Below are 71,431 nucleotides of genomic sequence, written 5' to 3' on the forward strand. Positions count from 1 at the left end.
TTCCACTTAAAATGGTAAAGAAATTGGAACGTGGCAACAATACGAAAGGTATGGAAAATGTAATTCATTGTCATTATCTTCTAGCACAAACGATGAAGAGCAGACCTCTCTTTTTCAAATCTCTATCCAAAATTCTAATACTCAAGTATCAATCACTAAATAAAAACAAAAAGATATCATGTAAACAAAAAACCAACATAAAAGGGGGGAGGAGGAATTATATTTAGACACAAAAAGAGCGCAAAAGATAAATTACACAATATTCATTCAGTGTGCAAAATTATTACCTAGCAACATATTAAAGTTGATTTACCACCATATGAATGATAAATCAACTTTCCCCCTTCAAAGCATCACATACATTTTGATTGTCAATGTCAACATTACAAAGAATAGGAGAATCCTAAACTGATAGTAGAATAAAGAAAGAGTAAAGAAAATGAATACAGTCAGCAATATCACAAAACCAAATACCAATAAATTTCCTGTGTTATTTGTTTTTGAACAAACCTGTGTTATTTGTTGTATGAAACATGTACATATTGTAAAGAATCTCACACTAAAAGGCATGAGATCTATTATAACAATTGCAGCTTTGTTAAACTTGTTTCATGCCATAAGACATACCTCTGCATTTGATTTACACCTCTAATTTTCAATGAACATGAGTCTTTCATAATTAATTTCTTTTATCTCTTACGTTTTAACTTTGACACATAACAAATTTGCTTCCTCTAAACATATACCTTGCATACTACTATATTATTTAATACTTAAATTTGATGCACTTGCTTATCCTTACCTTCAACAGATAACATTTCATTGCTCTCCCAACTTTATCAATGTATGAGATTATGGACGGTGAATTATCAACTCAATGTTTCGGTGTCTACATATCCTCCCTAAAACCACACCAAATAACAAACAAAAAATTACTAACAGTTTAAATTGCTTACAAAAACAGCCATCTTGATTATCATTAAAAAAAAAAAAACATCAATAAAAACAAACATTAATGTAGCGTGTCCTTGTGTCTCTAAGAACACAACATAATTTCTCAAACCTTTAACATAAAAATGGAAATCAAAGTTTTAAGATGAAACCTAAAAAAAATATGGAGCTAAAACATAAAGAAAAAGAAGAATCCCCATCATCCACACATCGTTCTGTGAGATCCAATTATCTTTTTGTCGACCTTTTCTCAAATTAACAACTATTTTTAGTAAACTTCATCAAGATGATTGCACAAAAAAAAAAAAAAAGCAAAAAATAGATCAATTGCCATAGATTGTAACTTCCAATACTGCCACTAATATCCGCCTCAAATGCCAGCCTAATGTGTCTGTATAATGAATGCAGATAAACTTTTAATAGATCGTAGTGTGCCTCTTCCAATGCATCAACTGAAATTTGAAGGGAAAGAGGGATCAGAGACATAACAATAAAATAAAATAAAAACATCCTTAAAACATAACTCTCTAAGAACAAATCGATGAAGATGATGGGTTTAGGGAAAATCATGGATGAAAAGTGGGAGAAGAAAAAATTATCAGGAAAGATAATGGAGATAGAAAATATGAGAGAGGTCAAAAAATGGGGAGAAAAAAAAAATCAGAGAGAATTAGATGAGAGAGTGGAAGAGATGGGAGACGGAACTGAATTGCCTCAAGTAAATGCAGGTCATGAATTTGCTTTGGAAATAGCGGAAAGGAATTTGAATTTCAAAATGCAAAGATAATGGAAAGCCTAACGAATTCTAATTACAAAATCCCTCAATAAATGCACACAAAGTGGAGGGGCTATAACAGAAGTGGATTAAATGAGAATAGACTTTATTAAATGCCATCATTCACATTCCTCATGTACATGCATCGGCAAACAAAAATAGTTGTAGGAGGGAAATTTAAAATTTGAACTTAACTTGATGAGTAGGAAAAACACTAAGCAGAATTAAATGTTTGTTTGATGGAGGGAAAATATTAGGTTAAAATTAGGGTAACATATAGCTTGATCAGACAAGCTTTAGTAAGAAAGATTAAATAATGATAATATAAATAAATCAATTATTTGAGTTGGTTGATACAATTACTTAATATGGGTTTATTTGACAATCATTCTTTGGCCGAGATCATTTTTATTTGACAATCGAAGAGTGCAGATGAGATGGCGGTTGAGATCGAAGAACGTCGCCTCAACCGTCCCTGTTACAGTTTCGCGTTGCCATTGTCATCGGCAAATCTCGATTTGAATTTAAAGAGAGACGCGAGAGTGAGAGAGTGATGTCGAATTGAGAGAGACGGCGAGTTACGAAGATGAATAGTAAGGTTGATGATTCAAGCGTGTTACCAGAATCACAGTAGTAAAAATTGATAGTAAGGTTGGAGAAGATGAATGGGTTCAGGAAATCAATCAAGTATGATTAGGTACATGTGTTGTTTAAAATGAAGCTTTTAATCATAGCTGTCTGTTTTGATCCAAAGATTGTTATTTATTCCTACCATTCTCATGTAAACATATCATTCTCACTTGATATGTTTTATATATTGTTTTTTCTAGATTACCTTTGAAGAATGGTGGGTAATTTACCCACCAACCAATGAAAATGAGCAATTTGTTGGTGGGGTCAAGATAGTTCATGGATACCACTTAAAAATGTGCTTATGTGGCTAATGTCTATTGGTTGGGGTAAATTACCCACCATTCTTCCATGGATACCCTAGTTGTCACCCTGGTTGGAGAAAATGATGTGGTGTGTTGCGAATTGAAAAAGTGGGTGTTGAAGGTTGTTGAAACTTTTCAACCATTGTAAATGGTCTAATATTTCATTTTGATTTCTCAAAAAAAAAAATTATATTGTTCAACTTTTGGATAACAAATTTATATTATTTGTATCACAATATAACAAAATATAATGTTTGAGTGATGTGATTTGTTTGTCATTGATTAAGAATTAAGAATAGCATTAATGTGCTTTGGATAAATAATTTAATTAAGTGCTCATAGCTTAAGTATAAACTATGGAAAATGATATATTGGGCGAAAAAATTCACACGAAATCATCCCAAGCCCATGCATTCCGGCTTTGAAGTGTTTTAATTGGCTAACCATTTACCCCACCCAGTGTTTATTCTGGCCAGCAAAAATTTTAAGTGGTTGAACTTATTTCGCTATGCAATCGTGAGACAATTGCTCGCGATGCATAGCACTCCTCATAAACTATTTATAACAAAAGATAAAATAAATATAAATTGTTTTCTTATAAGCTATTTATAAATGAGTTATCTTGGAGAGTTTGTAGAAATAAGTTGAAAACAGTTGATGGGCATGTAGTAAGTTGTTTCTACAAGTTCTTTGAAATAGTCTCACAAGTTTTTATGCAAGCAGGTGAGGTCAAATAAGTTAATCCGAATAGACCCTAATAAATACACCCGTTTTTGGTTTGTTTGAATTGGTTGGTCTTGCAAAGAAGTTACTTGTAGTTCAAGTTCTAGTAAGATTGGTGTGATAGCTGGTGTGAATGTCCAGGTAGTGAGTGCATTGGTCTTGGCCGGAGTTTGTTGTGTACTGTGCAATAGAAGGAAGAGGATGGCAAGACAAAGGCGGTCGAAGACATGGATTCCTTTATCTGTCAGCGTTGCAACATCACATAAGATGGGAAGTAAATACTCCAACGGCACAACAATAAGCATTGTTTCGAACTTGTAGTATCTTGTTACTTTTGCGGAAGTTCAAGAAGGTACAAACAATTTTGATGAGAGTTGGGTTATAGTTGGGGTAGGTGGTTTTGGGAAAGTATACAAGCGAGACTTAAGGGATGGCAGGAAAGTGGCAGTGAAAAGGGGGAATCCGCGATTGCTGCAGGGGATTGCGGAATTTAGAGCTGAAATTGAAATGTTGTCTCAGTTCCGTCATCGTCATTTGGTGTCTTTGATTGGTTACTCACTGTGATGAACAACATAGTATAAGCTATATCAGCGGCTGCAAGAGTAACGTAAGGTAACAAACTCTGTAACTAACCAACAACAGATTATCATGATATAATGCATTGTCAGATCAACAAATATCAGTAAATGAATCTATTGACGTTATGGTCATGACATAAGAAATTAAAACATGATGAATAGAGGGATAGTTGAGTCTTCCTCCGTATTTATCCTTCAACACTACAAAGCCTTTTCATGGTGCAAAAAATGTCATTTCTATTTCACTAGAATTCACTCCTGTGTATATAACCAGATGCAAATTTGTAATGAAGTAACCAAATTTAGTAAAACAAATAAAAAGGGTTGTGCATTGAGTTACATGATAATGAGAGAACGTGATATTTACGAAGCATCAATAGCCATGGTGAAAGAAGAGAGGGTGTTGTGAACCCATAATCTTTTTAATCCAAAAAAAATAAGATAATGAGAGACTCATAAATATTTATAACTATAATTTTTTTGTTTTCACTTTCACCCTCAGAAATTCATAATGAAGGAATTATAAGACTAATGTGTATTAGGTTGGGGGTAAATAAAGTTTAATCATAGATTATTCCTTCACTAGAGACAAATTCAGATATTCATCCTGATACTTCTCTTTTCCACGACTGTATCTCAAAGAAAGTTGTCCCTCGACTAATTTGTGCTCAGTCGAGATGTAAGTAAGGTTTGAATGTTGTTTCATCAGGGATAAAACATGAATATTCGTCCCTTTTAGAGTCACTAAAGTGCGATCCATAGTCACATTTTTTAAAAAAACAATTCTTTTAGAGTCACATGTCCCCCTCGACTAATGTTTTTTATGTATCCAAAGTCACATGTCTTTGGCGCTTTAAAGTCGCTAAAGCGCGGTCCAATCTTGCCTACTTAATCAAATAGTATAAATGATTTTTTCTATTACCATTATTGTTATATTAGATTTTGTAGTTTGTGTCAAACCATAAATTTGCTAACTTTTTATATCCTACATCAATATTTGAAAAGATATTACTACAAAATAGAATTGAAATAGAAAAAAAAAAAAATCAATAAAAGTCAAAAAAAATTAAAGGTCAAGTTTAAGTCTCAAAATAAAATTTAATTTCATTGGACGTTTAACTTAGTCAAAATTTAAAACGAACATTGCAAAAAGAGAGGTAGAAATTTCAAGATAACAAACAACACCTGAATTGTAACAACAATAATAGATTGAGAAAAACCCTATATCTCAGCAAACGAAAACACATTACAAAATAATGACTCCCACAACAAATAGGAGAAAATTCAATTGTAAAATAAAGGTATCAATGGTAAAATAAAGGTATCAATCAAATATCAAAACATTTCAAATGGATCCCAAAATGATGAGAATTTACTCTGTAACTAAGAACTTCCTCTTCTAATGTATACATCTTTCAATTCAAACTATGCTGTACTGCAGCATCCACTCTTCTTAACATCTGAAACATCATCTTTACCAATATTGATAGTCTCTCCCTTAGGCACTGATGCAGAGCCATTCTCTTTCTCAAGAGTCTTCTTACTCACTACATTGTATATCTGAGTGAGCACTTCGACGAAAGCATTGTCCACATTCAATGACTCTAGTGCAGAAGTTTCCATGAAATATATGTTTTCTTTCTCGGCAAATGTGGTAGCTTCTTCCGTTGACACAGCTTGCAAGTGTTTAAGATCTGCTTTGTTTCCTACAAGCATGATTACAACATAGGCATCTGTGTGATCTCGAAGCTCCTTCAACCACCTTTCAACATTTTCAAATGTCACATGCCTTGTTGAGTCGTACACCAGCAATGCGCCAACAGCTCCACGGTAGTATGCACTTGTGATTGCACGATATCTGTGATACATAAAAAAGAATGAGAGACTACAAGATTCAGGAATGAGTTATATAATTTATCTAAGTTTGATTAGCATGCAAGTACCACATTGTAGATGGAAAAATTCTCTAAACAGAACTCTCGTTTTAGAGGAAAAAGCGAGATTACGAGATTTAGGAATGAGTTATATATTTATCTAGTTTTGATTAGTATTATCACATTGTAGATGAACAAATTCTCTAAATTGAACTCTCATTTTGATTAGTGTTATCACATTGTAAATGAACAAATTCTCTAAATTGAACTCTCATTTTAGATTTTAGAGGAAAAAGTAAGTGCATATTTGGTATCATGGTGAGAGTTCATCAGAATTACTCAATGTGATACCAAACATGCAATAAGACATCTTGATAGTTGATTTCATCTGTTGAGATTATTTTAACTTTAGAGGAGTTAGATCCAAAAACAATATTAACAAGTTTAAAACTTAAAGTCTAGACTTTTAGAAGAGAATCTAGGGGTAATTGGAACAATCATATTGAACAGAAACTGATATATTGAAATTGAACAAATTGCAAACTTTGAAAAAACTAAATGGATATTGGAAGACATAAACAATGGTTAGGCTCTACCATCCATAGTTTTTGTGATCGTAATGGAGTCCGCATTAGTGATATTTAACCCCAATTCTCTACGATATTAAGAATCACAATCACAATGCAATTGCAACCACAGTCACAATTTAAAATCTTATTTAACAAAAAAAAAATATCCAAGATTAAAAACATAACAGCAGATTGAACCCCAGCATCAAAATTCCTTCTCTACCCAGCAACAAATGGTAAGACACAATCCTCTACTTATGATCACTATCCTAAACACCAAAATCAAAAGCAAAAACTGCACAGCCACAAAAAAGTAACACACTTTTGCATTCTCACTCCATTCAATTCAATTCATCAATCAACAACAAAACAAACAAAATTCTTAAACCGTAATCCATTATCTAATCTACCCAACAGCAAATTCACAGACACAAAATCCTCTGTCTATGATCACTGTCCTAAACATTAAGATCAAAACCAAAAACCAAATAAAAAAACACACTTTTTCATTTTCACTTCAATCAATTAATCATCAATAACAAAACAAACAAAACCCATTAACAAAAATCAACAACTAAAACCGAGATCATAGACTAAGCATAAAGAATGAAATTGAAGAGAAAAGGAGTGACCTTTCTTGACCAGCAGTATCCCAAATCTGAGCCTTAACAAGCTTATCAAGAATCCTAACACTGCGAGTAGCAAATTCAACACCGATGGTGGATTTGGATTCCAAGTTGAATTCATTTCTAGTGAATCTAGATAAAAGATTGGACTTTCCAACACCAGAATCACCGATCAAAACCAACTTGAACAAGTAATCGTATTCTTCATCTACAGCACCCATTGATAATGATGATGAAAACAAAATGGTATTGCTGAAATATGAAGATAGATCGAAAAATGAATGAAAAGGGTTTGAAGGAAGTAGAGAGAGAGAGAGAGAGAGAGAGAGAGAGAGAGAGACGTGTACTGCCAAAGAAGGAAACGTAGGAGACTGTTACAGAAAAAGGTGGCCGAATGAATAGAATTCACGCTCCTCAATCAAATCAAATCAATCTTTGTTTTTTTTTTTCTTTTCAATTTTATAATAACGGCTATTTTCGCAATGTTAGGAAGGCGTTTACGACTTTGATTTTGTTTTTTTTTTTGAAGGGGACTTTGATTTTGTTTTAAAAACTAGGTTTTTGGTTTAATAATCGACTAATTCCAATGTGTCCAAATGTAGAAGAAAGATTCGTGTGGACTAATCCATCAACATTGGTATCAATGGTTAATGAAACCGGTTTTCCCCGCATCTGCATCAATATCCAGTTAAATCGATTTTTCTCCGGTAAATACGGGGGCGAGTTCAAATGTCATACTTATACGCTATATCAAATTTGAATCTAGATAAAAATGTTAACTTAGCAATATCAACATTGTGGTTGATATAGATCTGTTAGAAAGTCACCGCCACCTCCATATGTTAAAAAAAATGAGACAATTGTCATTTTAGTCTTTTTTTTTTTAATCAACAAATATTATTAAAAGTTAGGTTGTGCAAAAAGCACAAACCAACAAGGAGGAAAAAGAGTACAAAGGCCGCCAACAACGAAAGACCAAACACCTAAAACAAACTCAATAAAATACCCCCTAAAAGCTGGATCAAAAGCGGAAACGCTCAACAAAACCAAACAAAATAAACCACCTAAGACCAAGAGGCTACCCAACCTGCTGCCAAGGCAAGACTGTACGCACAGCCGCAGTGCTCAGACAGCAGGCCGCACAATAGCAGCGGCCACAAGACCCAACAGAATCTCCTCAAAATCAGAAAACAGCAGCAAGAGCACATGAACAGACACACACAGCAGAAAGGCAAGAATGCCACACAACTGCATGTATAACGAAACGAATAGCCACAATAATCTTTCAATATATCGAAATTTTAAAATAGTCGTTGATTATGTATTGTGTTAGTCATAGTCATTTACGTTAATATGTTTCGTTAAAATTATTATATTAGTCATTCAATATACTTACTTATTGTCATATAAGTTCCTATTTACTGTCATATCAGTCCCTATAAACATCGAAGGACTATTTTAATGTTGAAGACTATTTTGGTTGAAAATGCACAATCAAATATTATTTTAGAATTTTGATTCTATTTTAGAATTTTGTTACATTGAAGAAGAACTATTATGGCTACTATCAAAATGACTATTATCTCAAAAATAAACCATTTAAAACAGTTGCAAAGAAAAAGAAAAAATAATACATTTTGAACCAAGTTAGTCACGATCCAAGTTGTTGTGTTTGAAAAATAAAAATTGCAATCTGAATTTGTCACAATCACTCCATTGAATGTTCAACTTGTGTTGGCGATATCTTGTTAAGATAAATAAAAAATAAAAAAACAAGGGAAGAGATTCAACCGCGCCAGGTAGGGGTCGAACCTACGACTTTCTGCTTAGGAAACAGACGCTCTATCCACTGATAATTCATCTATACTTGTTTAATTTCTTTGGAGGCAAGCAAGATAAACAAATATAACTTTGAGGTTAAGTTTTCTTAAAGAACAATGAGATTGGAGTATGATTTTTGTTCTGCATCTTGATGTAATTGTTGCTGTTTATGTGGGTTAAAAGTCATTAAAATAATTTAGCTGCTTAACCTTTCAGCCTTTGTTAAAAGCAAATGACAAAAATTAAAGCTTTTTACAGCATGTGAAAAGGATCTGAATCATGATGATTAACCAAAGAATAATGCTAGGAATATTAACCGTTACTAATACTATATTTATATTTCAATTCATAGGAAAGGATGTACATATATCTTTGTTTTAAAAAAATTAAGAGTGTAAATTCAATTTGATCTTTTACATTTTTTCACGGTCCAATTTAGTTCCTGATAAAATTAAAATTAGTTCAGGACAAATTAGTTGTTGACTTATTATAATAGAGTGACTAAATTAGACCGTGAGAAAATTGTGAAGGACCAAATTGAGTCTTCACTCAATCCTTAAAATTAAAATATATGAAATAGACATGTTTATTTTATCCCACTCGCCATTATTATAAAGACGTCAACCAATATTAGATTGGCTGAATGAACCAGACTTGAATTCCTTAAATAAGGTTTTGACTACAAGGTTTGTTAACGAAAAAAATATGGTTGGAAGGAGAGACTTCGTGGAAGGTGGCCAACCAAATTCTCCAGACCATTCATAAAAACAAAGATCTTGTGCAACATTAATTCTATTATTTCTTATCACAAAATTTATCCTTGAATATCCAGTTACATATAACATAGGAACATCATTTGGACCCATCAACAAAAAATTACTAGAAAACTGAAAGAAAGTAGTAGAGTTTGGAATACATTTGTTCAAAAGGCTGAACCATGAAATCAAATGTCAAAGGATGTGAATCAAACATCAAACATGAATACTGATTAAAGGAAAATACATGATCTGTTCTTCTTTCTTTTTTTCTTTTGCTTAGGAGGCTGCAAAACAACCTTGATTGCAGCATCAAACACAGCCTTCACATTCTGAAATATTGCAATAAACACATAAAATTAGTACAAGATTAATAGTGTGCTTGTGTTAGATCTTTTTTTCTAATTCTAATTAATTTAAAATAACCATAAGTTTATAACTATATATGAATTAAAAGAATAACCTGTTGAGTCTTTGAGCTGCATTCTAAGTACACAGCTGCACCAATTGCCCTCTTCAGCTCTTCACCCTGCCCATAAATTTTACATTATTTATGTGTACTCGAAAAAACCTATTAAAAAACTTGACAGCGTATTAACGCAATCAAGCAATAGAGAGATCTCGGTCGTTGGATGAAAATCAGACAACTTGTATGCCAACTTAAATACTATTTGTGCTAGCCATCATTAGCGGCCGAGATCTGCAACTGCGTGACTGCATAGAATCCAATTCCTAGAACTTTTTATGACTTACCTGGGCAGTAGTAATAGCTGTAGCTCCTGGATGATCAATCAAATACTGCCTATCTTCCCTCAAATCTGCAAGTCAATAATATAAAAGTTCCAACTAATTATTAAATGACTACTAAGGCTAAACTTTTACCGTAAGTAACATAAAATTTCCAAATAAGTTATATATGTTTAGCTCCTACCAAGTTTGGTTCCCACAAGCACAATTGGTACAGTTGGAGCATAATGTCTGAGTTCAGGAATCCACTGCATAAAATTAGCTAGTGTTAGATTCAATTGAATAAAACTATACCATATAAAAATTCACAAGTGAATAAATGTGTCACAATAACCTTTTTAGATATATTCTCATAGCTGGCTCTGCTGAGTAGTGAAAAGGCCAACAAAAACACATCTGCTCCTCTATAGCTCAATGGCCTAAGCCTGTTATAATCCTCTTGTCCTGAATTTTTATGAAGCCACAAAAATTTAATAAATATTGTAAATTGTAAGACGTAGATTCGTTACCGCCTAAAGAAAATGGTTACCAGCAGTGTCCCATAATCCAAGATTAACTGTGCTGCCATCAACCACAACATTTGCACTGAAATTATCAAAAACAGTAGGCACATAATCCTACACAAAAATAAGAGAAGAACAAGTGAGTTTTTTTTTATCAACCAAACACAAACTAAATTTACATGTTAAAACAAAAAATAACATCATGTGTTGTTATCATACCGTAGGGAATGTATTGCTTGTGTAAGAGATAAGCATACAAGTCTTTCCAACAGCACCATCTCCAACAGTAACACATTTGATGAATCTAGCTGTACTCATTTTCTGTTTCACACCCTCTTTTTTCTTCTTTCAAAGCAAAGTTTTCTCTACCGTTTTATTGTTTCCATCACTGCATGCTTCTATTATATTTCCTTCACTTGAAAATATTTGAACTAAAAGTGGAAAAATGAAAAGAAGAAAGTGTAGTGTTAAGAAAGAAAAGGCAAGAGGGGTGTAAATTTGAATTTTGAATTGAAAAGGAGGGGAAGTGAAGCATTTAATAAGGCAAGTCCTATGGCACCAACTTTAGTGTGACTCCTTTTAACTTGAACATTATTGCATTTAGCTTTCTGTTTCTTTAAGTGGAAGGACAGAGTTATTAGATAAGCAAAAAAGGACTTGTTTGGTGTTGTAGTGGTGTTAGTTGGTTAAGTATTGTACAAGGGAGATAGTGAATAATTATTAGTACTTAGAATATCAACATTGTTTGATTAATGGCTACACAACAAAATGAGAATTAGTTACTCATGGAGAAAAAATACAAGTTGATTGTAAATATTGAAGGTTTAGAGTTTGGATAGTACCAACTTGGTACAAGTGTCATACAGCTAACCAAACACTAAATATTGGAGCAATTGAGAAGTGGGTGGATGGATTAGAAATTACTATGTTCAAGGAAAAATATTGATTTCCATGTCACTATATCGCTGCCCAAATGATAAATTTTTGTTCAAGTCCTCAGTGGATCTAATTTATTGACAGATTATTAGAGTTACTATGACCCATCAATGTGTTTTTTATTTTTTCATAGAAAATTTTTAGGTGAGTTGCATTTAAAAATCTTTGAGTGTCAATAAAAGTCTCTAAACTTATAAAATTGATAGAGATAAGTACATGATATTTACTAACAAACTCTTCACATTGTCAACAAGATTCAAACTAAAGTCTTTGTAAAATTTGAATTGAATCTTCACTAATTGGACTAATTTACCAATGTGTTTTCATTTCTTCGGTAAAGCAGACTTTTTTGGCATATAATAATAATAATTTACTTTGAATTATCATTATAGGTATGATGCTTTAATTAACAATATAGGATGTGTTCGTCTCTTCAAACCGAATGTTTTCATACTCAAGAGTCATAAATCAAACAATTGAACCAAAACTCTCCCTTCCGGCAAAAATCAAATCTCTCATCTCAAGTCTCTTACCACTTGAGTCAATTCATTATTTATCATTAATATTAATAATAATACTTTATATGCATTAATAATCAATAATATATGACATAGTACATTATTATTGAGTACCAACTATAATTTCACCAATTTGCAAGCAACTAGGATTATTTTTCACTTCCCTAAAAAAAAAAGGGATTATTTTTCACAAGTTTTTATTTTAAAGAAGAAAAAATACTTGAATTCTTGATTACGGTTCCCATGGAAAAAACAAACCAATCCAATCACCATCAACTAAAAGCTATGTCTATATAATACATGAGAGCAATAATAAATTTCATTAATACACCCAAATACAATTAGTATATTACTTCTCCCACCGTTTTTTTAGTTTTGTTAATTTAGTTGCCTTAAGCTAGGCAACAGCACCAATAAGCATAGCTTTATAATCATGATTTAGTATGAAAAAGTCTAGTTCAACCCTGTTTTGCAAGCTAACTATGATTCTTTTGAATGTATCTCATGATATACAGAGTACAAGCTAAGCTCATATCTTCTTAACTTCTTTGATAAAAGAGAAAATCATGTCCCAACTGAAAATGAAGTTATCTGTAAAGCAATATTGAATTATTTCCTTTTCGGTGCACAACAATATGAAGTTATTTTCCTCACCAAAAAAAAAAATGTGTCTTGACCAAAAAAAAAACAATGTGGAGTTATTGTTAGTCATGAATTTGATTTTTATTCTAATAAAATATAGGATTAAATATGTTTTTGGTCCCTATAAATATGTTAACTTTTTGTTTTAGTCCCTCTAAAAAATTTCTTCAACTTTTAGTTCCTCAAAAAAATTTCATCTTCACTTTTTGTCCCTCTTTTAAAGTAAACTCATATGTAAAATTCATATTTTTGAATAAAATTTTGCAAAAAAAATGCATAATATTATAAGAACCTCTCCAAAAAGAATTAGAATTTTTTAACAAAACATGAATTTAATATGAATTTTTATATGTTTGATGGTTAAAATTTCATATTTAATTTATGTTTTGTTAAAAAAAATAATTTTTTTTACAATATTTTATACATTAATACACAATTTCTTTAAAAAAATACAAAAATTAACTTAAAAATAGGGACCAAAAGTAGTGATTGAAATTTTTATAGGCATGAAAAGTTCGAGGAAAATTTTACAGGAGCTAAAACGAAAAATTGATATATTTATAGGAACAAAAACATATTTAACACTAAAATATAATACACAAAAAATTAAGTTATAACTTTTTTGGTGTTACTCAAGGAAAAGAGGTTGTTCTAATCCGGAGTTTGGTATACAAGTAGTTAAAGTTTGATCAAGAATTGTCCTATTCATAAATTGAACTTGAATTATCTCAAACAATTTGTCTTTTAGTGAAAATTATTAACCATTTACATTCAATCATTTTATTTTTTTTCTTTATGGACAAAGATAGGCCTTTTGCTTTTCTCTTTATCAAAAACAAAAAAGATAGACATTTTCTTACGCAAAACTCAAACTCTCATTTCATGTTTGAATATGGAGATTACAAAAAGCCATATGAAAATATTTGTGAGTTAATGAAAGTGCAGAAAATAAGTACAAGTAAAAAGATTGGGTTGATCTGGTGGTATTGTCTTGAAATTTTAAAATGTACTTCTCTTCAAGATCTTGGATTCAATTTTCACAGTTTCAATTTGATTGGGCTAATTTAGCTTCTTAAAAAAAAAATTACAAGTATAAAGATTGATTATTATTTCTTTAAAAGAAAAGATTGATTTTTTTATTAACAAAAGACTTAGCTAAATACTAAATATTTTTATTAACAAAAAACTTGGTAAAATAGCCAAAAAAAACTGGACAATTTTATGTTTGTTAATTGTTTTGAATGGTAAAAAATAGATTTTTTTAGTAGAAACCATCCGCTATTTAACGCGAACAAAATCGCCTTGAAAGTATCACAAATCATTTCCCACCATTTAAGTGAAGTGATTTTGATTAAAAGTGAGTTTAAAGTAAAAAAATTACAATTCATTTGAGTTGGTTTAGTTGGGTTTGCCTGGATCTTCGAATGTGCATCTTTTCAAGATCTTATATTTAATTATTTAAAAGTGAGTTGAATTATAAATTTATGTGTAAAATTCAATCATAGTATAATCAAAAGCTAAAGAGGAGAAACTATGTCCTCTGAGTTTGTCTTCTCCGCTCAAGGTGAACCAAGCTTCGAAAAACCACCCGACCCCCCCAAAGCCAAACTTTCTTTTCGAGATAAACTGTTAGGAACCCAAAATGCCATACCATCACGTGAAAAAGAGAACTTGATCGAAAAAAATCTTGTCCGCATTGAATTGGAAAACGGAAACCGTCTACTACCAAAGGTCTTCTTGGAACCGAAGACATTCCAGGAACTCTGCACCCCATGGAAGGATGCGTTGGTGGTCAAATTGCTAGGGAAGAGCCTCGGTTACAATACCATGAAGGAGCGGCTACAAAGAACTTGGAAGCTTCAAAGTGGTTTTGAAATCATGGATAATGACAATGGCTTTTATATGGTCAAATTCGATCAAGAAGCAGATAAGGAGAAAGTCATCACCGGAGGACCTTGGATGATTTTCGACCATTGTTTGGTTGTCACCCACTGGTCACCAGAATTTGCATCACCAGAAGCCAAAGTTGAACGGACAGTTGTTTGGGTACGTTTTCCTGGGCTAAATTTAGTCTATTATGATGAAAGCTTCTTACTAGCAATGGCCTCTGCTATTGGCCGCCCGATAAAGGTAGACACTAATACACTAAAAGTTGAAAGAGGAAAATTCGCCCGTGTATGTGTAGAAGTGGATCTTACAGTGCCAGTAGTGGGAAAAATTTGGATTAACGAACATTGGTATAAGATTCAGTATGAAGGATTACACTTAATCTGTACTAATTGTGGTTGCTACGGTCATCTGGGAAGAAGCTGCAGCGTCAAGCCAACCAAAACTGCCACATCCAACCCTCACCACCACCCAACCGCCGCCACTCAACAAGAAAACAGCCACCATTCTCAGCGTGAGCCAGCCACCATTTCCATCAATTCAATGTCGCAAAACAGTAACGGAAATGAAATAAATGCCATTAACGAGGTTGAACCAATTCTTAATGGAGGCGTTATTACTATTAATGAAGGGACACAAGAGCTACATGGGGATTGGCTCCTAGTTTCTAGGAGGAAAAAACCAGCCAACATCCAACAGTCAACCCATTCTAAAAACGCTAGCCAAAACAAAGCCAACAGATTCTCTGTCCTGACTAACACGGCCCACCAATCGAAACCGAACAGCTACCCCTCAAGGACTAGCATCCAAGTGATTCCACAAAATACAAAAAACTCAACTGACCTAAAACGGCGCAGGCATAACAATGATAATGATGACATAATCATTCAAAACCTAAGTATCACTCCTAAAGCCATTCTTAAAAGCCTTCACAAAAGCCTTCATAAACCTGTCCTTGATAAGGTCATACCTGACGTCACTAACCTCACACAAGTAAACCATAAGAAAACAACTATGGACCCACCCCACTTGAGCCAGCCAGACTCGGCTACCCCCCCACATAACAACAATCCCATAACTCCTACCCCTCAAATTAATACTCCTAGGCAGCATGCAAATTGCAGTGGCACTAATGAACTTGATGTGCAAGATTTGGAAGACGAAGCCATGGCTAGCCAAGACAATCTTCAATCTATGCAAGCTCACGAAACATCAGAAGGAAAACATAAGGCCTCCAGTGACACCAAGGAGGACATGATTACCTAATATCTCTTGAACCAATGTCCTATCTTCCTTCATTATTTTTATGGAAGCTCTACTAGATGTTTCAATCCTCTCTTGGAATATCAGAGGGGCACAAAACAATAATGCTCGAAGACAGCTTAAAGATTTATTGAGAAAGTTCAATCCCACTTTCCTAGCTATTTATGAAACCCATACACTTTATGCTAACCTTGCATCCTTTTGGAACAATAATAACTACAGACCTGTCCACATTGTTGATGCAAATGGCCACTCCGGCGGAATATGGCTGATGACACACACCGCTACTAACTTTACCTCTACCGTCCTTGATTATAACCAATATTCTATCACTTTCAACATAAGTCGAGGCATCGCAACCACCACTTGCACTTGCGTTTATGCTAGTCCTAACGCTTCCATGCGCACTAATTTCTGGAACTACCTTTCATCCATCAGCAACACCATCACCAATCCTTGGATGCTCATTGGTGACTTCAATGAAACTCTTCTTCCGAGTGATCAAAGAGGGGGCATCTTCCACCATAATAGAGCAGCAATGTTCTCGAATCTTATGGATAATTGCAACCTGCTTGACATCACCACAACTGGAGCCCGCTATACTTGGCATCAAAATTTCAATGGGCTTAGAATTCTTTCCAAAAAACTTGATCGCGGTATGGCAAATGTAGATTGGCGCATGCACTTCCCTGAAGCTTTTGTCGAAGTTCTTTGTAGGCTTCACTCTGATCACAATCCACTTCTCCTCCGTTTTGGTGGCCTCCCACTGGTTAGAGGACCCAGACCGTTTCGCTTTGAAGCCGCTTGGATTGATCACAAAGACTATGAGAGCCTGGTAAGAGACTCTTGGAACTCTGCCAACCATGATACCATTTCAGCTTTAAATATTGTCAAAGACAATTCTATCATTTTTAACCATGAAATCTTTGGCAATATTTTTAAAAGAAAAAGACATGTGGAGAACAGGCTGAAAGGGGTTCAAAACTATCTTGAAAGAGTGGATTCTCTTAGACACACTCTTTTAGAAAAAGAACTTCAACAAGAATACAATCACATTCTTTATCAAGAAGAGATGCTTTGGTATCAAAAATCCAGAGATATGTGGGTTAAATTTGGTGATAAAAACACTTCCTTCTACCATACCCAAACCATTATCCGCAGAAAGAAAAACAAAATCCACACCCTCCAACTCCCAAATGGATTTTGGTCCACAGATTGTGACACCCTCCAAGATGAAGCACATAAATATTTCAAAGATTTTTTTACTAAAAGCCAACCTCATCATAACCGCACCTTTAACATTGGCACACATCCAACTGTCGATGAACTAGGCGCTTCTTCCCTCACCAAGCCCGTCACCAAGATTGAGGTTCTAGCCGCCCTCAATACAATGAAACCCTACAAAGCCCCTGGACCAGATGGCTTCCAATGCATATTTTTTAAGCAATATTGGCACATTATTGGAGATGACATTTTTCATATGGTCCAATCTGCTTTCCAAACTGGTACCTTTGATCCAAACATCTCTGATACCCTCATTTCCCTCATTCCCAAGACCGACCCCCCCAGCACTTTTAAAGACTTTAGACCCATTAGCCTCTGCAATATTGCTTACAAACTCATCACTAAAGTCTTGGTTCACCGCCTCAGACCAATTCTTAATGTTATCATTGGCCCCTATCAAAGTAGTTTTCTACCTGGTAGGGGCACCACTGACAATTCGATTGTTTTGCAGGAAATAGTACACTTCATGAGGAAAACCAAAAAGAAGAAAGGGTATGTGGCTTTCAAACTAGATCTTGAAAAAGCCTTTGATAATGTTAATTGGAAGTTTCTCCATAACTGTCTGCATGATTTCGGTTTCCCTGACATTACCATCAAACTCATCATGCATTGTGTCTCATCCTCCACCTTCTCTGTTTTGTGGAATGGCAATAAGCTTCCTAATTTTAAGCCTACTCATGGTCTTCGTCAAGGCGATCCGCTCTCTCCCTACCTGTTCATCCTATGTATGGAAAAACTCTCCATTGCCATAAATGATGCAGTCAACCAAAGGAGATGGGAGCCAATCCGTATTAACAACACCGGGCCGTTTTTATCTCATCTTTTATTTGCGGATGATGTGCTTCTATTCACCAAGGCAAAAAGCTCCCAATTTAAAGTGGTATCAGAATTGTTTGAAGAATTCAGCATCGCGTCTGGTTTAAAAATCAATTTAACAAAGTCTCGTGCTTTTTTCTCTAAGGGAGTCCCCCAAGCCAAGATCCACAAGCTCACTACTATCTCCGGAATCCGTAGCACCACATCTCTTGATAAATACCTAGGTTTTCCTATACCCAAGGGGCGTCCAATGAGAAGTGATTTCGCTTTCATCATTGAAAAAATGCAGAATAGGTTAGCTTCTTGGAAAGGTAAGCTCCTCAACAAAGCAGGCAGATTGACCCTCGCTTCATCTATACTTTCTTCCATCCCAACTTATTATATGCAGATTAATTGGCTTCCACAAAACATTTGCGACAACATCGATCAAGTCACTCGTAATTTTATTTGGAAAGGCAACAATAACAAGGGCGTACACCTCGTTAATTGGAAAAAAATTGCCGCTCCAAAACAATTTGGGGGTCTAGGAATTCGAACAGCAAGGGAAGCAAATACCAGTCTTCTTGGTAAACTTGTTTGGAATTTGGTTCAAAAAAATGATAAACTTTGGGTGAATCTTCTTTCCAATATTTATTCTAGTGGTCCGGATTTCCTTTTCAATGCATCAGCTAAACATAACAGCTCTCCCAACTGGTTTTCCATAATCCGTGCTAAAAATGTACTCAAAAATGGATATGTCTGGAGAGCAGGATCAGGCAGCACCTCTTTTTGGTACAGTAATTGGAGCGCGCTTGGCACTCTTGGTTCTCATGTTCCGTATGTTGATATACATGATATTCAACTCACTGTTCAAGATGTTATCACCAATAATGGTAACCACACACAATCCATCTACACCATTCTCCCACCTAACCTAGCAGAAGTTATAAACAACATCCGTTTAAACTTCAACCACTCAATTGAAGACGCTTTCATTTGGCCCCAAAACAAAAATGGAACCTATTCAACTAGCAGTGGTTATAGTTGGTTAATCTCACGCCAATCTGCGGAAGTTCAGAACAGTAAATCTTGGAGCTGGATTTGGAGATTGAAAGTGCCGGAAAAATTCAAATTCTTGGTTTGGTTAGCATGTCACGAAGCTGTACCCACCTTACAATTGTTATATCACAGAAACATGGTTACTTCACCTTTGTGCACCAGATGCGGTGAAAATGATGAAACTTTGTTTCATTGCTTGCGGGACTGTCGCTTTTCTAAGGTTGTCTGGGAAAAAATCGGATTCTTCAACCATAATTTCTTCTCAACCAATGCGGTGCACATATGGTTACACGACGGTGCGTCTTCTTCTTGTTCAACCCTCTTTCTATCCGCCCTATGGTGGATTTGGAGACAACGCAATCTCATGTGTCTAGGTAATGAAACTCTACCATTACCCCAACTCTGCAGCAACATTGACAATCTGAAGGTATCCATTAATACTGCCTACAACAGCACACCTTCTGCACCTACGCTGGACAGGTTCATTCGATGGAATAACAACAACTTCCAATGCATAATCCTAAATGTAGATGGCAGCTGCAGTGGCGACCCTATCAGAACAGGTTACGGCGGTGTTATCCGGAACAACACTGGCGGCTTCATTTCGGCTTTCTCGGGTCATATTAATCACTCTCAGGACATTCTTTACGCAGAGCTTTCAGCACTCTTCACGGCATCACCTTAGCTATTGGCCTAAATTATGATGAAGTGGCTTGCTATTCGGATTCCCTTCTCACTGTCAATCTGGTCAAGGAAGAGTTAAATCAGTTCCATGTTTACGCTGTCCTTATTCAGAATATCAAAGATCTCCTCTATCCGAGAAACTACTCCCTTCACCACTCTTTACGCGAAGGAAATCAGTGCGCCGATTGCTTGGCCAAGCTTGGAGCTTCGAATAATGAGGCTTTTACAATTCACAACAGCCCTCCAGAGACCCTTCTCCCTTTTCTACAAGCGGATGAAGTAGGGACGCTTTTCCTAAGGCGCTAGTTCTGTTTTTTTCTGTCAGTTTTTCTATTTCTTTTTGTTTTTGTTTAGCATTGTAACCAAAAAAAAAAAAGCTAAAGATTCTTTGTACCAAAAAAAAAAAAAAAAGCTAGAAATTCTATTTTTTTTTCTTCTTTTGGGTGAAAAGAAATTGTAGTTTTAACTAGAATCAAGCATATTTAAAATAAATAAAAAAACTAGAATTTAGCAAAATTAATTGAGCAAATAATCACTTTTGTCCCTGACTCTGCACCTCGCTGCCACATAGATCCTTGACTCAGGATTAAATACAAATACGTCTTTGACTCTGCACTTTCATTATCATTTTAGTTTCTAACGTTAAAAATATTTGTTAAGTGATGATGTGGTGCATATGAGGTGTCACAGGGACCAAAGTGAAAGTAGAAAATGGTCAGTTTGGTCCTTGAACCAAAAATCAATATTCCCAAATTGAATATCAAATTCCAAAATCCCTAAATCTCAAATCCCTAAATGTCATCTAATTCTCTCTTTTGTTTAAAATTAATCTTCCATTAAACACAACTTATTGTTAGGTCAGTGACTGTGCATACCTACTATTGGTTAGGTCCCTGACAATGAATTAACAAATCCATTATCATCTATTACTCTTGATTGTTGTTATATTCACATGATAATTCATATCTCTTCCATGTAGGTCTGAGCATACAGTAATCAAGAGCTCAAGATATATTCAAATGATAATTCATTTCTGTTGAATTTCTTTTAACATAATTTCTAACTTAAAATTTGTTATACTTAGTAGGTACCAGTGCTACATCTAACATAAGTTGTTTATGTTTCCAAGTTTATTATCTAATTTTTCACTTTAATTTTTTCTTTCATGAGAAGCTAAAGCAATCAAAGCATAAGTTCTTTCATGTAACTACATGAATATGATATTTGATACTATTGAATCAACACTATTTTGTACAAATCTGAATGTCATTGTCTATGCACAATGTCTTAAACTATGGTAATAATAATCACAACAGGCAACTTCAAGCCTGGGTATTTTAGTAAGTGAACTTATGCATTAGTTATTCAAATCTCTCCACCAAAAATTGGATATTGTTATTGAAAGACACATCAAAAATCAAACTATAACTTTAAAATACTTACAGGGATTATAATTAAACATACCGTTCATAATTCATTTCTCTATATATATAATCCTCATGCCATTATATACTAGAGGGAGAAAGAGGTAACAAAACCACAACACTGTGACACTACTATAAAACTCCAAATCTTAGCCCAACATATCATTGCCTCAAAATTAACTTTCAAGCCAAAAAGGTCCCTAATAGCCAGGGACTTCACTGAAGTTTCGTGTTTAGTGTCAGAGACCTAACTGATAGTAAATATGCACAGTCAGGGACTTAACTAGGTTGGTGTTTAATGGAAGATTGTTTTGAACAAAATAGATAATTAGATGACATTTAAGGATTTAAGATTTAGGGATTTCATATTCAATTTGGGCATATTGATTTTTGGTTCAGGGACCAAAGTGACAATTTTCTACTTTCACTTTGGTCCATGTGACACCTCATATGCGTAATATCATCACTTAACATATTTTTTTAACGTCAGAGACTAAAGTGATAACGGAAGTGCAGAGTGACTTATTTGTATTTAATCCTGAGTCAGAGAGATGTATGTGACAGCGAGCTGCAGAATCAGAGACTAAAGTGACTATTTGCTCAAAAATAATTACCCTCAGAAAATAATCAAACTTATCAAAATTAATGATGGACTTCTAGCTTCGATTTTTTGGTGAGAAATTGAAAACGCCTTCTCATCATCTTCTGTTTATGGAAATCAAGTGAAATTGGTTCATTTTGAAATCATTTATGTTATTTCAATGAAATTGAAACCGACTATTGTTATGAAATTTGAATGTTATTAGAATTGATGTAACATTGAAACCATGTATTGTTAGTTGATTTTGAAATTGTTTCAACAGGAAAAGTTAAGATGAAAAGTCGAGATGCTTAAAACATCACTTTGAATATGAGGATCAGTTTTTAGTATTATTTTGTTGAGATTTTTTTTTATGAACGAGACCGAAATGGGTCATATTGTATATTATATGATTTATATATTTTAGTTTATGGTATCCGACGTGCAATTCGTCGTACTGCTATCGTGCCATATAGCAGTTCTGCTCTAAAAATCTACATTTTCTAATCCACCATTTACGACCGTCGCCACCACCAGCAACAGAGTACTGTGAATCTCTTACACAGACGCGCTCGTTGGAACCACTTCCCTCTAAACTGCAGGTACCTCTTCACTCTTCACACACCCCTTTTGCTTCGAATATCTAAATCTTCAATTTTTCACGACTGGGTATTCTAGCTAACCCTTTTCTTCTATCACCCACAATCCATTTTTTCTTTTCCAACTTCTAAAGAATGTAACTTTGGTCCATATAGCAGCTTTTGCAACTGTTGTGCTGGCACTGATAATTAAGGTATTCTAAATCTTGAATCACGGACACATACGTCGGACACAACATTGACACTGACATGTTACCACCGGTAATAATTTGAAAAATGGCATAATTGAATGTAATCATATGTATTTTATGTTGTCGGTGTTGGACACGGGCGCACGTCGGAAACCGGATGGCTTCTATTAGAAGTTTCTGTGCTAGTGAGTAAATGATGCATTTTGTGGTTACCTTAATCCCAATTTGAAGCTTATTGTCTGTTTTGAATCTTTGATTCCTTAAGACCCTGAATTGCATTGGCTTCGTTTGAATTTCCTGTTTTCGCTTTTACTTATAAAAATAAAAATAGGCTGCATTGTTTTCAATATGTTTTCCTATAGAAATCTTTGAAATTAGAGTCACAGATTTTCCTATAGAAATCTTTGATAAGGCATAGAAAATTACACTTACACAGCAGCCAAATTAGGATAGATATCAGATTAGAAGTTTGGAAAATTAGGATTAATGAACTAATAGTCAAGAGTTTCGAAAATTGCTTGTTTATGATAATTGCTTATTATGTAGAAAATTGCTTATGGTTGTGTTATGTAGAATTGTGCATTGTGTCATGCACACCAGCCGAAATTAATACATTGCAAGGTCCCTCTTTCAATTGTTCAGCCATCAATTTCACATGTTTTGATAAAGCTTTCGTTCTTTCTTTTTTGTAAGAAGTTTTTTTAATGTTAATAAGCATGTTACTTGTTAGTATCTTTTGTCAAAGAATTAAGTAGTTTACTCCATACACATGTTCAAATTTCATCCTTCTAATTGTGAATAGAACTTACTTTCCTTAATTCAGTAATGCACTTCACTCAGGTTTTAGGTTCAGCATTATTGCAGCTTTGAAACCTTTCTACTTTTATTCAGATAGAGGGGGGGTGTTTATAAATTCATGTTTTGCCCATTGCCAAAGTGAATCGCAAGATACATGGTTTGAAGTTGGTTCTCCAAGAATAAAAAGCAAGGTACCAATCCCTTTGACAACAAGACATGCCGATAAACTGTTTATTATATGTGAGATTTTAACTAATTTGTTGGGTGAACATTTATGTTGTACTACATATATAGTGACCAACTTTTGATAACTAGTCATGTATAAAACTGGAAAAGGAATATGAGGTCTAGCAGATAATCAGTATAAGGTCTTTGAACTATGTTATTATTGTAGTACTATATCATTTGATGTTCAATACCATTCTTTGGCCAAATCTTGAATCTTACTCTTGGAAAATGAAGTGATATTTAAAGCTTGAACTTTTGGCATAGTGAATTTTTAATCAGCAACATAGTCAATGGTTTTCATTGTAAATGTATAATTTAGTTCATAGTTTCTTTAAAATTTTAGCCACGCCAATATCAAATCTCTAGATCTGCCCCTGTGATGCTGTGTTTATTATCGTTTATTCAACATGGATGCTATACATTGCTATGCAGCTTCATAGCTTCTTGGTGATGATGTGATGTGTGGCATGCGGCATTTTTATGATTTCATCATCATAGTTTTTTTAAACATTAAATGTCATGCAACCTCTGGTTGGTAGTGTCTAGTGAAAGTTGCATATCCGCCGACGTAAAGGTGCCACTTTGTATAATATAGATAAAATGGACATTTTATCAATGCTTGGCCACGTCTTTGTATTTTTTTCCTATATGTTTGGGGCATAATTCATAAACTCTCACCACTTTTACTCCGACTGAACCGATAAGAATTTATATGTGCCACAGGTGTCATGTTTCACGTGTTACAAGATGCTTCAGTACTCTATTAGTGGATCAAGACAGGCGATTCGAGCAACAATGCGCTATAGATCTGTTCTTCATTTCTTTTCTATTCCAAACCAATATCCTTCAGTTCGTTCAGTGTCTTCTTCACCACAAAATGTTGAACAGGCTGTTAGAGCTGAAGTAGAATCCAAAAACTATGTTAGAATTCCTGATCTCATTACTACGGAGCTGTCCCAATCCCAAAATTCAAACCCTTTCTCTTTTTTATCTTCTTTTCCACAGAATATACAAGTACAAATTGTTGATGAAATGTTGCAATCTTTTATACCTCTCAGACCACGCTATAAGCCCCAACTAGCCTATTCCTACCTTCTTTCCTACATCCTGCAAAGCTCTCACCCCCTCCCTCTTGCACTTGCTGTCCTACAAAGGACTCTACGTTCTGGTTGCCTACCTGTTCCTCAGACTCATGTTCTCCTTTCATCTGCTTGGTTGGACCGGCGATGTCTGTCACATTCGGTAGCTAATATTTTACTTGATATGCAATCAATTGGATACCATCCTGACTGTGGTACTTGTAATCATCTACTATCATCTCTTTGTGCTGTCAATCAATTTGTCGAGGCAATTGATGTCCTGAAGGGTATGGGTGGAGCAGGATGCATTCCTGATTCAAATAGTTATGGCATTGTAATTGGTGCAATGTGCAGAGTCAGAAGGACTTCTGACGCCCAAGATTTAATGAAGCAAATGGTGGCAAAATACGGGTTGACCCCAGATCATGGAACAATGGTGAAAATTTTGTCAGCATTACGGGCAAACAAAGAGATATGGAAAGCTGTTGAGATGATTGAGTTCCTTGAGAAAGAGGGAAACTCTGTCGGATTTGAGAGTTACGAGTTGGTGGTTGAAGGTTGCTTGGAGAGACGCGAGTATGTTTTGGCTGGAAAGGTTGCTATGGGGATGACAGAAAGAGGTTTTATTCCATATATCAAAGCGAGGCAGAAGATAATTGAAGGGTTGGCTAGTATTGATGAGTGGAAGATAGCTTGTGGCGTGAGACAAAGATTCGCAACACTTAAATCTTAGCTGTTAACTTATTTGCAGCGAGCCAAGTACAACTCTTAACGCTGAAAAGGTGACTACTACAAAGACTGTACCTTCTGCATTATGGTGGCATTTTTGTTTTCTCGATGGCAATGCTGAGACAGGATTGCAGCTCTAGGATCTCGGAGTTGCAAATCATTTGGAGTTATGCTCTCTGAAGTTAAAGCATGGAAAAGGAGTGAGCGTATACCTGAACTGGGTTGTATTTGCATTGTAGAATTGAATTTACACCTTCGCCCAACTTTGATGGTTATATTAGATTAAAAAAATGGATGTATAGTGTATTTTTGACACAGGAAAATGAAGTAATTTCATGTGTATTAGTTAAACACCCTCCACAAAAGGAAACAATATAAGAATATCAGTTGCACAGATTATAAGATGGTGGGAAATTTCATGTAATTTATGCTTTTGTGCTCCATAAAAATATTTAGTCTACCTATCTGCATATTATTACATTCAGTCAAATAGTTGCCATCTCTTCCTAAAACCTTTTGTAATTGGTGTAAACAATCTTTGTTGAGCTAATTTCTTTTATTTTTATAACCACAACAGGTCAATTATCCTAGCATGCTGCTTAATGCTTGACAGGGTATGTAGCATCCATGGCAATGCCACAAGTCCCATCTTTATCCTTAGTATCACGCTTCATCCTGACATAACCCGATTCACCCCAGTCATTTGCCCATGAATTCTTCACAATCCAATACTTATCACCATTTTCTTCTCCATACCCAACTATAGTCATGCCATGGTTGAGGTTCTTTCCACAACTTCCAGAGAAGATACCTTTTGAATAAAATTGAAATGCATAACCTCCAGCATCAGTTGCAATGGAGACAGGCTGATGAGCAACTGCAGCTTTTAGCATTTTCTCATTGCGAGCAGGTACACTTTCGTAGCCGCTTATGGTTACAGCATTGTTTTTAGCTTTGGACTTGTTACAGTTACCGTCTCTTCCTTTATAAGGATATTCTTTAGCAGTGGCTATCCCTCCATGTTTTTTGATGTAGTTGAATGCTATGTACATGTCGCCACCTTCGCAGCCTTCATTCCCACTTTTAATATCACAATCTATCAACTGTTGTTCCGATAGAGAAACTAAATTTTCTGTTTTGATCTTGTTGATGCCTTCTACAGCTGCCACTGCTGAGAATGCCCAACAACTTCCTGCATCAAGTTTGACACCATCATATCAGCACAAAACATAAATTTCAAAAATGTTTAAGCGTGCTCTTTAGCTCGCTACTTAGCAATAGATAAACTTCAGAAGACTTCAAATACATTTACTTGTTAGGTAGTAATTCCTCAAGGTAAGTAACTATTTTCTTTATAGATATAACTATATTCTTTATAGATATAACTATAAGACTAATTTATCCTGTCATGTTCATATCACAAACACTTCAGATAAAGTTCGTATAGACTTATCGTTTAGTTGTGCATGGAACTACTAGATGTGTGTATATTATATCATAGCATACTAGTAACTAAACTGTAATATTTGAGAAAATGAATAAACTTTTTGAGGCAAAAAAAAAAAGAGAAACTTGATTTGCAATAAATTACCACAACGGCCTTGATCTTTGACGTGTGTAACTGCACCTTTCTTTCTCCAATCTATGCTTTTCGGTAGTTCTCCATGTTTATGATACCTGAATTCCGTTTGTACACGAAACCGGGGCAGATAACCTAGATAGGTGCTTTTGAACTCTTCATTAGTAATATCTGCAAACCTGTTGTCTATGAGCTTGTAAGAATAGTTTTGAGAGTTGTAGAACTCTATATACTGAACATTTGATTGGTAGATGTCGAAACGAACTTCCCATTCTTCTCTGTCTCTGTAATGTCGTCCGTATCGTTTCAGCCATGTTTCATACCTCTTCTTCATGACTGCAGGATTAGTTGAATTCTTTGTGTGTATTTCAGGACATGCACTTGCAATTATCCATAGATTGAGTATAACAATGCTTAATGTTATAGTTGTCTTCATGGTTAGTCTTAGTGCATATGGTGAATTATAGAATTAGCACAAAATTGATATTTATTGATTATCACGAACAACATATAGTTCTTAATGTCTTATTTATTTGTGCATTGCAATGCATGCTCGTTTCTGTTTAGATACGTATTTCATTTGCATATTTATCAATTGTATTTTCATGTCTTTGGTGCTTGCAAGTTTTAGTAACACAAGAATTGTGTATCTCATTTTCTGCATGACCATAATGAAGACGTACAGGTCTTGTCATAATTTAGGCTGTTTCAGTTGGTGTGAATAGTTTATTCTTGTGTTGGCTTATTGAATGAATTCCAATTTACATGTAGACTATAATTATTTGTTATATAGTCTAGGCAGACTAGGCTGATATTGTCTTGCACCGTCTAAACTTAACTCACAAGAATCTCATTGTTTTTGTTCCTATGAAATATTATTTATTAAATTTAGTTAATCTCATAAGTTTTTAACCGGTGGTTTAGACGAATGTTTATTGCCTTAAGGTTGAACCGATAAGCACCTTAGTTCAATCTTTGACCAAATTTTAATTATCTTCCGACTGTAGATTAAAAAATTCTCGTAAGTTTTTGGTTTTGTTGTTTGTATCATGTTATTAAACCATTCTATAATTTTAAAATATAATTTTCTATATATAAAAAAGATTTATAGAGTCTCTAGCAGAAATCTTGGCATGCGATTGGTACAGGATCACGCAAAATCTCTTTGGTAGAAAAACTATATAATTTTGAATGTATATAATGGAATGGAGCTAACAAAGTTTGCAATGTGGTCTTCATGATTGATGGATCAACTAACTAAAGTTTTATGATTGTTTCTAAAAATATGTAAGAGGGAAAAGACAAAAAACTGTCTAGAGCCATTTCAGATGAGAGAAAAAAAAAATGGTCTATAGGAATTTGTTGTATACGATAGATATTTAACAAGTGTATTAAAACTATCGAAGTAATAATTTTTAAATTCGTGTCTACAAGGATTGCGTTAACTTTGATTTGGCAATTTTGTTATGATCTCGGATGTATTAAATGGGGGATGCACAAGGGAGTTGGTTGGTTTGCATAAGATAATAGAAACTTATAAAAAGTGTTTGTAAAGATAATAGGAGAATGAGATCACATCTTTTGAATCCTCTTGTTATTGTTGTTTGGTAGACTGCACCTAAATTAGAAAAATGTCCTTCTAGTTTTACGATGATTGACAAAAATTAACTCTGATCAATCTCTTGAATCAAAGTTCTTTTCTCAGATTACAACATCTAATTATTTAGGTGAATTCATATTCTTCAAAGGTTTTCCGAACATTAATCTATGATCACAACCTAACAATCATCTATTCCTAGATTGATCCGCTCAATTGAACAGTTTAATTAGATCTAAGTTGAAAGTTATGATAAGTAGTTGTTCAATCTTTGAAATCAGTCTATATGTGATCAAGATATAAAAAGAATTAGGCACAAATTAAATTGAATAAAAACTATAATTGCATTCATACAAAGTAGTATTTCACAACCTACATGATTCAAACATATCTAAATTAGATTCCTCTCCAGACCTATTCTCTAAGAATTTAGCTACTCGTAACGGAAATTACAAATATCAAATTCAAAAGAAGCATTGTTTCATACACTAACTATGAGTTTGGTGGAAGGCCGCATCTTCAGTCTTCTGCTCTCAAAAATGTGCTTCAAATCTTCAAAATTCATAACCCTTTCTTTGAAAACAAATTATGCTTTTACAGGTAAAGTTTTGGACACCTCAAATTGTGTTACGATGACCAAAATCGTGACATGATGTCTTCATTAATTTCAAATTTTAATTCTGGTACTTCTCCAAATCATGCCACGATTTCAAGATTGTGTCACAATTTTTACGCAATAACAATTCCCTTCATTCTAGACCAAAAATTGTGTCATGGTGCCAAAATTGTGACACGATGCTGTCAACTCGACCATTATGAATATTTCATGCTTTCTTCACTTTAGGTTGTCTAAGGACACAAAAGACTCAATAGAACATCAAAATAATTGATAAAAAATATGTAATGATATCATGCCATCGGTCTATTTAGTTGTAATGATTACCCATGTTGATTAAAAGATAAAACAATTAAGTGAATAGAAAATTAAAGGGTATGGATTACTAAAATTAATTTTCCACTTGTTTGATTGCTCACATTGGTGATAGGTTATGGACATAGATTCCCCATATTATTGATGTCTCACTAAAACAAATTATGGTTGCTCCTTTGGTCCTTCAATATAAATGCGTAAACCATTTGGAAGATAACTCCTAAATGACACTTTTTATGTTTTGTAAAGGCTTCATAAGATAACTCTTAAAGGTTATTTTTTAGGATAAAGAGTAAATAGGAGGGTTAAAAGAGCACCTATCACATTTTTTAGCCATTGCTTGGGTGTTTACAGGTTTGGGTGATCCATTCAACCCAATCATCCAACGTAACCCTCATTTCACCCAAACTAGTTCAAGTTCGGATCCAACTCGATACAACTCATTCGAACCCATGAACCCACAAAGCCAACCCTTTAAAAAATGTTAGATTTTTTATTCATTATAATTTAGTTTAGTTTATGACTTTTATATGTTAATCATGAAGTATTTCAAGTAAATTCGAGTAATAACATATTAAATTTAGTCTAAATGTTAGGATTTACATGAACTAGAATATCTTGTAGTTATATAGTTTTTTGGATTTTATTTTTTAAAAAATATAGTTAATGACATGTTGATCCAACCTAAACCAAATCACACATTAGTAGTTTGGGTCGGTTTGAATTTAACATTAAAAATTCGGGTTTTTTTTACCCAACTCGAATCAATGAAGTTTGATCAGATCGGTTACGAGTTTGGCCTAAGTTGACCCAACTTGGCCGTCAACATCCATAACCATCGCAACCGGTTAGTATTTTTCGATGTAGTTTAAATTGATTTGTGATATTCTGATTTTAATCTAATAGTCATGCTTGTTTGTCTTGTTGTTAAGCTAATATAGGAAAGTTAGATCCATAGGTTACTTACCTAAATATTAAAAAAAAAAAAAAAAAGTTTTTTTTGTTAAATCAAATGTATCGTGTCACATGCAACTCTAGAGATTAATTTCCTTCAGATAACTAAGATCGGGGGTTGACTTGTTCAACTAATATTTTTCCATCACCGACCAAAGATCGGACTCTAAACCCAATTGTTAAGAGACCAAAACATCTAAGACGTGTGTCGGACTGTATTGGTAGCTCTCTAATGAGGCTCAAGTGAACAAACTACCATTAGAATATGACATGGACCAATATGATGCAACCCTATCGATAGGTAATCGAGTCTTTTAAATATGGATCGGATCAACAAATGTGAAGGTTTAAAGCGAAATTTTGTGTCCAAGGTTCGAATCCAAGGCCTTACATATATTATGTATTGTCCTTACCAACTAAACTAAATTCACGGGGACGTGAATTATGATTGATTAATTTTGTATTAAATTAATTAATAGTAAATGGAGTGAGTGAACGTAATACTATAAGGTCTCAAAAAGATAAATACTAATAAAATTATATTATTATTTTGAATTAAAATACAAGTTTGGTGCCTAAAATAGATGCTTCATTTGCATCCCCTTGAGCTGGCCCAGATTTAAATATGTGGTAATTAGGAGAAGATCATATATGCAGGACAATCAACAGTTATTCAGATGCATAAATGATAGAATAGTGTTGAAGTGTGTTTAGACTTTTGTTCTATTTTCTATTCTCGTGTCCATTTCTATTTAATCGTGAATCTATTGAAGCTAGCTAGAAACCCTAGCTTTCGATAGCCACGTTTAGAAGCTACACAACTCTACATACCTATGAACTTAAAAGATACCATTGATTATAATATCAAATTCCATGAATGTGCTCTTAATCATGTGCTATGTCAAACTTTTACCTCCTTATAAAACTAAATTAATTCAAGTTAAGATAAGATGATGATAGAAGAAGGTACCAAGAAAGACATATATGCACATCCACATAGAGAGAAAGAGAGCATATACCCTACATGTGGGAATGGTTTGGGGACAAAGCAAAGAAAGCAAATAGTGCATGCAAACAATTCACATGGAAGCATAACATGATCTTCACAGGAAGTCCTCACTTTTCCCTCTCTTTCACAGCTCATACCCCAAATCCCACGAGTCCTCACAATTCTAGTTTTAACTATATCCCTTAAACTACTGTACCTATACTTAGCTTTTTAATGATAAAATGATTAATGTAACACGTCACACACCATGCATAACCTCTTATAAATATAATAATATCTTATGCACATGGTCTTTGTTCTCCTCTAAGTTAAAGATCACAAAACCATATGATTTCACCAATCACTAACTCCCTTAAGTGGGGTTCTCTTTCCTTTTCATCAAGAACGTGGACACTATTCATTTGGAATCAAATCAATTACCTAATTCTATTTTCATATCTTAATTTTAGAAACTAAACTAGATATATATATATATGCTTCTCATTTTGCTTCCTATAAATAAACTTATAAATATTTTCTTTAACCACTCTAACTCTACCTAAATTGGTTAACTAGACTTTGACTCATTATCTCTACCTAACAACCTATGAAGCACGTATATGGACATGACATCGGACACGATGCAAATACATATACGTCGATGCAGCTAATAACTTGAGAAAATCACATATTTTAATGTAATTATAAATGTCGGTGTTATGTCGGATAGAACATGTGCCCAACACCGAAACACGTCTAATTTAAGGAGTGTCTGTGCTTCATAGCTAACATGTAATATTGCAATTTATAAAAATACAAAAGAATTTTCAAATGAATTAACCTAGGTTAAAATTAGTGTTCCAAAGGGTTATCATTATTATAAGGGCATGTCACTAAAGAGAAGGTCACAAGGGCACGTGGTGGCTGATTCCCACTAGCTATTAAATCCACTGGCGACTTTCCAGTTACACCGTTGAGTCCCTCTTCCCAGCTGTTCATAGCTGTCCATTCCTTCTCCATTCCCATGTGACCCTACTGCACACAAGATACCCTTTAACATTTTTTTATAGGATAATATACCCTAAATAAAATTTAGCAAATTTTTTAAAATACTAACATATTGCACATCACAAAAAAGAAAAATAAAAAAAGTAGAGAGAAAAAGTTCATGATTTTGTTTTTTTAATTAACTTGGCTTTCTTCCCTCTAACATTCCCTTGTGGTTTCTGGAAATATACATATTTATTTAAGGGTTGTGTTAGAGGCTCATCACTTTCATTTTTCTTCTCTCCCATTCATACATTGTATATGTTCATATATATATATATAGATATATAACATTTTGTTATAATTAACAACATCCTTAACAACAAGAAATATTTGAGGTTTGTGAAAATTCCTGTTTGTTATAGTTTTGTACATCTCTCTCAAATGGCACAATTACCTCCTAAGATCCCAAACATGTCACCAAGTTGGCCAGATTTTTCCACACAGCAAAAAAACATTATGCCAACATCCATTTCAACCAATAACATTGTCACCACAAATAATTACCAGAATCAAAACCCTTCATGGGTGGATGAGTTCCTCGACTTTTCCTCGGCAAGGCGAGGCGCTCATAGAAGGTCGGTCAGCGATTCAGTCACATTCTTAGAAACACCAATGCTCGATGGAAAACACGATGGTAACAACAATGACAACGAGTTCGACAAGTTTGATGATGAACAATTTTTGTCCATGTTCAGTGATGAAATATCTGGTGTCAATAACATGCCACCAACATTGTCTTCGTCGAACCCTTCGAGTCCTTCAGATCAGAATTTTGTCAATAATGATAATGAGAAAGAGAAGAAGGAGAATGATTTAGGAGAGATGAAGAAAGAGGAAGATGAGAAGCAATTGAAATATGAACCTGATGAGGTAGAAAGCCAATGCAAACAGGAAAATTCACAGCCTCAAAGTAACAACAACAATGTCACTTCTTCTAATGATAGAATTACTGATCCAAAGAGAGTCAAAAGGTAATTATCTAACACTTCTATATCTATAGATAAAAATTAAAACATGTAGGAATAGGATGAAATTTAAAACAATTTTTTTTCTTCTAAAGTTCTTGCATAATTCAATTTTTCTAATAGTATATTTTTATCTATACATATGCTTAATTTTGCTAATAAACTTGCAATGCCCACATGACATAATTTTGGAGTACTTCATTATTGTAGATTATTTTTTTAAGCATGATTTTGATATTCTAGTTGTAATTGTTGATTAGTTTTCATGCATTTCTCTTTATAATTGAAATATTGTTGATCTTGTTTTCTTGAACTTATTATATTTTTTTTCTTTGTTTGTAAGTGAAAATAAAGCATTTTTTTCCTTTGAGTTTTGCAACTGATTCTGGTTTTTTTGCATTAGAATCTTGGCGAATAGGCAATCAGCACAAAGGTCACGTGTGAGGAAGCTGCAATACATATCAGAGCTTGAGCGTAGTGTAACTTCATTGCAGGTTTGTCACGTAACATAACATAGCATGATTTCACTATAATTTTTATATTATTTATTTGCAGTACTATAATATATGGAAATTTGATGTCTATATACTACTCCTTTCGTTTCTATATGTAAGCACCATTTGCATCTAACAAAAGGGTGCTTTGATATAGGGACGGAGGGAGTATATAGTAGAAATGATCAAATAATAATGTTATTGACTTTTTGTTACACCTTCTATTGACAAAAATATTGAAGACCGAAGTTTCAGTGCTATCTCCAAGAGTTGCATTTTTGGATCATCAACGCTTGCTTCTAAATGTTGATAACAGTGCTCTCAAGCAAAGAATTGCAGCCCTTGCACAAGACAAGCTATTCAAAGATGGTAATTTAATTATTTCTTCAATGTTATATTATTCAATTTCATTATTATTATTATTATTATTATTATTATTATTATTAATTGGTGAATTCATGTGGATATATGAGTAAAAGAATATGTACCCTGTGGTCCTAATGAGACCATGACAAGTCAAGCATGAAATGACAAAATAAAAATGGAGAAAACACACCAATAACAATAAGCTATATATAGTAGCACTGTAGTTACTTGAAGTTGGTCAAGTATTCACTACGGAGGATTAATAGAACTAGTGGTATTGATAAAATTAAATTTAATAAGAGTGAAACAGGTCAATAGTTATGAGACTGCACACAGAGTTATGATGAATTTAGTGAATGTGTTTTTGTTTGCATGCACGCCTATTTATGTGATCATGTGCCCTATCATAAAGTAGTTAATATACTAAAAAAACTCTTGGATAGACACAAACATTTGAGCTCGTGTAATAGTCATTTTGGTCTTTGAATGTGCAATAAATAAGCACAATAGTTTTATGTATCAAAATTTCGAGAGTCCTTAATTATGTATTATGTTAGTAAAAATAGTCTTTTACGTGCAAATGTTAGTAAATATATTGACGCATCGTAGAGAGGAGACCCGTAGATGCCGTTGTAAGAAGAGTAGATCAATTGGAGGAAAGTCAGGTAAAAAGAGGTAGAGGAAGACCTAAGAAAAACATTCGAGAAACCATTAGAAAAGATTTAGAGGTCAATGAGTTGGATCCAAATATGGTTTTTGATAGAACATTATGGCGTCATTTGATCCATGTAGGTGTAGCCGACCCCACTTAGTGGGATAAGGCTTGGTTGTTGTTCTTGTTGTATATATAGCTAGGAAGAATGTCGTAGTAATTACTATAATGATATATATATTTACATGCAGCACATCAAGAGGCACTGAAGAGGGAGATAGAAAGATTAAGACAAGTATATCACCATCAGAACCTCAAGAAGATGGAAAATGCTAATGGATCACCCTTACCATCCCCATCACAAAAGCCAATATGTGATTCTCAAACAGAAAACGAACAACTTCTCAATGTATGAACTCAACTCTTCTGAAAACCAATACTAATTTAGTAGCTAGCTAGTTTATATATTATATTATAAATATTGCTGAATTTTTTATAAGACAAAGAAGAGATTTTAAGGAAAGGGAAAAAAAACATCAAAAGTTTTCTTTTTCTTATGTAATTGTAATCGTGTACATAGTTGGTCAGTCACATTTGGATTTTAATTTTCTTTAAATTTAAAATACTGAACTTAAAACTTAAATTGTCTAATCTTGCAAAGACGGTTTAGATATGACAGACAACATACATTCACAAGATCATGACTGCATGCAACTCATGCATGTTCTATTGAATCGTTAGATACATTGTACATTTTTTTTAGTGAATTCGTGAAACGAAACAAAATAAATCTTCTTCCACTTAATTTACAGTTGGTTGTAAGCCGTTGGAATAATCTAACTGTCTACAACCAAATGTAGCATAAAAACAAGTGTGGAATATCCATTTTGAAAAGGAAACTAAATTTAGTTTGAAAAGTCACGTTATTGGGTGTGGGTGGTTACTGTGGTAGTAGTACTACGTACTAGTACAAGTAGGGTTCTTTCTGTTATGAAACAGAGCATGCACGTGATGTGTTTTGCTTTAAAACTTAAAAGAAAGGGACCACTCAAAGTTTGCATGATTGGAATGCAGGGAAACACATGTGCATCAGTGGCATCAAAAGAAAGGGTGGAAGAAACAGTTGTGTCTGCTTTAACATGATGTATATCTCTATATATAAAATATTTAATGGAGTTGGTTGATGATTCTTTCACTTCTTTATTTGTTGTGTTTGATTCTTTTGCTATTATTGTTTTTTAATCTTTTTCAATCTATTTGGAAAAACAAAGAAAAGTTAATTGGCTTGTGGAATGTGGAGTGTGATGGATATGGATAGAATGAAAGAAAGGTGTGTCAGTTTTTAGGTCTTGGAATTAATGGGTTTGGTTGTAATTTGAAATTATTATGTAATCATTTTTATTTGACATATTGTTTAAAAATCTAAATTGTAAATAGTCATTTTGACTCAAATTGCGCTGTATATATGATGGAGTTTTAACTGTTTCATGAATGAAATTTTGTGTATCATTATCATATTTACTATCCTACAGCTTAATTGGGGACAATATAGAAATGTTGGCAAAGGATAAGGTAGTTTGGTATTGTAAAACTATGTCATCACAAATTTCAGAAAAATTGTCATATAAGATTCAATTGAGTTTATGGTAGAGTAGTTGATTCAATAATTGGAATATGCGATTGTATATGTCACATAATTTCAATTTTTACCAGCTTTCATACAGTCACAACATTGGTAGCAGTTAAATTGAGATTGGTGTAAAAAGTGTAACTGTCCAATTTCGACCCAAAGCACGTCCATGTTTTAACTACATGAATGTATGAACTTCGGATTATTAGGGTCATATTTCCCTAAAAATCGGAAAGTTATAAAAAAAAAACTGAAATATCACAAAATCATTTTTTTCACCCCTTCTTGTTATTCTCTACCAATTACGGTAAAACCATATGTGATGCCTCATAAAAAATAATAACAAAATACATATTCACTGTTTCACACTAACGGCAGTTGACTATGGTAGAATTTTGTGACTTGAATTTAACACTCAAATTTGATAGCTGATGAATTATATGCAAATCGTCAATGAAGTTGGTGACTTTGGCTAACCTTAAATGATGCATAGTTTCTTTCCAAATCTATACTTTCTATCGTTAAAGAAGAAAGCCATTGCCGCTCTAAATCATGATCAATAGTAATATAATCGTGGGGAGTACTAGAAGGTTGGATTCTATCCCCTAATAAGAATCCTCTGAGAAGAGCTCAATGCTGAAATATCTTTGGGGGACCCACTAACACCACCATTAGTTGATGTGCATTCAGATTATATATGGTTCAAACAAAGTGGGGCTCTGGTTCAAGCCTCGGCTCAACCTTGGTTCGACAAATTGGACACGTGGAATGCGAAGCTAACCACTTGTCAATACAACCCACATGAAAACTATGCTTACAATTTGGAAGCAACCTCATCATTTCTTCATCCTGCAATAAACTCAAACACACTGCACATTCAACAATATTATTGGAAACATTGTTACTTTCTTCTTGTTGCTTTTGTTTGAAGAGGAAAGTAGGAAGAGTAGTGATGAGCTTAGGGTCGAGACAAGTGTTGGGTGGTTCTGTTAATTGGGTGTGAGCTTGAGTGGCGGTGAGTCTCACTTCGCCATTGGCTGCTCTCCTAAGTGCTTCGCGATTGAAAATAAATCTGGAGTAGATCATGTGAATAGCGAACATTAAAATTAAAAATAGTGCTAAGGAAACTATGGTGCTAAGCAACATTAATTATTTTGTTGAAGTCGTTCTCATGGTCTCGATAGCCGTAGAAGTTACTCATTAGTATAATTTATGTGTTAACCTGTGTTTGTGTGTGTGATATAATATAAAAGAAAGAATGAAGATGGAGAAGGTGGGGCTTGTTTTTCTTTGTTATATGGGTGTTTGACTTCCGTTGAAAATCTCAGCCATAATATAACACATATATGATCGTTAAATTGAGATCAGACAATTTAATTTAATTTTTTTATTTTTCGACGATGATGAGTTCCTTGGGTTGGTGTGTTGGATGTATGTGTGGAATGAAGAAAATATTATTAATATGGCAAATACTGTAAGTAGGTATAGTCGTCCTTGACTAACAAGAGAACTGACGGTTGAATATTGACGCTTAGCATGAGAACTGAGAAAGGTATTGTGGAAGAGACTGTTATTTGTTTGATAGTTAGAACTATTGCCTGGATATAGAGAAGACAAATAAAGGGAAAATAGTTGCGAGGGAAGGGTATTATGGACTAATATGCTACTTTTCTAGACGACTTATCCTTCATTGACCACTCATGCGGTGTGTGAATTATGAGAATTGTTGTTCCCACATTTGGTTTGGCTGTACCACACGAGTAAATTACTCAAATGTTCCTCGGCAATTAACTGTCGAAGAAAACTTCGGCAGTAAATTACCGATTAAAACTGAAAACTTCGGCAGTTAACTGCCGAGGAAATGTTAAGGACTTAAATGTTAAGCCTAAAACAAAGAAAAAGGAAATAAAAGAAGAAAATTCCGTGAAAGTTCTTTGGAAATAAAATAGACAAAAAAAGAAGAAGATCAAAATACAATTAAAATAATTGTGAATATTTCCGTAAAAAGGAAATAAAAGAAGAAAATTCCGTGAAAGTTCTTTGGAAATAAAATATTCACTATTGTTGAAGATCAATATAACAAAAAAAAAATCAAAGGAGTAATACAATTAAAATAAATAAGGAAGGCAAATCAATCAAAAATGAAAAGAATATTTATGGTTTTTGTCAACAAAAAAAAAAAATTGAGGTTTCCTCGGCAGTTAACTGCAGAAGTTTTCAATGAAGTTTTTCTCGGCAGTTAACTGCAGCCGGTTTCATAATTCGGTAGTTAACTGCCGAGGGGCATTTAGGTAAATTATTAGTGTTTCTCAACCAAAGGTAATGTCAACAGCAATTCTCGTTAATTATTCACTAAAGAGCCTAGTTTTTATCCTTCTATAGTAAAAGGCCACCAGGATAACTCAGACAGGTGAGGGGATGCCAGTAATTTTACAAACAACTAATATTGATATTAGAAACTTACTATAAAACCACATATATTAATGTTTCATAACAACCTGGGTTCAGTTTCTCTGATTAAATATTAGAAACTTACTATAAAACCACATAAATCAAACAACTAATAAAACTTACTATAAAACCACATAAATCAAACAACTACATAAATCAAACAACTGATAAAAAACTAGTTTCTCAGAGCCTTGTTGTATTATTTATGTTGAAACTATTGTTGGATTTAATATATGCGGTGCATTAATATTGAACCAACAATTAAAAAAATCTAGATTCAACATAAAAAAAAAAAAAACATTTACCACATATATTTGATGTTTCATAACCAATTATCAGAGAAACTGAACCCATTTTGGAAGAATCGAGAGAGATTTGCAAGCAGAGTAGATTTGGATGAGTAAGTAGGAAAAGATTGGTTTCAACTTTCAAAGATAACCAATTCTCAGAAACTGAACCCATTTTGCGAGAATCTGAGTCGTGAGATTTGCAAGCAGAGCAGTTTGGATGAGTAAGTAAGAAAAGCTTAGCTTCAAAGAGACCAAATCTCAATGGAACCTAACCTTTTTTTTTCTCACATCAAATACCAAAAGGAGAAATAGAGCAAGTCGACCATAACAAAATATAACATTAATATCAAATCAAGGTTGTCTTCAAAACAGAAACTATCTGAACTGAGTTTAACATAAAGTACAAACAAAACAGTAACCTCATATTCATACTTGCAAAACAAAAGAGATCCAAAAAATAAGATTTCAAAATAACAGACAAGCCTAAGCCTCATTACAGCTGGCATTCAAAAAAGCTCTTCCAGGTTGACGGTTGGCCAATGGTCCATGGCATCCAAGAAGCTGAAAAATCACAAAAAGAACTTATAAGTTGAAAGGTCAATTACTTCAACAAAACTAACTGAAGAAAAGTATCTATGAGTGTTCAAACAGATTATATTCACAAATCAGACACATGCCCTAATATATTCCAAACTAACATGATTCAAGTTAGCAAAAAGTATGTCCTTAGCATGATGAAGAAAATATGAAACATGCAGTACAATGAATTCACACATGCAGTACAATGAATTCACATGCAGCTTCACATTTACCTTGGCGTTAACTCCATCAGGCATAATTCTGTTTTCAGATTTCAACTTAAGATACTCAGCTCGATTGATCTTTGTGAATCCCCTGAAGAAGCATTCCAAACAACAATAATTAGAATTAATGCATGGATTAAAGTAAAAGGTCAAAGTAATCCCAGACTACAAATCAACAATAGAAGTAAAGTGATATTTCATTTTTCAAATACTTACCACTTTCTGCTAACGATGATCTTTTGACGGCCAGGGAACTTAAACTTAGCACGACGGAGGGCCTCCTGAGCATGGTGGCTGTTGTTGTCTTTGCAACGGACAGAAAGAAGCACCTGCCCAATAGCCACTCTAGCACAAACACCCTGGGGCTTTCCAAAAGCACCCCTCATACCAGTTTGAAGTCTATCAGCACCAGCACATGAAAGCATCTTGTTGATCCTGAGTACATGGAATGGATGAACCCTGACTCTCAAGTGGAATGCATCCTTTCCTGCAAACTTAGACATGTACTTGTTGCAGGCAATCCTAGCTGCTTCAAGTGCCTCACTTGAGACATTTTCCTTCTCCCAACTGACCAGATGAACACAGAAAGGAAACTCATCAACACCCTTCTTCTTCATGCCAACATCATAAATCCTGATCTTCGGATCAGGAACTCCACGACAGAATCGTGATTTTGGATATGGCTTGTTCTTAATTTGACGGTAACACCTAGCAGGTCCTATAAATAAAACAAACATGATTACAATTACACAAATAGTACAATAGATCATAACATCAAATGGTATAGATATAAAAATGCACTATGCATCAGTTTCATACATTAAAATATCATAACATTAAGAGGTTTTTGTTACGCTTCATGATTATAAAGATATACATATAATTAATATTAATAAGTAAATAAAAAAATAGAAATGCAATCTCAGCCGAAAGATGGTGATATTTCTGAATAATCACGGAAATCAGAATAGTAAGGATATAAAAATTGCATCATAGATTGCAGAGCAATAAACAATAACAAAACAAAATACATATAATAATTTGAATAACTATAATTAAAATTAGTACTTGGGTACATTCAAAATATAAACAGGGAATTAGTAACAGTAGGTTTATAATTAAGTAAACCCCTGTGTCGCAAGACCTGTAAAAGTTTGATCTATGCCAGTAAAAACGAAATGTCAAGCTACTAGACAAAAGTCAGAAGTCTGGACATCAGATACCATAGGCAATATACATGACGCATAATCAATGAAAACAAATAATAAGAGAATTAACCATAAAATTAAAATTCAGAAGATATTATAGCTTGCGAGAGATCAGATGGTAGTGCATGTTTGTTTCATCATGAAAAACAGAACCGTATGGATAAATATCATCATTTCTCTTGCAATACGTATACTAATAGTACCAAAGACAACAAAGAATGATAGACTCCATCATATCATGTATTACGTATTAATAAACTCCTCAAATTCTCAATTAATTTAAAATATTCAGATTCAACTTACAGCAACATCAAATCAACACAGAAAATAAAATTAATACAATAGATTTCGTATATATAATTAAATTTCAGCTCGTGATTTATAAACCCTAAATCCTAAATCACAAATCAAATATAAACATCAGGTCTCATTAAAAATTGAAATAAAACGAATTCATGGAAATGAAATGAAGAAACGTATGGAATTATCAGAAACGAAACAAACAGAGAGAAATGAATGAAAATTGGAAGGTAATTAGGTCTTACTTCTTCCCATGGCTGCGCTGCGTTCCTCGCGTCCTGTGCTGTCTCCTTACACGATTGATATGTGAGGTTGAGAAAATGTATATATATGTAGGGTTTAGGTTTAGGTTAGATATTGGGCTTATGAATGGGCCTATGTCTAAATCAATAATTTCTTGAACGTGGCTTTCACACCACCTTAATTAATATTAACAATGAAATAAACCCTTTACTTTACCCGTACAAAACATAAAAATTCCACTTTTACTCTTATTGTCGTTTAATTTTACATTTTTTTTTTCATCTTCACCACACAAAATATTACCAACATATACAACTTTCGAAGAACTTACAAAAAAAATTATAAAACCATAAACTTCAACCCACAGGTTTCTGATTTATAAATTGTGATTAGAAAATAAGGGTGTATCATTTTAACTCTTTAACTCTTGTTTTAATATAACATTTATGGCTTCATTCATCTCTTCTTTACCGTTTGTTTTGTGGTTAAGTTCATCATGAGTTAAACCCTTTTAGTGAACTATACATGATGAGGTTATGATTTTATTTGCATAAATGTAGACCTTTATTGCTTCGAGCTTCTTTTAAAGAAATTATTTTCACGTTGATCTTTAAAAGTAAAAATTGATCACTTTACATAAATTTTGTGAGATCGTGAAGGATAAGGATCTTAACATTACCCTTTTAGAGTTTTGATGATAACAATTTATTAAAAATTGTCAATTGGATATGCTAATATTTGTTGAAGTGTGCAGGACAGTATACAAGATTAAGTATATTTGTAGGTTCTGGAAGAACAAATTGAGAGCTATGGAATCAACAAAAAGGAAGCTTGAAGCATCTGAAGAGAAGTGCTACTGAAGTTAAGTGCTTCTGAAGTGATGACGTCATCAGAAGCAAGTTCATCAGAAGCTGAAGATCACCGGAAGTTAAAGTTGATCAGAAGATGAGAGACTTAAAACTTCAAAGGTTGTTCATTGGATTTGATCTCGTCTAAGCATTGCAGAAGATTAGGAAAGTGAAGCAACGGCTAATTCAAATGAAGTTGAAGGCATTAGATGCTTGCTTTTTGAAGAGCGTTGACAAAGTACAATTGTACGAAGTGTACAACCACTACCTCCACTACTCAGTTTGTGTCTCTGCTACATGACAAGGATAACAGCTATGCCTGCAACGATGTTCCTTCATACTTAGAATGAATTTGAAATTGATCGTTCATAGGACAATAACCATATCAGACAAAAGATCATTGGCGATTGATCAAAGCTTCAAACGACTCTATTTTGATTTGCTGACAATTCACAACGTCTCTTTCACACCTCTATATAAAGAAGTGAAGACTTGGAGAATGGCAAGACTCTACAACAATTTACAAGCGCCAAAACTCTGCTGAAATTGTTCTACATCAAAAGTTCACTTAGAATTTCTTATCAAAGTTCATATCTTAGAAATTCTAGAGTCTTATGAGTCTGTATCTGATTTGTATTGTGAACATCACTGATTGTATATCAAGTGTTTAACCTCAAACAATTTTCTTTGTAATTATGTTTGAATAGAAGTCTCTTGCAGTTGTGCTTGAGCATAACAAGTCTATTGATTGTGTTCAGGAGCATAGGAAATCTCTTGCAGTTGTGCTTGAGTAGTTTGAAGTCTCTTGCTAGTTTAAGCAATGAGCAGTTGTAATCAGATATTACATTTTAGTGAACTCTCCTTGGAAGTGCAAGCGGGACAGGACTGACTTCCGGTTTGTGGAAGGAACATGTATAATTGATTTGTATCTTTCTTCTCTCTCTCTGTTTTATCCGCTGCAATTTAGTCTTGAACATCACTTCAGAAGTATAACTCTATCTGCTTCTGATCAGTGTTTTCAGCTTAGGAGAAAACGAAGAAAAAGCTAACACAATTCAACTCCCCTTCTTGTTTTTTTCTCACCTTCATGTTTGACATGACTATAGACTTAGAGTGTATAATTCGAAGGTTTATATAAGCTTCATGTCAAAGCAAAAAGGCTCAACCTCTCCATGAGAATAGCTACTGAGACCTGACATAGTAAAGTGTATGGTAAAAAATGTGAGTGTACCCCATGAGGGCAGTCGTCCCACCGTTTACCGTGATGGTTAGGTCGAAAGACCCCTCATGCCACTTGGTCTTCATGAAGTTGTATAAAGATGCAAATGTTTATATCTTTACAAATCCATGTCATAACTGATTAATTGTTCTAAACCACGTTTTTTCATTTAGATCTCCTAAGTACTTTTGTTGCTCTCTCAACTTTTATTATCTTAAAACTTCATATTTATAGTTGCCACTTTGAATGATTTATTTATTTTTATGTACACAAGTTTACAAATTGAAAAGCTGTAGAAAGCTATAACGCCTCAATCCATGTCGATTCGATCTTTTTATACTATTACTTGAGATTGTGGCTTACACTAGTTAGACTCCTAAAAATACATAGTGTTTTCAGAGCTACCAATTGACATATGTTTATATAACAAACCAAAAACATCATTTTTCAAGTTTTTGGTGTGAACTCCAATAAATCGAACATTCAAGTTAATGATAAAAACAAATAACACACTGGAAATAATTTTCTTATGTTTTCGGGTGTGTATGGTGAAAATGAACAAGGTGAAATTGATATTTAAAAGAGGTAGAGATACAATTGCTGGAGAGTGGGATAAATTATTCCAATGCAAAAGAAGCAAAGTTGTATTTGTATGGGACTCAAAGACTTAACTTATTCATTCATTTAGGAAGCCTAGCAACAAGGCCTATCAAATATACCATAGAAAGGTCTAATGAAGGCACCTCGATAGGGCACATGGCATAAAACAATACCCGATCTACTAGACAAGGCCACCTTGTCAAGAATAGCACCTTGGATCAATGTGTGATTTAAACCTCAACAAGATGGTATGAACCACCTAGTACCCCAACATAAGCGCACACATCCTCTCGTGTCTCGAAGTATAACCAACATCTAGATAGCTACCAAGTTGTTCCTATATACAAGTACCATCAAACTTTTGAATGCACGTTAAAACTCATGTCACAAATGCAGCAATTAAACATATCTAAAGCTATTACGAATTGAACAACTAATATTAGGTCAAGTCCCAAAAATAGGGTCAATAGTCATTCAAGAGCTAGATCAATTTATGAACATTTGCAAACACATAAAAATCATTAAGAGTGATTATTAACGAAGTAAAACTAAGCAATTGAATTGTATTCAAAGGTAACTCAGCTGATTACATGGTTCAATTAGCTACGTAGAAGGTCGTCCACATGACCTAATCTAAAAATCAGCTACTCGCGATAACCAAACATAAACAAAACAAAGGTATTTGCAAAAATATACATTAGTAACGGATCATTGTGCGATGATTCCACGCCTCAAGCATGTTTTCGATCGCTCCTAGCCTTCCCAAATCGCATTTTTGCCTTTTCTAATCATTAGAGAGTGTTTTTCCAACGAGGTAGGGTCTTTCTATTCATAGATGCGCATTTCCAATACTTCTGGAACAGTTTATGTGTATTGTGCATGAGGCAGTAGTTGAACACTTTTAATTTCTCCATTGGTGCGTGGCGCGTAACTTGTAGCAGGTATCACGCATGAGGCAGCAACCAAACCTTCTGCTTTTCTTCATTTATTGTCTCATTTCTCATTATTGGAACGTCTGTGGTGACCATACCCCAAACGACCATATATCTTGTAAAAAGTATAACATGACCCCAAAGTTATCTAGTTTGGGTGATTTGATTTGACGCGGTTCATTGTCTTGTATGCAGAATCACTCCTCCATGACCCTTCCTTTGATTTATTTGCAAAACTTACTAAAAAAACTAAAATTTGTTAGAATAACTTTAAAATGACTATTGATTGTTATCATGGTTTTTGGGTGCCAAGCCATTAATTGGACTTGAACCTTTTGACCGTTGATATCTCTCTTTTTTCTTGGGAAGGGTAAAAGGAGAAAAACCCTTAAAAAGTTCTAGATTCGGGGGTCGTTTTCGCTACGGGAAGGTGTTAGGCACCCGGAGCGATTATGGTATTCCATAAGAACCGCTCTCCTAAGTTTATTTCTACGCTTTATTTTTAGAGACTATTTGTAAAAAATGAAGGTGTGATTAGTTAAGAATGGGGGGTGAGAAGAAGTAGAATTTGATTTTTATTTCGGCTTGGATGAGTTTTGACTCATTGCCTACGTACCCTTTTAAGGGATCAAAACCGTTCGTAGTTCATTCTCAAAAATGGTTTTTGTTTTTGTTGGTTGATTTTAAGTTTGAAAAGAGATTTTGAAGAATAGAGATGAGAGGCCTCAAGGGCATAAGATTTGGAAAAAAGTGAGGTGGAATTAGTCTTTTCCAAAATGAAGTCTATGGAGGATTAAGATTTATTGAAAATTTTACTTAAGAAAATAAAGGGGAAAATAAGGAGTTTTGACTCCATTTTATTTTCAAAAAAAGGTTTTCAAGTGTTATTTGCATGTTTTGGAAAAAAGTTGATTTTTATCTAAGTGTTTAAGCCTAAGCATTCATCTAACCATACAATCCTATGCATACATCTAAGGTGAGTGTGTGCGTGCCGGTGCGTCATAGTGTCCATAGTCCATATTACAAAAATTGCCTAAATACATTCTATGGCCCCTTTGCCAAGCTACAAACCAATGATAACAAATTACATCACTAAATGGATTAAAACTTGCAAAAAAAAAAAGAATACTAAACTAAAGGAAGTGAAGGAAATAGTGGTGACATGGAGAAATGCTCATGAAATGAATGGGACAAAAGAAGTGAGATGATTAGTAAAATAAAGCATGGAATAAAAGAAATGCACAAAAAAAGGTATTAAGAGGAAAGACATAAAAGAGACTAATAAAGTGACAAAATGTGCATGAGAATGGCCATAAGGCTCTAGCATAGATGTGACCCATAATCCCTTCATCATGGCATTTTTAGAAGTCTTGTTTTGTGCCATAATGTAAAAAAAAATGGGACATATTTGATGCTAGAGTTTATAACACACTTTCAAGATATTGTGGCACTTTATTTACTAGTAAAAATGCATACTAATTGCAAACCAAGAAGGGAGATGAAATTGGGACATACAAGCAGCAAATCAAACATGTAATCAGCAACAAATTTATCACAAAATTGCCTTCCAAAAGTTCAAATCACATGTCACCAATTCATGAGGGATGTGCTACTAAAAAATGCACAAGTTTAGGTCTAAACACACTAATTAACCAAGAAATATCACATGCTTTTTTTTTTATCATTTTAAAACCATTGAGAAGTGTAAAAAAGGTCATGAAAATACGTCAAGAAACATGTGATAATTTTTGGAGATTTTTAGAGAAAATTTTAAGCATGCAGGGGTTCAAACAGCAAAAAAAAGTGGTGCAAATAGCAGGAAAATGAACAAAAACGTGAAAGAAAACTGAAGCCCAAACCAAAACCCAAGACAGGCTGGACCTGGATCATCCAAAGGTCTCAGAGGCGTTGGATTGATCCGGATCCAGATCTAACGGTCTAAAACGCGCAGCGTACGGTAACGTAGATCAAACGTATGGTAACAACACATCACAGCCGTACAACAGAGAAAACCCTAGATCTAACGGTTCAAGATGAAAACAAAATAAACCGGACCGGTTCAAACGTCTATATAAGGACGTGGACACCGGTCCAGTCCATTTCTTTCATCTCTTTCTCTCTCTAAACTTCCCTCTCCTCTCGCCTCTCTCTAGAAACCTCACCGCCGGTGAGGATGAAGCTACGGCGGAGACCTTGAAGGTCCGCCGGAAACTTCATCTTCTCCGGCGAGACTAAGAACTCCGGTGACCTAAAATTTCCAGAATTTAAAGAGTTTTGCATCTTTTGATTCGTCCTTTAACCCTAAACACGAATCCAGCAGTCATTTTTTCAAATACGGTTTGAAACGACGTAGATCTAAAAAATTTCCGTACGGTTTTGAAACTGATTTTTTTGATTTTTTTGAAAGGAAATGTTTAGATCGTTTGAAGATCTACATCGTTTCGTTGTTCGCTGCTTTTCTGGTACTCGTTCTTGCTTTCAAAGCTTTGATCCTTACGGATCTAGGTTTTGATGTTTACGGTTATAGCTTTCACTTTGAGTTCTGGAAATTTTTGATCTTCTTGCTTACGTGATTTTTACAGGTTTAAACTATGATACTATTTTCTAAGAAGAAAATCTGAGTTTTACCTGAGGTTTTGGTTGAAACCTTTAATGGAGGAAATCTTTGGAAAACTTGATTCTGTTCTTGATGAATTGATGATTTTGATCTGTTCTTTGGACCGAAAATAAATCGGTTTACCGGTTCATCTTCTTCATCTTCTCTGGTTCTTTCACTACTTCTTTCTCTGTGATTACGAGCTTGAGCTTGCTTCAATGCTTCTTAGAGTTGCGTAAAAAACCTATGATCAGTGCTTGAGCTTGCTTCAATGTGAGCTCGCACTTTGAATTGTAGGATAATTCTCCAATCCAGTGATGAAGATTCACACGAATCTCTGAGGATTGATGTAAAAATCAATGAATTTGTGTATGGATTTGGTTCTGGAAATTTTTAGGGTTCTTGTGTTCTTGATGAATTTGATGATTTTGATCTGTAACTGAAAGGAGAGAGACTGTGATTTTTGTTTGTGATGTGGCGTGTGATTAATGGCTCTGTGTGGCACTGTACACCTTTTATAGCTGACATGTGTGATCCTGGACCAATAGAATTGTGACATCTGGACTCTAATTAAAAAAAACGCAAGTTTGACACTTTGAGCCCTTTTCTGCAAAATTGAAAAATTAAGGGACTAAAATGAAAATAACAAAAAGGACTAAAAATACAAATAGAAAGAAATCTGGACTGAAATGCAAAATTGAAAGAAAAAAAAACTGGACTGGAATGCAATTTTGGACCTCTTCGAGGACCAAAATGCAAAATAAAAAATAAAATTGAAATAAAATTGGTAACCTGACAAAACGTAAAGTGAAACTAAAATAAAATTGACAAAACGGACTAAAACGAACCAATGGCCTAAATGAGGTACTTCAAAGTAACCTCTCTGTGCCAAAATTTTGTGTGAAATGACCAAAATGCCCCTAGGGCTAACAAATGACCTAAACAGACTCAAATTGACCTGACACTGACTCAGATGCAAGTTTGAAATGAATTTAACAGGGTTTACTGATGAAATGTAAAAAAAACAATCTGAAAAGACTCAGAGACAGTCACAAGGATGAAAATGGGTCCCACTGCAGGAAATGACCAAAATACCCTTCTGTATGACTTTTTTGCAAATTTTGAAATAAACTGTAGAAAAAGCAATGTAATGATTCAGAGACACTTTTGAATAACTTACAAGACAAGTAAAGACATTTTGAAAAGTTTTATGCAAGAACAACATAGGTAAAATTGCGATTGAAAATACTGCGAGGCAGAGACAATTTGAACTGTGCAGTTGAAATTTGATAACCGACAAAGTTTGAAATGAAATTGGGCCCAGTATTTTTAGGTCCAAAAACAGGGTATAACAGCTGCCCCTATTTAAGTTTCTTTGTCTGGACAGTCAAGAGACGGAGTCTTTGGCTTGACAGGACGAAGATACTTAAATATTAGCATTTGCACTGTGTTTGGACGTAAAAATACGCCTACCCATTTTCAAATAATATGCATGCCATGCATTATTTGGATTATGAATGCAGGACCTCATGGGGATTGGAATTAACAAAATATGTCGTATCCATTGCGGGATTGGTAGACATTGACAAAGATAGTGAATAGCAGAGTAACGGGAAACTAGAAACAAGTTGGACAGGTACAAGCTGTTCTTGGATTCAAACTAGCCACTTGACCGGGGATGAAACAAACAGACAACTGCGAGTTGTTCTTATGGATTCGAACTGGTCACTTCACAGGGGATAGAGGTTACTGGATAAACATGAGTTGTTCTTATGGATTCGAACTGGTAACTCACTTGGGGATATTGGAAAGTGCGAGTTGTTCTTATGGATTCGAACTGGTGACCCGACTGGGAAAAAGAGAAAATTGGCAAGTACGAGTTGTTCTTACGAATTCGAACTGGTGACTCGACTGGAAAAAGAGAAAATTGACAAGTACGAGTTGTTCTTATGGATTCGAACTGGTGACTTGACTGAAAACAAGGCAAATAGACAGGTGCGAGCTTGTTCTTGGATGCGAACTGGTTACTCCACCGGACAGAAACAGATAGACAGATACAAGCTGCTCTTGGATTGAGCTAGTCACTTGACCAAACGGAAACATATTGACAGGTACAAGGTGCTCTTGGATTGAGCTGGGCACTCGACCGATAACATAAGCAAATTGACAGGTACAAGCTGTTCTTGGCCTTGAACTAGCCACTTGACCAAACAGAAACATATTCACTGGGGATTAGTTTGTTCGACAAAATATAGATTGAGATTGACTTGACGTCGATTTGATTTGAAAGGTAGAAATTGAGACTGATGTTTGACATTGGAAATGCGATATGCATGGATGATATAACAGTTTCATTAAATGCATGGGTACGCAATATGCATGATTATGCATGTATGAATGCTTGTAATGCATGACTGTTGGCAGTTTGTAGGCACGACTTCACGGGGAAGACAAGACATTAGAGTATTGGGCACGTAGTGGCTCGTGCTATGTTACACATTCTTGGAAATCCTCTTTGGAGATGACGTCGTTGGGAGACGTGTCGGAACCATAGCTGAGGGCAGGTAGATATGCAACTTTGCTGGAGATAGAATCTTGGAAGACCTGACTGGGGAAAATGCCGTTGTGCTGGGCATTCCAGTGCTGGATATGTTGTAGACATTGCATCTGTGGTCAATGCCTTTTGCATGTTATTTTCTCAATTTTCATCATTCATTTTTTTTTGCATCCCATTTTTGCCTGGATCGCCCTTTCGGGTTTTCAATCCAGCGGGGTGCTCATTCTTGCCTAAGCCGCCCTTCCGGGTTTTCGACTTAGCGAGTCTTTTCATTTTCATGCATTTTCATTCTGTTTTTTTTCATTCTTGCCATTGACCACAGACTATCCTGGAGGAGAACCTGCTTGTAACATATATTGAAATAGACATCAACATACTCTCGCTCATGCATGTTTCATTTGAATGTACCCTGTTGCTCAGGTTTGCTTTTCAAAATAGACAAAAAGTTTTCAATTTTCAAAAATGTTTGTTTCAAGTATTGTCATTATTAAAATGGAAAGAAAATGTTTTGTATATAGCTTTGAAAGTAGAAAGAAAATAGAGTTTTAAACAAAAGCACAAGCTCAAATTGATGTATAAGAGTGGTGGTCAGCCGAAGGCGTGACTCCACGGATTTACAAAGCTTGGAAAATGGTAATTTTATTGGTTAGTGGTACATTGAACACAGTAATCATTACATTTTCTGGAAACTTTGAATTCGCAAGCGTAGGAGCTTTAGATGAAGATAGTCATCAACGGCAGCAGATGCCCCAAGGGGGACGGTGGTTGGCCAGATACAGTTACTTGCCTTTTGTTTCAATCTCATTTTTGCATGAACCGCCCTTTCGGGTTTTCGGTTCATCGAGACGCTCATTCTTGCCTGAGTTGCGTGCAATCTCAGCGAGCTTTTCATTTTTGTTTTTTGTCCCTTATTTTTGCCTGGACCGCCCTTTCGGGTTTTCGATCCACCAGGAAGCGCATTTTTGCCTAGGCCGCCCTTTCGGGTTTTCGACCTACCACGCTGTTCTTTTCATATTTCTAGGCAAAGTATTTCTTGACTATATCGGCATTCACTGGATTTGGAAGTTCCACACCATCCATGTGTGTAAGGATTAAAGCACCACCGGAGAAGGCCTTCTTGACAACATAAGGACCTTCATAGTTAGGCGTCCACTTGCCCCTTGGGTCGGGTTGCTGGCTTATCCTCCTTTTCAATACAAGTTCCCCTACCTTGAATTCTCGAGGATGGACTTTCTTGTCAAAGGCAGTCTTCATTCTTGCTTGATATGACTGTCCACGAGCCATGGCATCCATACGTTTTTCCTCAATCAAATTCAACTGGTCATACCGGCTCTGGCACCATTCAGCCTCTGATAACTTTGCTTCCATGATCACACGGAGAGACGGGATCTCCACTTCCAAAGGAAGAACTGCTTCCATACCATATACAAGAGAGAAAGGGGTTGCCCCGGTTGAACTGCGCACAGTAGTACGGTAGCCATGCAGAGCATAGGGTAACATCTCATGCCAGTCCTTGTAGGTGGTTACCATCTTCTGGACAATTCTCTTGATATTCTTGTTGGCGGCCTCAACTGCACCATTCATCTGAGGTCTATAAGGAGAAGAGTTATGATGCTCAATTTTGAATTCTTCACAAAGAGCTTGCACCACATTGTTGTTCAGGTTGGTACCATTGTCAGTAATAATCTTGCTGGGAACACCATATCGACAGATGATGTTATTCTTGATGAACTTAGCTACCACTTGCTTGGTCACATTGGTATAAGATGCTGCTTCAACCCACTTGGTGAAGTAGTCAATTGCCACTAGGATGAAACGATGACCATTCGAAGCCTTTGGTTCAATCCTTCCGATCATGTCGATGTCCCACATTGAGAACGGCCATGGGGATGACATAACATTGAGAGCGTGCGGAGGCACATGAATCTTATCAGCATAGATTTGACATTTGTGGCATTTTCTGGCGTATTGGTAGCAATCATGCTCCATGGCCATCCAGTAGTAACCTGCCCGTAGCAACTTTCTTGACATAGTATGCCCTGTAGCATGGGTCCCGAAGGTACCGTCATGTACATCATGCATTAACTGCTCTGCTTCGTGTTCATCAACACATCTTAACAGTACCATGTCATAGTTCCTCTTGTACAGGATATCTCCATCTAACAGGAATCTACTGGCCAACCTTCTCAAGGTTTTCTTGTCTTGTTTGGAAGCACCCGACGGATACTCACGGCTCAGCAAGAACTGTTTGATGTCGTAGTACCAGGGTCTATAGTCAACCACATTTTCACCAGCCTGATCGATCACATCCCCAATAGCAAACACATGTGAAGGTCTTTCAAGGCGTTGCACTTTGATTATTGGCACATCATTCCAATGGTTTACTCGAAACATGGAGGATAGAGTAGCAAGAGCATCAGCCATTTGGTTCTCATCACGAGGAATATGGTGCAGCTCAACCTTTGTAAAATATGTCAGCAAACGTCTCGCATAATCACGATAAGGAATCAGCTTAGCATGGTGTGTCTCCCATTCACCCTTTATCTGATTGATGACGAGCGCAGAATCTCCATAGATGTCGAGGTGTTTGATTCTCATGTCAATTGCTTCCTCGATCCCAAAGATACATGCTTCATACTCAGCCATATTGTTGGTACATTCGAACAGAATTCTGGCGGTAAAAGGAATGTGATGCCCCTGCGGGGATACAATGACTGCCCCGATTCCTTTACCATAAGCATTGACAGCACCATCAAAGACTAAACCCCACCTGCTATTGGGATCTGGACCTTCATTAATCAACGGTTCTTCGCAGTCTTTTGATTTCAAATACATGATCTCTTCATCGGGGAAGTCGAACTCAATTGGTTGGTAATCATCAAGAGGTTGGTAAGCAAGGTGATCTGCAAGAATGCTACCTTTGATTGCCTTTTGAGTTTTGAACACAATATCATATTCAGACAAAAGCATCTGCCAGCGTGCAATCTTCCCAGTGACAGCAGCTTTCTCAAAGATATACTTTATCGGATCCATTCTGGATATCAACCAAGTTGTATGATTTACCAAATAATGACGCAGGCGTTTGGCGGCCCAAGCTAGAGCACAACAAGTCTTCTCAAGCATTGTATACCGAGTTTCACAGTCGGTGAACTTCTTACTTAGGTAGTAGATAGCATGCTCTTTCTTTCCAGTTTCATCTTGTTGACCAAGCACGCATCCCATGGATTCATCAAATACTGCCAAATACATGATCAAAGGCCTTCCTTCCACGGGTGGGACAAGGATAGGTGGTTCCAGCAGGTAATTCTTGATGCTATCAAAAGCTTCTTGGCATTCATCATTCCATACAATAGGCTGATTCTTCCTTAGTAGCTTGAAGATCGGCCCGCAGGTTGCGGTCATATGAGATATGAATCGGGAGATGTAATTCAAACGCCCGAGGAAACCTCTTACTTGCTTCTCAGTCTGTGGAGCTGGCATTTCTCGGATGGCCCGGACTTTATCAGGATCGACTTCAATGCCCTTTTGGCTGACAATGAAGCCTAATAACTTCCCGGATCTGACGCCGAATGTACATTTGTTGGGATTCAATCGCAGCTTGTATTTTCTCAACCTTTCAAACATCTTTGTTAAATATTCAACATGCTGCTCCTCATCTGTTGACTTCACAATCATGTCATCCACGTATACTTCGACTTCTTTGTGAATCATGTCATGAAACAGAGTGGTCATTCCCCTTTGGTAGGTAGCGCCAGCATTAATTAGACCGAATGGCATCACTTTGTAGCAGAAAGTACCCCATGGAGTGATAAAAGATGTCTTTTCTCTATCTTCAGGAGACATTTTGATCTGATTATAACCGGAGAAACCGTCCATGAAGGAGAACACCTTAGACTGAGCAGTATTATCAACAAGCACATCAATATGAGGTAACGGAAAGTTGTCTTTTGGACTGGCTTTATTCAGGTCTCTGAAGTCAACACACATCCGGACTTTACCATCCTTCTTTGGCACAGGCACGATATTGGCAACCCATTCAGGATACTCAACTGTCATTAGGAAACCCGCATCAATCTGTTTTTGAACCTCGCTCTTAATCTTGAGAGCCATATCAGGATGAGTCCTTCTCAATTTCTGCCTGACGGGAGGACATTCAGGCTTGGTGGGGATCCGATGCTCCACAATCATAGGGTCTAGACCTGGCATATCTTCATAGGACCATGCAAAAATATCCGGATATTCCCGGAGGAGCTGGATGATCTTCTGTTTAACCCCTTCCTCTAGAGTAGCACCAATCTTGATTTCTCGCTTGTTTTCCTCGGTACCTATGTTGATAAGCTCAATCTCTTCCTGGTGAGGCTGAATGGCTTTCTTTTCTTGCTCAAGTAACCGAGTAATCTCATATGGTATGTCATCACCTTCTTCATCTTCGGCTTCATACACAGGGAATTCAAAATTTGGAGGAACCGTAGGATTACTGTGTTCAACGGGTTTATTATGGTTCAACCTGCATATAATGATTGGATGATTTTAGAAAGAGTTTTTTTTTTTTTTCATGCAGATTTTTGAAATTAATAAGAAAATACAGACGTTTTGGTTTTTTCTGGCATTACCATTATTTCCAAGGGAAAAAGCACTAAAAAAAAGTAGTCGTGGAAGAAACGACAAAGTTTTATTAATCAACGGCAATGCCGAAACAAACATGCCCTTACAGAAAATATCACTCTCGCTTTGGGCAGAGCGAGAGGATCGTTATTTTGAAAACAAAGCATTAAAGCAACAAGACACATTACTCAGAAACATGCATGATTGAAGGAATGTCAATGGCATCCCAATCTCTCGCAATGCCTCCTGGTGTAACGAATACAGGCCTGAGACCAGATCCAGTGGCTTCTTCAGAGATAGCATTAACAAACCCAGCACTGTGGAAGACTCCCGAGGAAACCCTTGATGACGGGGAGAACCCGAGACCTTCTTTACGCTTGTTCTCACAGAGCTGTATCACCTTGCCCCAACCGGCAGTCTGACCTTCCTGGATAACCTTCTGAGCATCTTTCAATGAAGCCATAGCAGCCCCAGCTTTCTTAGGTTCTGCACCTTCAATAGTCAAACCTTGGAAAGCGGTCCCTTCAGCAGACCCTGCTTCAATACAAGAGAAAGAAGTCAGCTGGCTGACTAAATATGCTTCTTCACCATGGATTGTAACAAGCTTTTCATTCCTTATGAACTTCAACTTCTGATGTAAGGTGGAAGTAACCGCACCCGCATCGTGTATCCACGGTCTTCCCAGCAGACAACTGTAGGATGCATTAATGTCCATCACTTGGAAAGTAACCAAGAAATTCTCAGGGCCAATGGTTATTGGCAAGTCTATCTCCCCCAGCACATTCTTTCGAGATCCATCAAAAGCTTTGACCAAGAAAGTACTTCTCCTCAAAGGGGTCCCACGGTAGCTCAACTGATCTAGAGTTGTCTTGGGCATTACATTGAGTGAGGAACCGGTATCCACCAACACATTTGATATCAAGTCTGATTTACAATTCACCGAGATGTGCAAAGCCAGATTGTGACTCTTTCCCACTTCCGGCAGCTCTTCTTCACTGAACCAGAGGTTGTTACAAGCCGTAATATTTCCCACTATGCAACCGAAACGATCTACCGTAACTTCGTGGTCAACATACGCCTGCTCCAGCACTTTCAACAAGGTATTCCTGTGAGCCTCAAAGCTCAAGAGTAATGACAGGACATATATCTTCGAAGGAGTTTGCAGCAACTGATCAACGATCTTGTAGTCGCTCCTCTTTATTATTCTCAGGATCTCATCTAAATTCGAATCCTCTATAGATTTGCCTGGCTGGTTCACATCTACAGCAATGGGTGAAACAACGGTTGGAGTTGCTTCTTCAACTGGTGGAGTGGTCGGCGTAGCTACCTTCTTCTGAAATAATGGCGGACGAACCTTCCCGCTTCTTAGCGCTGCAGAAGTCCCTTCGGCAATATTGCTTACTGTGGCAAAGGAGGCTAGAGGCACCTCTACTCCATTTTCTATCATAGTAGCATTGTATTTGTACGGGATAGCCCTCTCTGAAGTATACGGTATCGGTCCGGGCAACCTTATCACCAAAGGCTCAGCATTCTTCTTCAAAGGTACACTCTTGACAGGCGGATTGTGAAAAACTGGCACAATCACGCAAACATCACTGACAGTCAGAAGATTATCATTCATCAAGCTTTGGATGTTGTCTTGAACAGCATGGCAACCCAAAGGATCACGGAGGCATCCTAGACACTTGGCATGATCATGGCTGATCAGAGAAGCTTTGCACAGCTTGATGTGTAGAGGCACCAGAGGAGTTGCGACATTGCGGACATCAAGTCTAGGAGCTTCCTCACACACTTCGATCATATTCACAGCGGCATGATTTGGAAGAGGATTGTCGAGGACGTGTGGGACATTATTCTCAAAAGTCAGCTTTCCCTGATCAATGAGCTTCTTCACGATATACTTCAAAGCATAACACCCCTCGACATCATGGCCTAAGGCACCTTGATGAAAATCACATTTAAGATCAGAGCGGAACCTTGGAGGTAAAGGGTCCGGTGGAGGCTTGCCCTGCCTAGTCGTGCAGTGTCCTCTCTGGAGTAAAGTTGGAAGCAACTCAGCATATAACATCGGTATAGGAGGAAAAGTTGGTCTGGTATATTGCTGCTGCTGCTGTTGTTGTTGTTGAACCGGCAACTGTTGTTTCATCTGTTGGGCAATTGCGTTGACGGGCACTTGAGGTTGACCCGGTGGCAGGGGGTACTGATGGTAAAACGGTGGGAAGAACGGATGCTGAGAGTACGGCATATATGGGTATGACGGAGGCATTTGAGCTGCATTGGTAGGAGCAACGGTTGCTATTGATTGACCGGCTCCAGCTGACACCATTCCCACTTCCGTTTCTTTCTTCTTGTGGTGTCCATTACCATATCTCTTCGACGCATTCACAGAGGATTCAGCTTTCTCAAACACAATGATTCCATCCCTTACAGCCTCCTCAAGACGGGTTCCCATGGTGACCATCTCCGAAAAGTTGTTCGGGGCAGCGATGATCATCCTCTCAACATAATCTTTCTTCAAGGTCTTTAAGAATGTCTGGGTCATTTCTTCTTCATCTAAAGCAGGAGTGATACGGGCAGCTGCCCCTCTCCACCTTTGCGCATATTCCCGGAAACTTTCCTCCTTTTTCTGAGATAGGGACCTGAGAAACTCCCTATTCGGCTTCAATCGAGTGTTAAACCCGTAGTGGCTCTTGAAAGCAGTGGCTAGCTCATCAAAAGTATGGACATCGTCTTTGCTCAGACTAGTATACCACTCCGCAGCATCTTCCATCAGACTGTCTTGGAAGTAATGGATCATAAGGGAATCATTGTCCTTGTAGTTGCCCATCTTCCGGACGTATTTGACAATATGATTTTGAGGACAAGTCAGCCCGTTATACTTGTCGAACTCCGGGACTTTGAACTTTTTAGGAACATCCACTTTCGATACTAAGCAGAGATCCTGGGTTTTAATGGAGTCTCCATTTCCCCTGTTGGCCTTAATTTCCCGTCGGAGCTCTTTGGCAAGTTCTGCCATTCTCTCTTCTATAGTTCCGGTTGTGGCAATACTCCCGTGGTGCGCATTAGCATGGACAAATAGAGGCACCGCATTCACAATGGGCTCGGTAACAGTTGTTGCAGCTTGAGTCAAGGCGGTACTAACAGGAGTTAAGTTTGCCCCTGGGATTGGGCCATTGTTGGTAGTACCAGAGGTCCCTGCCCCTGTATTAGCAGTATAGTACAGCGGAAGTCCGTAAGGATACCCGGATGGCATGATAGAGCGGGGATCAGTTGTTACGGTAGGAGTCACATTTGCAGCTGTAGAAACTACAGGAACTGGTTGTTCCTGAGCAGCCAACAGAGCAGTCATAGCATCATGAGCTTTGGCCAATTCCTCCCTTAAAGATGCCAATTCGGTACGGAGTTGCGCGTTCTCTTCTTCCATAGCCCTTTTCTTTCTTCTGTATTCTCTGGTTCGATCAGTTCTATCAGGTTCGTAAATCCTCTGAGCACGAGCCACTTTTCACACTGAGGCAGAGAAACCAGGAGATAGTGAGCACTTGGAAGCCTTTGTGACCAATGCATGATGCATATGATGCATGATATGCAAATGCAAATGCAAAAGACTTAATTTTTTCATCGAAGGATTTTTAAACAAATTAGAAATCTTGCAAATAATCAAAACTACATAGCATTCTCAAAAGAAAGACTTTGAAATTTCAACAAGATAAACGAATGAGGCCCTCAAGCATAGGAAGTAGTCGGAGGATCATCGGACTCGGAATCTGAATCACAGTATCTAGCAAAGAAGTCTCGTCGTCTTCGGGCTCTCTTGGAATCCCTCATAAGCAGCTCGTCTTTCTCTGCCAGTTCCCTCCGGGCCTTAGCTAGTTCTTTCTTCAACATTAGATTCTCATGAGTCTTCTGCTCATCTCTACCATCCAAAGTCATGATTAGATTCTCGGCTTGATTGTACCGAGCTTTCCATACTTGCTTCTCACGACTCTCCATGGCTAGGTGTTCCTGATACATATCTTGAGTCGCGGGGAGTAGAGGTAGAGGCATAGATGGAGTAGACGAAGACACGTATCTCATAGCTGGATAAGGCATACCAATCCCCTCAGCTCGATCTATCACCCACTGAGTGTAGGCCTCATGAGCAACACCGGATCTCACACCTAGATGCTTCACACTCTTCCTTTGAACCTTAGACCAAGCATCCATGAAAGCTTTCCTTTGTCCGGTAGGAGCATTCGTGTAGAAGAAGAACTCTGGAGATGTAGCAAGATTGATGGGCTTCGACTTCATAGGGAAACCAAACTGTCTCATGGCAAGCTCGGGGTTGTAGTTGATTCCTCCACGGGTACCAAGAAGAGGTACATTGAGAAAGTCTCCACAACCCATAATGATTTCCTTCACTTGAGCGGCAGGAGTGATCCAGACCACCTCATTAGGAGTGAGAGCCATAATCCGCTGAGAGTAGGACCAATTCTCCGAGTTATCATGGAAGGAACTCGGAAGGTGCGAAATAAACCACCTATACAAAAGAGGTATGCAGCAAAGAATATACCCACGGCCTTTGAGAGTCCTGTCATGAATGGCGTGGTAGGTATCTGCTAGTAAAGTAGGAACCGGGTTCTTGGAATGGAAGACCTCGATAGCATTCATGTCCACGAAGTTGTCGAGGTTCGGAAAGAGAATGAGCCCGTAGATAAGCAAAGCAAGAATAGCCTCGAGTGTATCCTGACAAGTAGTACTGAGATTAGCCTGCTCAAGAAGATACTTCGAAGTGAACCCCCGGATGTGAGACTTGGTAATGAGATGGTTGGAGACGTCGGAAGTCTTGAGGTAGAGATCCTTAGCAATAACCAGAGGAGTAAGAGAAGTCCCGGGACCGGCGAAAGGTGTCTTCTCGGCTATAGGTAAACCCACTAGATCGGAGTAAGCCTCGAGAGTAGGAACCAACTGGAAGTCCGGGAAAGTGAAGCAACGGAAGCTTGGATCATAAAATTGCACTAGAGTGTGCACTAGCTTCTCGTCCACATCGGTTCGGAGCAAAGTAAGCAATCCCCCATATCGGAGTCGGAACCCTGTTTGACTCTTGACCTTGAGTGCCAACTCTCTCAAACTAACCAAATCCACTTCCTTGAACTTGTAGCACTTAGTCTTCTTCATACCTGTGATTATTTACAAAAATTTCCATTTGTTTAAACCCTTCGATGAATGTATGAAAAATGTTTATGCATGAATGCATGTATGCATGATTGTGTTGTTAAAGAACAAAGTGGGTTGAATTTCAAAGTAACAGGGCCACGGATGGACACGGCGTCCGGTGAACTAAGGCTTTGGATAGTAGTAACCAAGGTTCTAACACAGTTCCCAAACTGCAACCTCTCTCACATATATCATGGTAGTACAGGACGACACCCGTTCCATGATTATTTGTGAGAAGGTCTAGTTTGAGTGTAGTATCGCGTGACGACTAAAGTTTGAGACAACACTCAATTTAGCCACCGCACTACGTCCTAAAAAGGCTAGGATGGGTTTGGTAACTACGGTTCATAGCTTCGTCGAACAATTGAAAGTGAAGTGCCTAAGCATGACAACACACGCCGACAATATCACCTCCAAAATGCCTCAGCTATGTGAGATTGATCGCATAATCCAATACACGAGGCAACCCCCGGATCGAATTGTCGATTATATCTCTACCTAAACATAAATTCACTCAGCCCGGGTTAGGACTTTTGATATTCTCACCCCACACGTTAAATGAAAGTAAACAAGTATTCACATATGTAAGCAATAAAACAAAGCGTAAATATAAACTAAGGAAAACTAGGCGTGACCCGCTAAAAAGAGTCCCCAGTGAAGTCGCCATTTCTGTTATCATGGTTTTTGGGTGCCAAGCCATTAATTGGACTTGAACCTTTTGACCGTTGATATCTCTCTTTTTTCTTGGGAAGGGTAAAAGGAGAAAAACCCTTAAAAAGTTCTAGATTCGGGGGTCGTTTTCGCTACGGGAAGGTGTTAGGCACCCGGAGCGATTATGGTATTCCATAAGAACCGCTCTCCTAAGTTTATTTCTACGCTTTATTTTTAGAGACTATTTGTAAAAAATGAAGGTGTGATTAGTTAAGAATGGGGGGTGAGAAGAAGTAGAATTTGATTTTTATTTCGGCTTGGATGAGTTTTGACTCATTGCCTACGTACCCTTTTAAGGGATCAAAACCGTTCGTAGTTCATTCTCAAAAATGGTTTTTGTTTTTGTTGGTTGATTTTAAGTTTGAAAAGAGATTTTGAAGAATAGAGATGAGAGGCCTCAAGGGCATAAGATTTGGAAAAAAGTGAGGTGGAATTAGTCTTTTCCAAAATGAAGTCTATGGAGGATTAAGATTTATTGAAAATTTTACTTAAGAAAATAAAGGGGAAAATAAGGAGTTTTGACTCCATTTTATTTTCAAAAAAAGGTTTTCAAGTGTTATTTGCATGTTTTGGAAAAAAGTTGATTTTTATCTAAGTGTTTAAGCCTAAGCATTCATCTAACCATACAATCCTATGCATACATCTAAGGTGAGTGTGTGCGTGCCGGTGCGTCATAGTGTCCATAGTCCATATTACAAAAATTGCCTAAATACATTCTATGGCCCCTTTGCCAAGCTACAAACCAATGATAACAAATTACATCACTAAATGGATTAAAACTTGCAAAAAAAAAAAGAATACTAAACTAAAGGAAGTGAAGGAAATAGTGGTGACATGGAGAAATGCTCATGAAATGAATGGGACAAAAGAAGTGAGATGATTAGTAAAATAAAGCATGGAATAAAAGAAATGCACAAAAAAAGGTATTAAGAGGAAAGACATAAAAGAGACTAATAAAGTGACAAAATGTGCATGAGAATGGCCATAAGGCTCTAGCATAGATGTGACCCATAATCCCTTCATCATGGCATTTTTAGAAGTCTTGTTTTGTGCCATAATGTAAAAAAAATGGGACATATTTGATGCTAGAGTTTATAACACACTTTCAAGATATTGTGGCACTTTATTTACTAGTAAAAATGCATACTAATTGCAAACCAAGAAGGGAGATGAAATTGGGACATACAAGCAGCAAATCAAACATGTAATCAGCAACAAATTTATCACAAAATTGCCTTCCAAAAGTTCAAATCACATGTCACCAATTCATGAGGGATGTGCTACTAAAAAATGCACAAGTTTAGGTCTAAACACACTAATTAACCAAGAAATATCACATGCTTTTTTTTTTATCATTTTAAAACCATTGAGAAGTGTAAAAAAGGTCATGAAAATACGTCAAGAAACATGTGATAATTTTTGGAGATTTTTAGAGAAAATTTTAAGCATGCAGGGGTTCAAACAGCAAAAAAAAGTGGTGCAAATAGCAGGAAAATGAACAAAAACGTGAAAGAAAACTGAAGCCCAAACCAAAACCCAAGACAGGCTGGACCTGGATCATCCAAAGGTCTCAGAGGCGTTGGATTGATCCGGATCCAGATCTAACGGTCTAAAACGCGCAGCGTACGGTAACGTAGATCAAACGTATGGTAACAACACATCACAGCCGTACAACAGAGAAAACCCTAGATCTAACGGTTCAAGATGAAAACAAAATAAACCGGACCGGTTCAAACGTCTATATAAGGACGTGGACACCGGTCCAGTCCATTTCTTTCATCTCTTTCTCTCTCTAAACTTCCCTCTCCTCTCGCCTCTCTCTAGAAACCTCACCGCCGGTGAGGATGAAGCTACGGCGGAGACCTTGAAGGTCCGCCGGAAACTTCATCTTCTCCGGCGAGACTAAGAACTCCGGTGACCTAAAATTTCCAGAATTTAAAGATTTTTGCATCTTTTGATTCGTCCTTTAACCCTAAACACGAATCCAGCAGTCATTTTTTCAAATACGGTTTGAAACGACGTAGATCTAAAAAATTTCCGTACGGTTTTGAAACTGATTTTTTTGATTTTTTTGAAAGGAAATGTTTAGATCGTTTGAAGATCTACATCGTTTCGTTGTTCGCTGCTTTTCTGGTACTCGTTCTTGCTTTCAAAGCTTTGATCCTTACGGATCTAGGTTTTGATGTTTACGGTTATAGCTTTCACTTTGAGTTCTGGAAATTTTTGATCTTCTTGCTTACGTGATTTTTACAGGTTTAAACTATGATACTATTTTCTAAGAAGAAAATCTGAGTTTTACCTGAGGTTTTGGTTGAAACCTTTAATGGAGGAAATCTTTGGAAAACTTGATTCTGTTCTTGATGAATTGATGATTTTGATCTGTTCTTTGGACCGAAAATAAATCGGTTTACCGGTTCATCTTCTTCATCTTCTCTGGTTCTTTCACTACTTCTTTCTCTGTGATTACGAGCTTGAGCTTGCTTCAATGCTTCTTAGAGTTGCGTAAAAAACCTATGATCAGTGCTTGAGCTTGCTTCAATGTGAGCTCGCACTTTGAATTGTAGGATAATTCTCCAATCCAGTGATGAAGATTCACACGAATCTCTGAGGATTGATGTAAAAATCAATGAATTTGTGTATGGATTTGGTTCTGGAAATTTTTAGGGTTCTTGTGTTCTTGATGAATTTGATGATTTTGATCTGTAACTGAAAGGAGAGAGACTGTGATTTTTGTTTGTGATGTGGCGTGTGATTAATGGCTCTGTGTGGCACTGTACACCTTTTATAGCTGACATGTGTGATCCTGGACCAATAGAATTGTGACATCTGGACTCTAATTAAAAAAAACGCAAGTTTGACACTTTGAGCCCTTTTCTGCAAAATTGAAAAATTAAGGGACTAAAATGAAAATAACAAAAAGGACTAAAAATACAAATAGAAAGAAATCTGGACTGAAATGCAAAATTGAAAGAAAAAAAAACTGGACTGGAATGCAATTTTGGACCTCTTCGAGGACCAAAATGCAAAATAAAAAATAAAATTGAAATAAAATTGGTAACCTGACAAAACGTAAAGTGAAACTAAAATAAAATTGACAAAACGGACTAAAACGAACCAATGGCCTAAATGAGGTACTTCAAAGTAACCTCTCTGTGCCAAAATTTTGTGTGAAATGACCAAAATGCCCCTAGGGCTAACAAATGACCTAAACAGACTCAAATTGACCTGACACTGACTCAGATGCAAGTTTGAAATGAATTTAACAGGGTTTACTGATGAAATGTAAAAAAAACAATCTGAAAAGACTCAGAGACAGTCACAAGGATGAAAATGGGTCCCACTGCAGGAAATGACCAAAATACCCTTCTGTATGACTTTTTTGCAAATTTTGAAATAAACTGTAGAAAAAGCAATGTAATGATTCAGAGACACTTTTGAATAACTTACAAGACAAGTAAAGACATTTTGAAAAGTTTTATGCAAGAACAACATAGGTAAAATTGCGATTGAAAATACTGCGAGGCAGAGACAATTTGAACTGTGCAGTTGAAATTTGATAACCGACAAAGTTTGAAATGAAATTGGGCCCAGTATTTTTAGGTCCAAAAACAGGGTATAACATTGATCAATGTTAAAAACATTATATGATTAAGTTACCGTCATCATAGCCCCACACTTGAACCTATGTTTATCCTGAAATAAAGATGAAATAAGACAGTAAAGTAACAACAATCTTAAATGATAAAAATATCAAAAGTCTTTACATCATCCGATAATGGAACAACCAATTTTTTTTTATTCTTTTGCTCGAAAGACTTTAGTTCTCCATACTTCAATTTAGTAGATCGATGTTAGCTAAAACACAACATTTTTCTACCTAGTTACTCTACTTAATCATCGAAAAGTATAACCCTTCTATCGATATGCACATCCCTCCTTTCCTTCAATTCCCTTTGAGTGTACATGTATACATTAAGTGAGGCTTGAAAAACATTGTAATTGTTTCAACACTCATTCTAGGTTTTGAATTATGATGTATAACCCGCCTCACTCATAAGGTACAACTTTCGTTGATTAAACTTGATTAATGACCTGTGCGCCGCACGGGTCTTATGAGCTGTAATACATCTACTATTAATAAAATGCAATAGTTCTTCAAAAATTATTCTCTCCTATGGAGGTATCTAATAGGTACCAAGACTTAAAAATATACATATATACATAGTTTTGTTAAAAAAGAACTAAAGTACAATGTAAAAAAAAGTGCGGTAATTCCCCTTAACCAATAGTTTCATATTTTTTAAGTAATTTAAGTAATTTTATATAATTTATAGATTTTTAGTAAAAAAAAAGTTTAGAGAACTTAGTGCATAACATCTTATTAGTAAAGAATTAAATTGGCCAATTTATATAATTTATTGACTACTTATTAAGGCTTAATTGCATGTTTGATCCCTTATGTTTATTTTAGTTTTTAAGTTGGTCCCTAATGTTTTAAAAGTTTTAAGTTGGTCCCTTACGTCTTAAAAGTTTGGCTTAAATATGTCTTTAGTCCCTGCACTTTCATCAGATTTTGGTATTGGTCCCTGCACTTTTTTTTTTTTGGAATTGGTCCATGCACTTTGTAAACATATTGGTATTGGTCCATCTGTTAACTTTCTGTTAAAAAAACACAAAACTATTGGTATTGGTCCCTGCACTTTGTAAAAATATTGGTATTGGTGCCACGTGGCGTGAAATGATTGGGCCACGTGACACTCCGTTAGTTTTGTGTTTTTTTTAATAGATAGTTAACAGAGGAACCAATACCAATATTTTTACAAAGTGCATGGACTAATGCCAAACAAAAAAAAGTGCAGGGACCAATGTCAAAATCTGATAAAATTGCAGGGACCAATGACACATTTAAACCTAAAAGTTTCAAGTTAATCTAAAACGTTACTCCTGTTGAAATAAGTTAGTCCTTAGCTTATGGATGACCGAGATGTTTTCATGTACTCAAACTCATAACAGCAAAATTCTCATATTATTTAATTCTCTTCTTAATTTACGTTTATCAACTCAACGATAATTGTCTCATTATATCCTACAACTTCAAAATATTAGTAGCTTTCAATGATGAACCAGTCCAACAACAAGCTCCAACAACAAGCTTTGTAAAATCTCTCCAAAAAAAATAAAACTTTGTAAAAAGAAAACTTACCGTTCATTTGCATTAAAGTCTCGTATATAATTCAAGGAGTCATTCTTTAGAATTGAATGCTTATCATCAGATTCAGAAGTGAAATCATAGTTTTGAAAACCGGACTGGACCGGCCGGTCGAACTGGTCCGACCGTGAACCGGAGGGGTAACCGGTTCGGTTGGCATGTTGGATCGGTCATGCAATAAACCGGTGCGAACCGGCATGAACCGGACAAATTCGGTTAAAACCGGTGAACCGGCGGTTTAATGAGCCAACCGGGTTACAAATTTGTTTTTTAATGAATAATTATATTATTTACCAAAAAATTGAAAACTGACCTTGCTGTGGATCGAACAGGCAACCAAACAGTCACAAACTTCTCAAAAGCACTAATAATCCACTGCACCACTGCTGTTTGTTGTGATGAATTGTTGATTCATTTTGATTGTATATTATTTCAAAATATCATAAACTAAAACTACACCATTTTTTTTTTTCGTTACACTAAAACTACTTCATTTCAATTCACATTTTAACTTGTATTTTATAATTTTTTTTGCATAATTTGAATTTTGTCAATTTTTTTGCATAACTTGTATTTTGTCTTTCTTATAAAAAAATAGAAACATGTATTCTCTTTTTATTTTTTATTTTATCTTCATAATATATTGTATAAGTAAATGTTTCATAACATATATATATAAAAATTAATTTGTGTTTGATCATATAATAAGTGTTGAACCCGCGTCTCTTAGATTATTTTAGTTTCTAAAGTGACCGAGTCACCGATTCAATCCGAGTTAATCCGGTTAAATAACTATATAAATTTAATCTAAGGACCGAGTTATCTAACCGAGTCATCCGAGTGGTTCCGATTCAGTCATGCGGTTCGACCAATGACTCAGTGGTTCGACCATTGACCCAATACCCCCGCCGAGTCGATGACCGAGCCGAATTTTAAAACTATGAGTGAAATGTTATGGGAAAGCAAAAAGTTCTGCCAAGTACATTGCACATAAAGATTTTTTTCCCTTGTTTTAATATATTATTAATTAGGGTCAACAAATTTGGTTTGCGAGAAAAAAAATTAGGGTTTAAGAAAAGAATGTGGTAGGACTTAGTAGGATTTTAAAATAAGTGAAGTGATCATTGGCTCTCAAGGGAGTTTATCTTTGCTCCATTTTGGTTTGTTCAATTTATCCCATTTCAAGTCATAGATGTATGACATGTGGCAAAAATAAAATGAATGTTTGTGATTAAAAGGTTTGCAAAATACACTTGTTTGATGAATAACAAATCCCACACGCGTTTCCTCTTCTGTTATCTCTGAACAACAACAGGCATCCACTTTCCTTTCCTTCTTCCTCTTCCCATAATCATCGCCGTCTCTCCCTCTCGTCGTCGGTGCCGGCACAACTCTATCCCTCTTTTGCTGCACATCGCCTAGCCAATTTTGGCCTTATTTAATTTATATAGATCCATTAATCCCTTGCCAAAATCACATTCCTTTTTCAACAAATTGAATAACAAAGAGATTGCAGACAACGATCTTTCTTTTTAGCCGTCGGATTTGTGTTGTTCCACTTCTTCAATTTCTCTCTTGATTTGATTTTTGAGTTGTGGTATGTGGTTCTCTCCAACGACGTTGCGTTGTTTCGCCGCCGCTTTAGAACGGCAGCCGGAAGAAGAGTGGCAGCGGTGATTATGAGAAGAGGGAGAAGAAAGGTTCGCGTTGTTGTATTTGATAGATAGAACACCAGAGGAAACGCCCGTGGGTTTTTCTATTCATCAAACAAATGCTTTTTCCAAACCTTTTAATCCTAGCCATTGATTTTATTGTTGCCACATGTCATACATCTATGACTTGAAATTGGGTAAATTGAACAAACATAAATGGAACAAAGATGGACTCGCTCTCAAGATTATTTAGATTAGGATTTCAATCAACCTTGATTTTTTTTACAACATCAATCAACCTTGATGTTCACAATAATTGAGGTGTAGTTCAATTTTTTTTTTTAAAGAAGGTGGGTGTAATGGAAGTCATGTACAAGTATTTGAAGAAAAGTCTATATAAGTGTACAATGATTCACATGCAATGTCATTTTTTGTTGTCATTAGACAATAATAATATCTTTAATTTCTGTGTTGTTTTTTCAAACACTTTGGTCACCTTATATGCATATTCACACCAACCTAACTCCTCATTTCAACAAAAAATAGTCAAATACCTTCCCTTCCTTTTTTCCTCTGCACTTTTCCAAAACGAGGACTTACTTCCACAACACCCGCCTCTTGTTCAAATGTGAGTCCCAAGTCTTTGTCTCTCCTCCCTGTATCACAATACACACTTTGTGGTCATCACCCTCTGCCGGTTTGCAGCAACAAAGTTTACGAGTATGTCATGTTTGAAGTTTTTCTTTTAAAAAAATTGGGTATAACCGGCCACCATTATACTCCCTCCGATCCTTATTATAAGAAAAAAAAAAACCAAAAAACATTAAAAACCAATACAATCATTGATTAAAGAAACTTTTTGAATATTTTTACAAATATAACCTCATAAAAAATTGTGAAACATTAAATACACACACTAATATTAAAAAGAGAAGTATTAAATGAGCAATATAAAAGTCTTTTAAACAATAAATACACCTTAAAAGTTGTGAATTTTTCTTATAAATTGGACCAATTTTATTTTTTTAAAATTTTCTTATAATAAGGACCGGAGGGAGTACTACATTTAGTGAGTCCATCTTTGCTCCATTTAGGTTTCCTCAATTTATTCATTTTCACTTTATTGATGTATGACATGTGGCAAATGTAAAAACAATGGTTGGGATTAAAAGATACTCCATTTTTTAATGAAAAAACAATGACATGAGCCCTTTTTTAATGAAAAATAAAATACACCATTTTCCAACAAAACACACACTTTCTCTTTCTTCTTCCTCCTCTCAGCACCATCGCCACTCACCCTTTCACTCTCGCAAACGCCGTCATTCACTGTCGTCGTCGCAAACAGAACCGCGGTGAATCAAGACAACCACTGAAAATCAAAGCTCAAAATATCTTTGAATTGAATCACACTTATTTGTAAATCAATTAAATCATCATCGAGCTTTTACAAATTTCTCAAAATTTGATTTAGATCAGCAATAAATAAGCGATTTGCAGGAAAAAATGTTGCCGGAACAAAGTTCGCGATGGTGAGTTGTGTGAGGCTGTATGTGGAGAACGAGGAGATCACCGCGACGGAGGGTGATGAACGGCGGTGGAGGCGGCGCCGATGACAGGGAAACACAAACATGATGGTGAGAGGAAGAAGGAGGAGGAGTGCTGCACGTTCCTGAGAAAGAAGAAGAAGCGTGTTTCTGTTCCACGGAAAGAAGAAAGAGAAAGTGTGTGTTTTGTTGGAAAAGGTGTATTTTATTTTTCATTAAAAAAGTGCTCATGCCAAAGCTCTTAATCACAACCCTTGTTTTTACTCCTTCAGAAAAAAAGAAAAAAAAACCCTTGTTTTTACATTTGCCACATGTCACACATCAATAAAATGAAAAGGAATAAATTGAGGAAACATAAATGGAGCAAAGACGTATTTACATTTAGTATGTGTTTGGTTTATTGTTCACACTAAGACTCACGTTTACACATTTCCAATGCATTTTTTCAACGCAAAATCCAAACTTTTGAAAATGGAGTTTCATGTTTTCACAAGTTTGAAGGCTTTGGCCGCATACCCAAATAGACAATTACAATGTTAAGTTTCTAAGACCGTCTTGATCAATTAACAATGTCAATAACTCGATATTGTTAGTTCTCACGTCTTCACTAAGTTTGAATATGAGATCTCACATTTATACGTGTGAATTTTATGTAATGTATATCCTATCGTAAAAAACAAATATTTTCTCTAATCCATGATGTATTTGATTCATAACAAAGATCAAATACATCAACTTTTTTAACCCATATCCCTTATAAAAATTATCCAAGGGAGTAGTTAACTACTTTCATGAAGGTCCAAAATAAAGGAACCAATAAACTAGATCACAATAGTAATATTGCACCTAGTTTGATTAAAACAAATACGATTAATCAGAGATTCCATCTGCTCCTTTATTAACTTCATATATTAGCAAGAGCAAGTCAACATAAATGCCAATTATCGGGATCATGATTCTTGGTTTCCCTCACCAAATTAATAACAAAAACACACAAATTAAAAAACATTAATTAAAATGATCAGGTAACATATGCTAAGCTCACATCACATGGACTCATGGAGCAACTACCTAACCTGCCCATATTATATATCTAGGAGTCATTATATTACGTTAAACCACGTTACCAAACACCAAATCCTTTCTAAAAAATAAGTTTAATAATATATGATTATTGAAATTCAACACCAAAACCGCTCATATTTTGACTAACACAACATGTACAAAAAAATGTCAAACATTACATCATCAAATTTTCAACCCATTATGCATTCCCTACCAATTACGGTAAAACCATACAAGAGATACCTCACCTCATCATCAATAATATAACAATGGCAGTTGACAAAGATGCTTGAATATTGTGGGCTGTTCTTATATTTGAAATTTCACGGTCGACAAGACACAAGTAAAAAAAAAAGATATATGTATAACATCAATGAATTTAGTGACTCTTGTTGACCTTAAATGATGGTGTATCTTTTCTAATCTAAATTTTCTTGCATAATAAAATTTACTGTCTCTCTAAATCACGATCAATAATAATATCTTCACGAGGAGTACTAGAAGGTTGGATTCTTCTCGAAGATCTATCCCTAGTGAGAATTCTACGAAAAGAGCTCAACCTTGAAATATTTTTGGGGGACACACTACCACCATCCGATGTACCTTCGGATGGTGATATAAACAAAGTGGGACCCTCACGTGG

The 71,431-nt window shown here is 35.8% G+C and overlaps 7 protein-coding genes, 2 non-coding genes and 1 pseudogene across 11 annotated transcripts in view; 2 read left to right on the plus strand and 8 right to left on the minus strand.

The window, feature by feature from the left end:
- Window positions 1–5,138: 5,138 nt before the first annotated feature.
- On the minus strand, window positions 5,139–7,457 carry LOC25487729 (ras-related protein Rab11B). The gene is made up of 2 exons (XM_013609728.3): window positions 7,038–7,457; window positions 5,139–5,820 (listed from the first exon to the last, which is right to left on the minus strand). Exons 1-2 carry the CDS (start codon window positions 7,250–7,252, stop codon window positions 5,388–5,390), a joined length of 648 nt encoding a protein of 215 aa, XP_013465182.1. The 5' UTR covers window positions 7,253–7,457; the 3' UTR covers window positions 5,139–5,387.
- A 2,171-nt stretch (window positions 7,458–9,628) lies between these two features.
- LOC25487731 (rac-like GTP-binding protein RAC2) lies at window positions 9,629–11,522 on the minus strand. The gene is made up of 7 exons (XM_013609730.3): window positions 11,077–11,522; window positions 10,884–10,971; window positions 10,689–10,798; window positions 10,539–10,602; window positions 10,361–10,425; window positions 10,071–10,136; window positions 9,629–9,939 (listed from the first exon to the last, which is right to left on the minus strand). The coding sequence occupies exons 1-7, from the start codon at window positions 11,173–11,175 to the stop codon at window positions 9,841–9,843; spliced, it is 591 nt and encodes a 196-aa protein (XP_013465184.1). The 5' UTR covers window positions 11,176–11,522; the 3' UTR covers window positions 9,629–9,840.
- Window positions 11,523–22,389: 10,867 nt separating this feature from the next.
- LOC25487732 (pentatricopeptide repeat-containing protein At1g06270) lies at window positions 22,390–25,950 on the plus strand. 3 transcript variants are annotated; one of them, XM_024777241.2, is made up of 3 exons: window positions 22,390–22,531; window positions 23,611–23,708; window positions 24,469–25,950. In XM_024777241.2, exon 3 carries the CDS (start codon window positions 24,493–24,495, stop codon window positions 25,555–25,557), a length of 1,065 nt encoding a protein of 354 aa, XP_024633009.1. In that variant the 5' UTR covers window positions 22,390–22,531; window positions 23,611–23,708; window positions 24,469–24,492; the 3' UTR covers window positions 25,558–25,950. The 3 variants fall into 3 exon arrangements, with proteins under 3 accessions (XP_024633009.1, XP_013465185.1, XP_039686717.1); XM_013609731.3 differs by having other exon boundaries at window positions 22,393–22,531; window positions 23,560–23,708; XM_039830783.1 differs by lacking the exon at window positions 22,390–22,531 and having other exon boundaries at window positions 22,751–23,708.
- A 51-nt stretch (window positions 25,951–26,001) lies between these two features.
- On the minus strand, window positions 26,002–28,104 carry LOC25487733 (zingipain-2). The gene is made up of 2 exons (XM_013609732.3): window positions 27,145–28,104; window positions 26,002–26,745 (listed from the first exon to the last, which is right to left on the minus strand). The coding sequence occupies exons 1-2, from the start codon at window positions 27,566–27,568 to the stop codon at window positions 26,153–26,155; spliced, it is 1,017 nt and encodes a 338-aa protein (XP_013465186.1). The 5' UTR covers window positions 27,569–28,104; the 3' UTR covers window positions 26,002–26,152.
- Window positions 28,105–32,578: 4,474 nt separating this feature from the next.
- On the plus strand, window positions 32,579–36,581 carry LOC25487735 (basic leucine zipper 34). Its single transcript, XM_013609734.3, has 5 exons — window positions 32,579–33,623; window positions 34,021–34,111; window positions 34,354–34,480; window positions 35,381–35,538; window positions 36,204–36,581. The coding sequence occupies exons 1-5, from the start codon at window positions 33,034–33,036 to the stop codon at window positions 36,270–36,272; spliced, it is 1,035 nt and encodes a 344-aa protein (XP_013465188.1). The 5' UTR covers window positions 32,579–33,033; the 3' UTR covers window positions 36,273–36,581.
- A 557-nt stretch (window positions 36,582–37,138) lies between these two features.
- LOC25487736 (RING-H2 finger protein ATL40-like) lies at window positions 37,139–37,905 on the minus strand (annotated as a pseudogene).
- A 1,913-nt stretch (window positions 37,906–39,818) lies between these two features.
- On the minus strand, window positions 39,819–42,200 carry LOC25487737 (60S ribosomal protein L10). Its single transcript, XM_013609737.3, has 4 exons — window positions 42,057–42,200; window positions 40,520–41,021; window positions 40,313–40,394; window positions 39,819–40,061 (listed from the first exon to the last, which is right to left on the minus strand). Exons 1-4 carry the CDS (start codon window positions 42,064–42,066, stop codon window positions 39,984–39,986), a joined length of 672 nt encoding a protein of 223 aa, XP_013465191.1. The 5' UTR covers window positions 42,067–42,200; the 3' UTR covers window positions 39,819–39,983.
- LOC112419604 (small nucleolar RNA Z196/R39/R59 family) lies at window positions 41,219–41,305 on the minus strand. Its single transcript, XR_003009729.1, has one exon. It is a non-coding gene; the product is annotated as a small nucleolar RNA Z196/R39/R59 family (small nucleolar RNA).
- LOC112419603 (small nucleolar RNA Z195/SNORD33/SNORD32 family) lies at window positions 41,617–41,692 on the minus strand. The gene has a single exon (XR_003009728.1). It is a non-coding gene; the product is annotated as a small nucleolar RNA Z195/SNORD33/SNORD32 family (small nucleolar RNA).
- Window positions 42,201–70,864: 28,664 nt separating the features above from the next.
- LOC25487742 (RING-H2 finger protein ATL40) overlaps window positions 70,865–71,431 on the minus strand; it is a 1,223-nt gene continuing 656 nt past the window's right edge. Inside the window, exon 1 of the mRNA XM_013609742.3 lies at window positions 70,865–71,431. This exon is cut by the window's right edge and continues 656 nt beyond it. Coding sequence (XP_013465196.1) covers window positions 71,237–71,431 — 195 coding nt within the window. The 3' untranslated portion in view covers window positions 70,865–71,236.

Source organism: Medicago truncatula, chromosome 2 (assembly GCF_003473485.1).
Source record: "Medicago truncatula cultivar Jemalong A17 chromosome 2, MtrunA17r5.0-ANR, whole genome shotgun sequence".
Classification (NCBI taxonomy): Eukaryota; Viridiplantae; Streptophyta; class Magnoliopsida; order Fabales; family Fabaceae; genus Medicago; species Medicago truncatula.

Coding starts and splice junctions, on each gene's coding strand:
- LOC25487729 (XM_013609728.3), bottom strand. CDS start 7,252: ATGGGTGCTGTAGATGAAGAATACGATTACTTGTTCAAGTTGGTTTTG. Junction 5,821..7,037: donor GATACTGCTGGTCAAGAAAG/GTCACTCCTTTT, acceptor TATGTATCACAG/ATATCGTGCAATCACAAGTG.
- LOC25487731 (XM_013609730.3), bottom strand. CDS start 11,175: ATGAGTACAGCTAGATTCATCAAATGTGTTACTGTTGGAGATGGTGCT. Junction 10,426..10,538: donor GCTTGTGGGAACCAAACTTG/GTAGGAGCTAAA, acceptor ATTGACTTGCAG/ATTTGAGGGAAGATAGGCAG. Junction 10,137..10,360: donor CAGCTATTACTACTGCCCAG/GTAAGTCATAAA, acceptor ATTTATGGGCAG/GGTGAAGAGCTGAAGAGGGC.
- LOC25487732 (XM_024777241.2), top strand. CDS start 24,493: ATGCTTCAGTACTCTATTAGTGGATCAAGACAGGCGATTCGAGCAACA.
- LOC25487733 (XM_013609732.3), bottom strand. CDS start 27,568: ATGAAGACAACTATAACATTAAGCATTGTTATACTCAATCTATGGATA. Junction 26,746..27,144: donor CAAAGATCAAGGCCGTTGTG/GTAATTTATTGC, acceptor AACTTGATGCAG/GAAGTTGTTGGGCATTCTCA.
- LOC25487735 (XM_013609734.3), top strand. CDS start 33,034: ATGGCACAATTACCTCCTAAGATCCCAAACATGTCACCAAGTTGGCCA. Junction 34,112..34,353: donor GTAGTGTAACTTCATTGCAG/GTTTGTCACGTA, acceptor AAAATATTGAAG/ACCGAAGTTTCAGTGCTATC. Junction 34,481..35,380: donor AGACAAGCTATTCAAAGATG/GTAATTTAATTA, acceptor ATTTACATGCAG/CACATCAAGAGGCACTGAAG.
- LOC25487737 (XM_013609737.3), bottom strand. Junction 40,395..40,519: donor ATCATCGTTAGCAGAAAGTG/GTAAGTATTTGA, acceptor ATGCTTCTTCAG/GGGATTCACAAAGATCAATC. Junction 40,062..40,312: donor CTGATGGAGTTAACGCCAAG/GTAAATGTGAAG, acceptor GTGATTTTTCAG/CTTCTTGGATGCCATGGACC.